Genomic DNA, 72,089 nt, shown 5'->3' with positions numbered 1-72,089 from the left:
ACTGCTGAATGTTAAGAGGCAGGGCCTGGAGAGGCAATACTCAACTGCTGAATGTTAAGAGGCAGGACCTGGAGAGGGTAAACTCAACTGCTGAATGTTAAGAGGCAGGACCTGGAGAGGGTAAACTCACACTGCTGAATGTTAAGAAGCAAAACCTGGAGAGGGTAAACTCACACTGCTGAATGTTAAGAGGCAGGACCTGGAGAGGGTAAACTCACACTGCTGAATGTTAAGAGGCAGGACCTGGAGAGGGTAAACTCACACTGCTGAATGTTAAGAGGCAGGACCTGAAGAGGGTAAACTTAGCTACCGAGGTTGTCAGGAGCGCCGAGGTATGCAACAACCTGGAGAGGTTACTCAACAATTTTCCACCGGAAGACGCTACAAGTCAGAAGGTCGGCACATCACCCGGACAATTGGGTCAACTCCTTTACTTGTCAGCCGGTACACCAAAAGGCCATCCGACTAAGTAAAGGGGGGGCAGCTGTAGACCCCTAAAATTGTCCGGGTCGGAAATAAAGCTTGAAGACTCTCGAAGACTGAAGGAAGATCAGCCAGAAGGACTCCTGGAAGGCCCTAGGAGGGTTCTCTGTAGGTCTAGAGGTCTTAGAATAGCTTAAAATAAGGAAGTGGAGGGAATGAAGCCCAATACGGCCGTACTGAACTTAATACGGCCGTATTGAAGCTTCAATACGGCCGCAGTGAACTCAATACGGCGTATTGAAGTTTCTGAAACTTCAATACGGCCGTACTGAAATCAATACGGCCGTATTGAAGCTTCAATACAGCCGCAGTGAACTCAATACGGGCGCATTGAAATTTCTGAATTTCAATACGGCCGTATTGAACTCAATACGACCGTATTGAAGTTCAAAAATTTCAATACGGCCGTATTACTTCTGTAGGCCGTATTGCGCCTATTCCCTATAAATATGACGTCAATTGGACGTCATTCCACACTTTTTCAGATAGTTTCAACCCTCTCCTTGAGTATTCTGGGGTTTTTGAGCAGTGTTCTGCCCTAGAAATCACTCGGAGAGTTGATCCGACAAAGTTCTTGAGCCCCGAGCCATTTTGCTTGAGGATCGAACCTAGTCGAAGGGAAATCCTCCGGATTTCCATAGTTAAAAGTTTTTAGGAAGGAGCGAGCGAGCTTGTAGAGCGAGGGAACGCCAAAAAGCTTCCCAGTTTTACTCAATATATAAAAGCACGCTTCAAGAGGTTTCTTCTTAAATCCATCCTTTTACTGCTTTCTGTGTGCATATTTAAACTGTCATCATGTAGATAGTTAATTTATAATCGCTTATAATAAATAGGGGTAATTTAGTAATTTTACGCTATTATTTTAGAAATAATCTGTCATAGGGAACCCGAAAGGGGCGCTGTGGGGTGCTAACACCTTCCCCACGCGTAACCGACTCCCTTACCCGACTCTGGTTGTAATGGCCAAAGTTGATTTATAAAATCAATTGCCTTATCCCTTTTTCCAATGTTTTGAGTAAAACATTGGTGGCGACTCCACGAACCCTCCTTTTGCGAAAACCACTAATCCATGGAGGGTCCCGCTTGGGATTAATATGGATTAGTGAGACTTTTAATAAATAAATTGGATAAGATCGACAAGGTCTCAGTTTGAGAACAAGTCGTTCTAATAATCCAATACATTTTCAAAACTAAAATAATAAGCGAGCTCGACCGTCTTCGCGACCGCCGAGGCCCGTTTGGGCCGGTGGCGACAACACTTCCTCAACTATGAAACGTGAAACACATCATGTAGGTTGGACAAAACCAGAGGTAACGCCAACTGATAAGCCACTGGACCTAGACGATGAAGGATCTGGTAAGGACTAATGAACCTCGGAGTGAGCTTCTTAGCCCTTACTTCCCTTCCCATTCCAGTAATGGGTGTCACCCTAAGAAACATGTGCTCTCCCTCCTCAAACTCTAGAGGTCTCCTCCTCCTATCAGTATAGGACTTTTTTTGGCTCTGGGTAGCTCTCAACCTCTCTTGAATTTGTCTCACTATCTCAGTATTCTGAAGAACTAACTCTGGACCAACCACTACTAACTCACCCTCTTGATACCAACACAATGGAGTCCTACACCTCCTGCCATACAAAGCCTCAAAAGGCATTATGCCAATACTCGAGTGATAATTGTTGTTGTAGGTAAACTCCACTAATGGTAACACCTCCTCCCAACTACCCAGATGATCCAACACACAAGCTCTCAAGAGATCCTCAAGTGATTGAACTATTCTTTCCGACTGACCATCTTTCTGTGGATGATAAGTGGAGCTCAATCTCAACCTTGTCCCCAAAGCCTGATGCAGAGTCTGCCAAAACCTAGAAGTAAACCTTGGGTCTCAGTAAAAAATAATACTGGAAGGCACACCATGCAATTGCACTATCTCTCTGATATACAACTGTGTAAGCCTCTCCAGGGACCACCTCTTGTTGATAGGAAGAAAGTGCGCACACTTTGTCAACCTATCAACAATCACCCAGATAGTGTCACTATTCCTAGCTGATCTATGCAACCCAACTACAAAGTCTATAGTGACACTATCCCACTTCCACTCAGGAATCTCCATCAACTGTAGAACCCCTCTGGGCCTTTGATGTTCAATCTTCACTTTTTGACAGGTCAAACAAGCGGCTACAAACTTTGCTATCTCCTTCTTTATACCAAGCCATGTAGACCCCTAAAATTGTCCAGGTCGGAAATAAAGCTTGAAGACTCTCGAAGACTGAAGGAAGATCAGCCAGAAGGACTCCTGGAAGGCCCTAGGAGGGTTCTCTGTAGGTCTAGAGGTCTTAGAATAGCTCAAAATAAGGAAGTGGAGGGAATGAAGCCCAATACGGCCATACTGAACTTAATACGGCCGTATTGAAGCTTCAATACGGCCGCAGTGAACTCAATACGGCGTATTGAAGTTTCAGAAACTTCAATACGGCCGTACTGAAATCAATACGGCCGTATTGAAGCTTCAATACAGCCGTATTGAACTCAATACGGCCGTATTGAAGTTCAAAAATTTCAATACGGCCGTATTGCTTCTGTAGGCCGTATTGCGCCTATTCCCTATAAATATGACGTCAATTGGACGTCATTTCACACTTTTTCAGATAGTTTTAACCCTCTCCTTGAGTATTCTAGGGTTTTTGAGCAGTGTTCTGCCCTAGAAATCACTCGGAGAGTTGATCCGACGAAGTTCTTGAGCCCCGAGCCATTTTGCTTGAGGATCGAACCTAGTCGAAGGGAAATCCTCCGGATTTCCATAGTTAAAAGTTTTTAGAAGGAGCGGGCGAGCTTGTAGAGCGAGGGAACGCCAAAAAGCTTCCCAGTTTTACTCAATATATAAAAGCACGCTTCAAGAGGTTTCTTCTTAAATCCTTCCTTTTACTGCTTTCTGTGTGCATATTTAAACTGTCATCATGTAGATAGTTAATTTATAATCGCTTAGAATAAATAGGGGTAATCTAGTAATTTTACGCTGTTATTTTAGAAAATAATCTGTCATAGGGAACCCGAAAGGGGCGCTGTGGGGTGCTAACACCTTCCCCACGCGTAACCGACTCCCTTACCCAACTCTGGTTGTAATGGCCAAAGTTGATTTATAAAGTCAATTGCCTTATCCCTTTTTCCAATGTTTTGAGTAAAACATTGGTGGCGACTCCACGAACCCTCCTTTTACGAAAACCACTAATCCATGGAGGGTCCCGCTTGGGATTAATATGGATTGGTGAGACATTTTAATAAATAAATTGGATAAGATCGACAAGGTCTCAGTTTGAGAACAAGTCGTTCTAATAATCCAATACATTTTCAAAACTAAAATAAAAAACGAGCTCGACCGTCTTCGCGATCGCCGAGGCCCGTTTGGGCCGGTGGCGACAGATGGCGACTCCACTGGGGAAGCTTCGAGAGTCAGTCCCATTTAGTGACAGATTGTTTTTAACAAATAATAGTTAAAAATTACTTCGTTACCTCTTGCTTGTATGATAACATGATTTATTATATGGCTTTAAATAACTGTTGTATGTTTAAATTCCGCAATTGTTTGAAATACAAACTGTACACAAACCTTTGCACACAACAGTTCCCTCTATACCCGGGGGCATGAGTGATTAACCATAGGGAGTGGATGTTAGTACGGCCGGTTGTCGAATGGGTCTATAGGTGCCCGTAGACCGTTGTCGGAAAACATCACTCAAGGTGATAACCATAAACTTGAGTCCGACGGTGCGTTGGAGCTTTCCATCGACCTACGATGAGAGGAATTGGGTCCCTATAATGGGGGCACCTTGGGGGCCTTGGACTGGTGAGAACAGTTAGAACCACCTTGAATATGCACCATTTCTGCAGGATACCCCTACCTCGTGATTCGCTCGTGACTGATCGTGGATGAGTGAATTGTGTGTGCATTTTTTATGTGACATTGTATGAGCATATATTTGCACCTTTTAAACATACAACATTCTTGTTTACAATAAAAAATAAGAATAAATAGAAATAAAGATTTTCTAGTACATGGTGTTAACATCTACCTCCATTGCATTCATATAGGTAGTTTCCCTTTTCACCCAAAATATACAAAAATACAAAATACTCAAAAAGAAAAAATACGTATTTATCCAAACCAAGCAATATCATGCATCATCTTAGGAATATCCCGAAAACATGATAATGCCTAGTTGAATAAACACTATGCATGCATATTCATCGCCATCATCTCATATCATGCATTGTATTGTAGATTATGGAGAGGTCTAGGGAGGTGCAAAGGCCATTAAAGAAAGTGGACTTCCTATTATACCGTGCTGAGAGGTTGGATCACCTCTGTACCTTGATGTCAAGAGAGGCTCGCGTCGAGTTTGAGAAATCTTATGGGCGAGTTCTCGATTTGATGAGGATTTGTGTGGATCCAGCTTTTCTGAGGGCATTGGTCCATTTCTGGAGTCCCGATCTGCACTGTTTTGAGTTCCCCCAGTTTGACCTGGTTCCTACTCTAGAGGAGTACGAGCTCATGTTACGGTGGCCTAAATCAGCTGGGGTCTACCTTTTTCAGGGGAACCATGTGGCCGTAGAGAGAGTAGCCACTCAGGTCAAACTACCACTACGATCAGCTGCCTTAGTAGGGAACGGCAGTATCAAGGGTTGGAAGCTTGCTATGATCGAAGACCACCTTTCTTCCTTGGCTGGTGAGGGAGATTGGTTAGCTTTCAACAAGACTCTTGCGTTAGCCGTGTTTGGGACGATCCTATTCCCCTTTCACGCTAACACAGTGGACCATGCTGCGATGGACGCTTTCTTTGCTTGGGACGTGCATATGAAGAGTCCCGTGCCCGCTATTCTTGCCGACACCTTGCTATCTGTTCATCTATCTCAACAGAAGCAAGGGAAGATCATCCGATGCTGCACCTCCTTGTTATATGTGTGGGGCATCACACATTTCTACGCCTCCAGTCACATGGGGACCTTGCCCGATCCGTTGAGAAGCTTCTCAAAGATCCCCGTCTGCCGCCGATATGCTTCCGAGTGGAAGGATGAGATGGAACAGTGGAGTATCGAGCACTTCACGTGGGTTTGCCCTTGGTTCCGTCCGAGCCATGTATTGACAAGATGCGGCAGTTATTCGAGCATACCGTTGATGGGCCTCAGAGGTTGCATAACCTACTCACCTAAACTGGTTATGAGGCAACTAATGAGAACCCAAATCGTTCCTACCATAGAGGAGCTGGGAGGGTTGTGTTTCTCTTTCGATCCCGAGCATCAGAGAGATATGCACGCTGTTATAAAAGCGTGGGAGAGACCAACCTATGAGGGAGATCTCGAGCTTGAAAAGCCTCGGGTGTCCGTTTCCATTGACTATGAGAAATGGAGGAATGAGAGGGGGGTGTCACAACCATCCACCTCTTGTGCAACCACGACTACAAGGAGGGTGTTGCATGAACAGGTCGACGCCTTGACCAAGAAACTGGGAATCATGGGAGCTCAGATGAGAGTTCTTGAAGAGAAAAACGAAGAATCCAGTTTCACCATTGATGGTCTTCAAAGGCAATGCAAGAAGAAGGACCATGAGATAGAGCGGCTCAAGGATGAGTGTGCTAACCTCAACGAGGAGACTACTCGGGCATCCAAAATGCCAAAGGTTGAACCGAGTAGTCAACTCCGAGAAGTCAATGAGAAGATAGCACGCCTTGAAGCCGAGCATGCAAAGCAGGCACAGTTGATCAAGGACATGCAAGATAATTTGTTTCTGACTCGATCCGACGCACAGCAATGGCGGGAGGTCGCTCAACGACAAGCCGCAAACCTTTCCGATTTCCGCAGAAAGGAAAGGGAAGGATTGGCACAAATGGCCAAACTCCAAGAGGAGAAGGATCGAGCCGAAGACGAGCTTAATGAGCTACAGGCCATGATCAACTACTATACTCAGAAAGCGAAGGAGGCTCAGAAAATCAGTGACGATATGAGCCAAGCGGTTCATACGCAGATTAAAGCAATGGGTCGTCATGTCGAGGAAGCCGAAGATGAATGGCAAAGAAACATGAACCCGCCTGTGGGTTTTTACCGGCTTTTCTCTTATTGTAAAAAATTGCTTCAAAGCATTGTATAAAGTTGTACACTTTCTTTAATGAATAAAACAGTATTTTTGAGATTTATTGCCTTTGCATCTCATTAGTCATTCATTTTGCATTTATCTCTCCTAGTAATTAATAATAAAGATTAATAAAAAGAAAGAATTAATCGATGCGTATGTTCAGAATGGATCGCACGCCATTTGTGATAAAATGCAAACCAACAACTGCGCAAAGAGAACACACGACGACGCCGTTGTTGGTAATCAAGACAGAAAAAGGGGAGGGTCCCACGCCGTTAAGGATTGTCGCTCCAAGACCTTTCCCTTACGAATCGAATAAGGCTGTGCCATGGATATACGACATCCATACTTCTACCGACAATGATATCTCCAATATCGCTGGACTTGGGGGCATGACTAGGAGTGGCAGGATCTACTCTCCCGAAGATCTGCACGATAAAGCTCCCAAGAGTAAAGGAAAAGAAAAGGAGAAAACCGAGGAAGATAGAGAATCCGAGGAGGAGACTGATGAGCTGTTAAAAATCATCAAACAAAGCGAGTACTCCATTGTGGATCAACTTCACAAGACACCAGCAAAGATCACTTTGTTGTCGTTGATCCTAAGCTCCGAACCGCATCGGCAAGCTCTGTTGAAAGTCTTGAACGAGGCGTATGTATCACACACCATATCCCAAGACAAATTTGAGGGAATTGTTAGTCACATCACGGCTAATGATCACCTCACCTTCACAGATGAAGAGATCCCCACCGAGGGACCGCACCATAACAAGCCCTTGCACATCTCTGTAAAGTGCAAGGAGTATCACATCGCGAAGGTCTTGGTGGATAATGGATCTTCCTTGAACGTGATGCCAAAAAGGACGCTCGATCAGATGGCAATCAAGGGAGTCCAAATGCGCCTAAGCAACATGATCGTTCGAGCTTTCGACGGCTCTAAAAGAGAAGTGGTGGGAGAAGTCAGTCTTCCAATCCAAATCGGACCCACTATCTTTAACGTCGAATTTCAAATAATGGACATTACTCCTGCATATGTTTCCCCGAGAAATGAAGAAGGTAGCTCATATGCTCACAAAGAACGGATACTTGCCAGGACAAGGATTAGGCAAGAACTCCCAAGGAATCCCGGAGCTACCCATTATCAAGGACAATCCGGGGAAACAAGGGTTAGGATACAACCCTGTTACAGATCAAAGAACGAAGAGGAATCAAGATCCTTCTCGACGTTCTTTAAACCAGATCTTTAGGAAGGCTGGTTCACAAACGTCAAGGCCAGTTGTCGTCATCAGGTGTCCTTTTCCTTCTAATAGGGATGTGTAAATCCAGTGACTATTAGAGATCACTCCTCGGGGACAGCCCGACCCCCGAGCCTCGATAGGGCACATGTTTCCATCATGATTATAATAAAATCATTCTTCATTAATTCTTTATTGCTTCTTTTCTTGCTTGCAATAAAATTCTAGACCACATTATTTTAACCCTGTTTGAATAAACATGAATGAGGTTAAAATCATCTTAATAATAATAAACCCACATCATTTTTATGTGGAAGTGTGTGTGTCAACTTGGAGCACCTTTTCTTGGCCTCAATAAGTGCCATCATGGATAAAGAAATCCTGAAGAGCAAAAGACCCGCTAGGAATCCCACAAAAGGGTGACCTAGGCAAAAGTTAGGGTTACAAAATAAGACCAAAAGACCCGCTAGGAATCCCACAAAAGGGTGACCTAGGCAAAAGTTAGGGTTACAAAATAAGACCAAAAGACCCGCTAGGAATCCCACAAAAGGGTGACCTAGGCAAAAATTAGGGTTACAAAATAATGAACAAAAACAAAAGCCCGCTAAGACATCACAAAAGGGTGTTTTAGGCAAAAGTTAGGGCCGTCAAAAAAGAAGAAAAACAAAATAAATCCATGATGGTACCATCAATTGAATTCAACAAGGAGCTCAAGAAAAGCTATCCAAGTTGTCAAAGCACAATCATTAATAACAAAGATGTGCTTAACTTCATAAGTGTTTAATCGAACAAACCTAAACACAATAAGCCTACCATTGGCCAGCCATTCTTACAAAATCCATTTTTCAAAAATAAAACAATCCCCTCTAAAACACAAACTTTTGAAAATATATCTTTTCCTTCTTTTCTCTCTTGTCCCAACGATTTTTGAATAATCTAGTGGAAACATGGAGATATAGTGGTCAATAGGAGGGTTGACACATCTCCTAAAGGAAGGGAAGGATTATTTGGTTGATGACACCAAATCCCAAAATCAAATACGCATCATTCCTCGGTTACAGAAATCGGCAGAGCACAGCTCGTCTAGAGGAATGGCAAAAATCCAAACAGAAGAACGCATCGATTAATTTTTTTGAAAAAATGAATCAAATAGAATTAGGTGCATCATATACTGCATACATGCATACAGATGATAGGTGTACTGGAAGATCACTTATTCTCTGTTTATCTTCAAAAAAAAAAAAAAAAAAAAAAAAAAATGAAAATCAATGCGCCCGTATTGAGTTTAATACGGGCGTATCAAGGTGAACGTTGAAGCAACGTTTCGTATTCAATACGACGTATTAAACACAATACGGGCGTATTGACGCTCAATACGGCCGTATTCCATTCAATACGGGCCGTATTGATTGCCACATTTGTACAATAACGGTAAAGCCAATACGACCGTATTATATTCAATACGGCCGTACTGGCGAAAAATTCTCTATAAATAAGCCTCCCCCCTCTCATTTTTGCATACCAATCTTCATTCTCTGCATATTTTGTTTGTGAGTGCACCCTAGACAGCTTCTCAGAAATGGCAGAGTCATCCCGAAAAAGACAGAGAGCCCCAGCTCGACGTGAGATGACGGATCGACACAGGCAACGGCTGGAGCTCATAGAGACATTCAACTTCGAGCCGTCAAGGGTGCTCGACTTTGACCTTCTCCGAGCAGTGGGCTTAGAGGATGATGTCAGGGGTTACTTCGGCAGCATAGGATGGGGATTTCTCCTTGATTCCCCTTCTCAGCTGTACTTGACAGCCACGAAGGAGTTCCTGGCCTCCGTCGGTATTACTGAGTCGACGAACAGTTATGGGGAAGATGTCTGCTCGGTTGACTTCTGGATGAATCAGGGGTACCGCTCCTTGACTTTGGACGAGTTCAATGTCCAGGCAGGATTTTTCAGCCGCACTGATCAGCTGGAATTTCGTGATGCCATATGCGAGTGGCCTGATCAGTGGACTCCGGTTGACATGTGGAGATTGCTCACTGGCCGAGAGGATTACCATTCAGGGGTAAAGGGCTCCCGGCTTCCGACCGCTCTTCGGATCTGCCACAAGATCCTTACCAGTACTATCCATGGCAGGTCCAAGAGCCCCGAGTCGATTACTCGTCCGGACCTGCTGGCATTATATTGCATGGCCACCGGACGGAAGGCCAACCCTGGATATTTCTTCCTCGAGCATGTGAAGAAGCTGGGGGCACGAGAGGGAGGAGAATCTAGACAGGGGTATATCTTGGTCGCCCCACTCCTTTCACAGCTGGCGGAGACATGGGGATGCCCCGATGGCGAAGAGCCAAGGGCCCTGGCGCCAAAGCTGATCGGTGCTACCACTTTGATTAGCATGAGGATCATTACTAGGTCAGCTGGAGGGTTTGTACGAGTAGATGGCCCCGATGCCTATGCCGACATCCTCAATGACCTCGACTTTGAGGGCGATGGCAGGCCACAGCCAGAGACCGGCACTTCGCAGTCGGATAGGGCCTACTTTGATGCCCGCTTTGACGCTTTACAGCAAAGCATCGATACTCGATTCGATGCTTTTCAGCATAGCATCGGCACATGGCAGCAGAGTACAGATGCTCGACTAGATACCTTGGTGCAGGGGTTCGACAACCTCTCCGTCTGGATGCATCGCCGCTTCCCGGACCCGCCACAGGACCCGCCGGCAGAGGAGTGAAGACTGGCTTCTGTTTTATTGCTTTTTCATGCATTAGTTTGGTTGGGCTTAGCCCCATTTCTCAAATTTTCCTTGTACAAATTCATTTTTAGTAATGAAATTTGCCACTTTTGAACTCAAAATTCTCTAGCAATTTAAATTCTGTACAGAAAAAGCCAAATCAGAAGAAAAGGCAAAATACAGAAAAAGCCGAAAATAAAAAAGGCAAGGATACAGAAAATCCAACAAACAGTTTGTACAGAATAACTGAGCCTGGAGAGGCTTACCAAAATACTCCTCATCCCCCAACTGTACAGAGTAAATGAGCCTGGAGAGGCTCGCAGAAATAATACTCCCCAGAGAAAACCTCAACTCAAGCTCATGGAACGAATCCCCAGCAAGAGCTATCAAAGCAAAATCGACGCAATCCCCAATGGAAGTGCGATCATCCAAACAGTATATACAAGTCAAAGGACTTAACACTTCCTCAGTGGAAGATAGCTCTCCGACTCAAAGCGCTGAGTGAGGCTAAGCCTGCAGAGGCTTCCTAAATAATACTCTGGGATACATAAGATCCCTCATTCCCCAATCGCCTACTCAGAGGCATCCCTGCAAAAGGAGAAAAAATCAAAAAATATCAATAAATATTCCCCAAGCGGAATTTGGCACTCAGCCGAACACTGAACTCCAATTCCTCAGTCGCCTACATAAGAGGCACTCCTTCAAAAGGAAAAATCATAAAAAGATCAATAATCATTCCCCAAGCAGAATCCGGCTCTCAGCCTATCATTGAATATCAAGATGATCTGCCTAACAGAAGAGGCCAATCACAACCAATGACAAAATCCCCTGGCGGATAACAGCCTACACAGAGGCAACAAAATCCAAAAAGTTAAAAAGAGTTACCCGAATAAGGATAACCGGGATACTCCACCAACGTCAAAAGGACGTCAGCCAAACATAAGGCATTGCTCAACTCAGAGAGAAAGAGCATCTGTGTCTATACCCCAAGGAGTCAGAAATTCCCCAAGGGTACCAACAATGCAATGCAAGTTGGGGCACAGGAACCTGTGAATGACTGCACATCCCCTAGATGGATCCCTGCGTTATCCAGCCCTCAGTGGCACAAAATCAAAAAAAAACAACCGTCGAAGCAGCATCGTGGACTGTGGAGACAAAATCATCACAAATCCCTGAAAAGGAGATATTCACACTACCCCGTCGTCACAAACACGGAGGTACACAGCTTCCGGCTCGAGCAATGAGCGAAGCTATCTCTGGAAAGGAGGCACTCACTGCTTACCGTCGTCACAAAGGTACTTAGCTTCCGGCTCAAACAAAGAGTGAAGCTAAGCCTGGAGAGGCGGTACTCACAGCTTCCAGCTTGGGCAGCAAGCAAAGCAAAGCCTGGAGAGGCGAAACTCACACTGCTCACCGTCGTCACAAAGGTACTTAGCTTCCGGCTCAAACAAAGAGTGAAGCTAAGCCTGGAGAGGCGGTACTCACAGCTTCCAGCTTGGGCAGCAAGCAAAGCAAAGCCTGGAGAGGCGAAACTCACACTGCTCACCGTCGTCACAAAGGTGCTTAGTTTCCGGCTCGAACAAAGAGCGAGACTAAGCCTGGAGAGGCGAAACTCACACTGCTCACCGTCGTCACAAAGGTGCTTAGTTTCCGGCTCGAACAAAGAGCGAGACTAAGCCTGGAGAGGCGAAACTCACACTGCTACCGTTGTCACAAGGGTACTTAGCTTCCGGCTCGAACAAAGAGTGAAGCTAAGCCTGGAGAGGCGGTACTCACAGCTTCCAGCTTGGGCAGCAAGCAAAGCAAAACCTGGAGAGGCTACTCGACAATTTTCCACCGGAAGACGCTACAAGTCAGAAGGTCGGCGCATCACCCGGACAATTGGGTCAACTCCTTTACTTGTCAGCCGATACACCAAAAGGCCGTCCGACTAAGTAAAGGGGGGGCAGCTGTAGACCCCTAAAATTGTCCGGGTTGGAAATAAAGCTTGAAGACTCTCGAAGACTGAAGGAAGATCAGCCAGAAGGACTCCTGGAAGGCCCTAGGAGGGTTCTCTGTAGGTCTAGAGGTCTTAGAATAGCTCAAAATAAGGAAGTGGAGGGAATGAAGCCCAATACGGCCGTACTGAACTTAATACGGCCGTATTGAAGCTTCAATACGGCCGCAGTGAACTCAATACGGCGTATTGAAGTTTCAGAAACTTCAATACGGCCGTACTGAAATCAATAAGGCCGTATTGAAGCTTCAATACAGCCGTATTGAACTCAATACGGCCGTATTGAAATTTCTGAATTTCAATACGGCCGTATTGAACTCAATACGGCCGTATTGAACTCAATACGGCCGTATTGAAGTTCAAAAATTTCAATACGGTCGTATTGCTTCTGTAGGCCATATTGCGCCTATTCCCTATAAATATGACGTCAATTGGACATCATTTCACGCTTTTTCAGATAGTTTTAACCCTCTCCTTGAGTATTCTGGGGTTTTTGAGCAGTGTTCTGCCCTAGAAATCACTCGGAGAGTTGATCCGACGAAGTTCTTGAGCCCCGAGCCATTTTTCTTGAGGATCGAACCTAGTCGAAGGGAAATCCTCCGGATTTCCATAGTTAAAAGTTTTTAGAAGGAGCGGGCGAGCTTGTAGAGCGAGGGAACGCCAAAAAGCTTCCCAGTTTTACTCAATATATAAAAGCACGCTTCAAGAGGTTTCTTCTTAAATCCTTCCTTTTACTGCTTTCTGTGTGCATATTTAAACTGTCATCATGTAGATAGTTAATTTATAATCGCTTAGAATAAATAGGGGTAATCTAGTAATTTTACGCTGTTATTTTAGAAAATAATCTGTCATAGGGAACCCGAAAGGGGCGCTGTGGGGTGCTAACACCTTCCCCACGCGTAACCGACTCCCTTACCCAACTCTGGTTGTAATGGCCAAAGTTGATTTATAAAGTCAATTGCCTTATCCCTTTTTCCAATGTTTTGAGTAAAACATTGGTGGCGACTCCACGAACCCTCCTTTTACGAAAACCACTAATCCATGGAGGGTCCCGCTTGGGATTAATATGGATTGGTGAGACATTTTAATAAATAAATTGGATAAGATCGACAAGGTCTCAGTTTGAGAACAAGTCGTTCTAATAATCCAATACATTTTCAAAACTAAAATAAAAAACGAGCTCGACCGTCTTCGCGACCGCCGAGGCCCGTTTGGGCCGGTGGCGACAAGCCACTAGAAACATTTCTTGATGTCCTGATACATCTTAGTCATACCGGGATATATGCTAAGATGACTCATGTGTCCCTCCTCCAGAACAGCTCTCCTCAATTCTAAATCCTAAGATAAACAAATCTGACCTCTGAATCTTAGAATCCCATCAGTACCAAGCTCAAAACCAGTTTCCCTCTCGGTACCAAGCAAACCTAAAATCCTAAACAACTCTGGATCCTGTAACTGCCTAGTTACCATTTGTCTCAAGAACTCATTAGTTATGGTAATCATACCACAACTAATGTGATCTTGAACAACCTCCACTACTAGTCTCAAATCTCTAAATTTCTCAATCAGTTCCCATTCCCTAATCATCATAGCTGACATGTAAATGGATTTCCTACTCAATGCATCTACTACCACATTCGCCTTTCCAGGATGATACATCAACTAGAAGTCGAAATCCTTTAGGAATTCCATCCACCTCCACTGCCTCATATTCAACTCCTTCTGATCAAACAAATACTTCAAGCTCTTATGATCACTGAACACACTAAATCGTGCACCATACAGATAGTGCCTCCATGACTTCAAGGCAAACACCACAGCTGCAAGCTCCAAATCATGAGTGGGATAATTCGTCTCATGGGTCTTAAGTTGCCTCGAAGCATATGCTACTACTCTCCCTCCCTGCATCAACACATAACCCAACCCCTAGTGAGAAGCATCACAGAACACATCAAAATGCTCACTAGTGTCAAGTAACACCAAAATTAGAGAAGTAGTCAATCGTATCTTTAACTCTTGAAAACTCTGCTCACAACCATCCATCCAAACGAAAGGCTGATCCTTTCAGGTTAGTTGAGTCAAATTCATTACTATTCAGGAGAAACCTTCTATGAATCTCTAATAGTAACCCGCTAACCCAACAAAACTCTTAATCTCTGTAGCAGTCCTCGGACGCTCCCACTGAACCACAACCTCCACCTTGGCTGGATCCACTGTAATCCTTTACGTTGATATCACATGCCCCAAAAACTTTTCCTCAGATAGCCAAAAGTCACACTTGGACAGCTTGGCATACAACTATCTCTCCCTCAGCACCTCTAAAACCAACCTCAGATGCTCATGATGATCCTCCAAGGATCTAGAATATACTAATATGTCATCAATAAAGACCACACAAATCTATCCAAGAACGGCCTGAAAATCATGTTCATGTAATTAATGAACACCGCCAGAGCATTAGTGAAACCGAAAGGTATCACTACATACTCATAGTGACCATACCTAGTCCTGAAAGTAGTCTTCGGTATGTTACTCTCCTTCGCTATGATCTAATGATATCCGGATCTCAAATCAATATTCGAGAACACCAAAGCTCCCCTCAGCTGATCCATCAAATCATCAATCCTTGGAAGTGGATACTTATTCTTTATCATCAACTTATTTAGTTGTTGATAATCTACACACAAAAGGGCCCCACCATTCTTCTTCTTCACTAATAATACCGGGGCACCCGAAGAAGAAACACTGGGCCTCACCATCTTTTTCACTAACAAATCCTCAATCTGCTTCTTCAACTCTACCAACTCAGCTAGAGCCATCCTAAAAGGGGCTACTGATACCGGTCCGGCACCAAGTACCAGATCAATACTAAACTCAATATCACGTATAGGTGGCAATCCTGACACATCATCTAGAAACACATCAGGAAACTCACTAACAATCTCAATCCCAGTGATGGCCCTCTCTGTCTCAACACTCAAGGCAACAAACAACATGAAGCACTCAGCATCATCCCTCATTAATTGTTCAGCCTGACTTGCTGACACCAACACCTCATCCTCCAACTGAGGAAATACCAACTCTCTCCGAGCACAATCTATAAGGATGCGATGGGCAGATAACCAATCCATCCCCTAGATGATGTCTATATCCACCATAGGCAAAACAATCAGGTTCCCTCGAAACCTCCTACCAAACGCCTCTACCGGGCATCTCACAAACATCTCCAATGTCACCACAAAAACTGAACCTAGAGTAGATACAAAAAAAATCAACATGCAAAGCGAACACTGATAAACCCAATCTCCTCACACAATCAACAGATATTAATGAATGTGTAGCACCAAAGTCAAACAGGAATAAAACATCCTCACTTGCTGCCTTCCATTTCCCCTTCACCAAGTCTGATGATGTGGAAGCCTCTGCACCTGATAAAGCAAATACTCTCCCCGCAACTGTAGGCCTGGCTGGCCTCGGGGAACTCCTAGATGGAGTCGATGGCATCTGACACTCTCTAGAAATGTGGCCTGGCTTGCCACACCTGAAACAAACATTCTCTGGATGGGAAGAATCTCTGACTACATGGGCTCTTGCACATCTGTAGCACTGCACTAGTTGTGCTCCACCCTGAGGAGTAGCAGGGCGAGGTCCCGTACTAACAACACCTCTTTGGGACTGAACAAGCCTATCATAGGGTCCCCTCTACTGTCTTCCCCTCCTAGATTCTGATGACCCATCCTAAACTCTAGCAGTCTTACTACTGCCACCACCACCCTTTAGTCTCTCAACCGTCTTTTCCTTCTCAACCAAGGCAGGAAACTTCACAATGGACATAGAGACAATGACCCTCTTCAGCTCATGTCTCATCCCCTCTACAAACTTTCTACATCTCCAAGCCTCAGATATGGCTTGAGAGTAGAAACGAGCCAAATTCTCAAACCTCATAACATACTCAGAAACAGACATGCTCCCCTATTGTAGTCTCATAAACTCAATCTCCTTAGCGTATCTAAGCTATCCGGGAAATAATTCTCTAAAAAAGACCCTTCTAAAGCAATCCTAATCAACAACTACACCCTTACTCTCTAACATCTGTCTGGTACCTCTCCACCAGTACTCAACCTCACCCGCCAGCATGTACACTACATAGGCCAAATTTCTCTCCTCAAAAGATCCCAAAACACTAAAGATCTTCTCCATCTCGCACAACCAATGATCTACAACATCAGGATCTGAATCCCCCTTGAATTGAGGAGGCTGTCATCTTTTGAACTCTGCCAAATCTCTCTCATCCTGAGAGATCACTAGTCTAGCTGCCTCAATCACAGCTTTACCCGCCTCCATCTAAGCAAAGTGAGCACTCTACTACTGCATTGCCATGGCCATCATCTCCATGGCCTTAGTGATTTGATCATACTAAGGCCTCACCATACTACAAGAATCCAAACATTCTTTTAGTAACACTATACCACCACAAATCAACAAAACCAAACACATATCAGAGATATGACACAATAGAAACCTAGAAGGATCACTCCCCACAAAGTATCCAAAAGACTGGACCGACTCTGATACCATAAAAGTGTAACGACCCGCCATGGTCATACACTTAGTGGAATCACACTAACGATACTAATCATCTAAGATGAAATATTAAGTTGGATAACAAAATATATACATAAATAAAGTGATAAAAGAAAAATTAAATATTTATGTACGAAATATAGTACTATGTATATACAGTCATCCAAAATAATATTGTCCTAGTGTCGGTCAGCACAAACAAATAATTACCCAAGAAGGTAACTCTAGTACTAAGTCAAAACTCCAACCCTTGCAGCGGTCACAATGGCTAGCTCTAACCTAACCCTGATATGTTCCCATACATAGTATGATCATTGCAGTCCATCCATATGGAAATAGAAGGGTAAACTAGAGTTCAATAAATAACCATACAAATATAGAATGATAATCTATACTACATATTCATCCAATCATACTCATAGAGTCACACTCTATACACGTTATCCAATACTACCCAGGCATAAAATGCAACTCAACAATCATGAAGTCAAACATCACACACTTCATCATATTAGAAATCATGCAATAATAGCAACTCATGATAGATATCAATGCATATCAATCATCTAATGCATTGTCACGCACACACCTTGGAGATCTCCCTAACAACAGAGCAGTATAAGTGACATCTCAATCCTACCGAAACCACCCCAACCATTTTCACGCCCAATGCGCCCGCTCAGTCACAGTTAATTAGGATATAAATCCTCACTCGGGTTTACTCGGATGATGTCACTTACACACTTGGAGGTACGGTTCCACCGTTAGATATAGCACAACTGGGTACAGGCTTACCACGACCTTGGAATGCATTACCAAGTCACTTGCGGAGTTCGCCCATTGACTATCCGCAAGGAACCACGCACCTTCCCCACAGGGAATAACCTTCGACCTCATCCCTGATGGAAATGGCTTGTAGGAGTAATTGTTGTTCTCCTCCAAGCTTCATCTCCTTTGTCCAATCTTCTCTTGAGGTTGAACTTTGAATGTGGAAGCAAGGAACCAAGCTTAGAAAGCTTGAGAAGTGATGGAGTTGGCAAGTGAAGTGAAGAATTGTGCTTCCTTTTCCTTCTCCAATGATCACGGATCTTGCTCGTTGAGTGGACTCTGGAATGAAGTTGGATTAGAAGATGAGAGGAGAATGTTTCCTAGACTAGGATGGAAACATCCAAGCAAGAAAACCAAGAAGAAAGCTCATGGCCAAGCTAGGAGAAAAGATTTCCCTAATGCTAAGGCTTAGAACTTAGTGACTTTGGGAGAGAACTTGGCTGAAGTATATTCAGAAAATTCTCATATATCATCAAAGTGTTTAAAAAATGGAAGGAAGATGTATTTATAGGCTACGGATTTAAGTGAGGTGGCACCACTCATAAGGCCTTCAAAGTGGCTCCAAAATTTGAATTCAAATTCAAATTTGAATTCAAATTTTGGATGTCCACAAAGTCCCCATGTGCAGCCACTTCCTTCTAGAAAGCTTAATTGCATTTAGGTGCAATTTAGAGTTCATTTGAAACTTCACATGTGCAGCCACCCTTGGCACAAAACATGTGACTCAAATGTAACCCTAATTACTCCTAAATGTAATTAAGTTTCTATGAACGCCTAATACTTATTCCCCTCAAATTCCTATTCTAATGGCCTAAATACAATGGCCAATCAAATACAATATAAAGGAAAAATTACAAGGATTAAAATGAGCCCCATATTGGGTACCAAAAGCCCAAAGGCTCATGAAGCCCAAAACTAGGCTCAATAAGCCTATGGCCCAAAAACGCTACCCTATGTGATCCAAAATACAAGATCAAAATATATGAAACCTATTCTAATATAATGTATACAAAATAGAAGAAAATGAGTATCTCAAGGTATGACCCATGTGAAGCTCAACTTGGGTCTTCCAAGCCCATCGACCCATTGGGCCTTGACTGGCCCAAATCTTCATGTCTAGCCCATTCCTCTTGGGTCCTTCAAGATGTCATCCCTTGCCTTCCTAGGAATGATTCCATCAAGAAGTAACTCCAATGGCGCGAACTTCTTCTTGAAGGAGAAAAAGATTAAAGGAACCAAGGCACAAAGGAAGGATTCTTTTGTGAAGATTCTTAAGGAGAGAACTTTCTCCACGGTTTTGGGACCTTTGAGAGAGATAGAAATTCTAAAAATTCAATCTCATATATGTCAAAAATGATTACAACGGTTAAGGAATAGAATATATAGAAAAAAGTAGCTTATGGAGCAAGCTAAGCTTAACCATGGTTCAAGAGAACCATGATTGGCTTAACTTGATGGAGAAGGTAAGGAGGAGTGATAGGTGTTCTTCTCCTAATCTTTTCTCTAGCTCGGATCTTCTTCAAGGAGATGAAAACCACAATGATGAACACTTGATGTAGGATGAAACATGGATTGGAATAGGCTTAAGCCTTGGATGGAAGCATCCAAGCTTAAGGTGCAAGGGAAAGCTCACTTCAAAGAGGAGGAAAACCTAGTAGGGTTCCTAAGGTGAAGCTTTCTCTCATGGTGACTCTTGAACGAAATTTGGCTGAATAAGCTCTCAAATTTCATTATTCTCAAAAGTGAATACAATAGGTGAAGGAATAGCTTAAGTAGCAACCGATTTTGCACATTTTTGGGCGCCTAACTCAAAGGTGACATGTGGCGCCCAAAATTTGAATTCAAATTTTGGCTCCCATGTGTTACTCCGAAATTTTAGGTACCTAATGTGCATCTAGGTCTGATTTGAGAGTCATTTAGGGTTAATTTGAGTGTCACATGTTCAGCCACCAATGGTGCAAAACATGTGACTCAATTGTAACTTAAATGGCTTCCAAATTAAACCTAGTTTAACCTAATTAGCCTACTTTAGTATTCCTTGTATTTTCCTATTATAATGACCTAAATACATTGGTCCAACAATTACAATGGAAAGGAAAAATTACAAGAATGAAAATGAGCCCAATATTGGGTACCAAAAGCCCAAAGGCCCATGAAGCCCAAAACTAGGCCCAACAAGCCTAAAACCTAAAATGCTACTCTATGTGGTCCAAAATACAAGACCAAAATATATGATACCTATACTAACATGATGTATACAAAACATATGAAAATAGCTATAACAAAATATGGCCCATGAAAAGTTCAACTTGGGCCTTCCCAGGCCCATCAGGCCCATTGGGCTTTGACTGGCCCAAACCTCCATGTCTAACCCACTCCTCTTGGATCTTTTAAGTTGTCACCTCTTGCCTTCCTTAGCATGATTCCATCATCCCCTCCCTCTTGAAAAGGATTTGTCCTCAAATCTTGAGGATGTATGGAATAAAAATTATAACCTACATACACAACATGCGAAGTATAAGAGGTAAAATCTTCATGATGAGAAAATGGGATAAGGATCCCAAGAGGAGTCCTTCTATCTATTCTAAGAAAGAAAAAATAACTATCAAAATTAGACTCCCTAAAAGTAGAATTAGGATCCTCTTCTAAGTATAACCTAGAATGAAATCCTAAAAATGTAATGAAACTATGGTTAAAACAAAGAAAAGAGTGATTCTTGAAAACTACAACATCTTGCCTAAAGTACCCTAGATGGTAACCTAGGCTTTTCCTAAAATATAAAGAAAACACTACTAGAAAACGTCCTAAACAATTTTGAATTATATTGTTTGGTAGATAAAATGTCTTGGAAAATCTTGAAAACTCATATAAACTATTTTTGTCTTGTAGGGAAGGGTGCAAATTAAGTTCAAATAAAGATGAACTTCCCATAAGATCAAAAATAGAATATGAAATATGATAAGATGTATCTATCAAACAATATATTCCAAAATTTGGGTGCTTTATTAGAACAACTATGGTAGAAGGAGTCCTAAAGAGGGGGAGGCTTTCTTCCTTGGGCACCTCCAAGGAAGTAGCACAAGAAGTAGAACTAAGTGTAGTCCACTCCTTCTTCACTACATCTTGAAGTTGAGATTCATTTTTCTTTAGAATAATTTGTTCTAGAATCTCTACTTCATGACTAGTGGTAAGATTAGGGTAAGAGTTAGGGTCTTTATTTATGAAGAGAGTATTTTGTAAATGAATTTTAGTGGTAGAACAACTCTCTTCACTCACAAGTCCTTTAGAGGAATTATTTTCCTCCTTACTCTTCCCTAGAAGAATTTTTTTCCTTTCTTTTTCTTTTGTTTTTCTCAATTTTTCTTTTGCTAAAAGTTTTTCTTGCTTTTGTTTAAGAATTTGAATTTCTTCCTCTAAAATTGCAAGTCGTGCTTTTTTTTCAAGTTTTTCTTTTTCTCTTTTTAAGGCTTCTTGCTTTGTCCAAGGTGTTAGTGATTTAAGCCTTTGAGTAGAATGAGAAAAACTTTTTGGAGAGCTTGAATCACTACCACTTGAGGAATATTTTCTCATGATTAAACAAAAGAATTTTTTTTATATGCTATGCAAAAGATAGAAAAAAATGTTTTTGGGATTTTCTAGGAATGAAAATAGCACTTGGAAGTCTAAGTGTACAAGTTGCACTATCAAGGGAGGTGAGCTACAAAGAGCCACTTAATAACCAAGCTTTTTCAAGTGAAAATCACTAAACTCCTTTGTGGTACTTTCAATTCCCCAAAACTTTTCACAAAATTTTTTATGATTATGCTTTTCACAATTTGTTTTTGAAACTTATCTAAACGTGAACAATTAAAAGCTACACAATACTAGACGTTTCAAGGTAGCAAAGTAAACACAAATTTAAATACAAGAAACTTAAAAGAAGCAAGATTAAGTAGCTAGTCGTATAACCCTAAGTGGAAGCTTGAAACATATGAAATTTCTAAGCCACTTCCACTAGTACTACACGTGAGAAGGCTATCAAGGAGTTAGATATACCTGACCAGCTTCTTAATACTCCCTCCAAGCTTTACAAATTGGTTTAAAAATACAAAAGAGATTGCAAAATTTAAACTAGCCTAGAAAGCAATAAATGGCGGTTTTGGTGACCAAGTTAGTGACGGATTTTGTTGTCCAATGTCTAACACTTGTGTGAATGTTTTAATCCGCCACTAACCAAGTTAATGATGCTCCTGGACCTGCACAATACACACAACAAAAGAGATTAATGGTGGTTTCTCACAAGGTGAAAGGAATGGTCACTCAAGTGAAGGAGGTTTAGGAAAAGTTTGGTCACTAAATTATGTCAAATTTGGTAGTATTAGTGTCCAAAACTTTCCTACTCTTTGTTGAGTCAATGCTTGATCCTTAAGCAAGGATTTAAGGCCACTTCCAGCACAGGGAATTTAATGAAAGAAAACTAGACAAGCAACAAAGCACAATTTGAAAAGCTTATACCAAAAAAATGAAGAGTAAAAGGTGTATATGACAAGACTCAAAGAGGTTCAACAAGTAAAACTGAAAATTAAGACTCCAAATAAAGCTAGAACATAGTTAGGAAGGTTCCTAGATAGGTACTAGAGTAGATGAACAAAACAAAAAAAATTTGAAAGCAAATGGATAAGTATAGAACAAATAGTAGTCAAAACAATAACAAGGAATCAAGTGAATTTTTATCAATGAACACCTCTCGGCTTTTTCACTTTAAAATGCTTTCTCTATTTTTTTTAATTCTTTCTTTTTCTATATTCAAATTGAGATTCCAGAGAAGGTATTTGCCTTTTGTTTCAAAAAATTTTATGATTTCAAGCTATAGAAACCGTGACTACAAAAACTAGGTCAAAATTCAAGTGAAAACAAGGAAACTAGTGCACTAGTTTTTAGGTTTTGTTTTGGATTCTTTTGTACACTTTTCTTTGATCTTTTGAAACACTTTAGGCTCTGTATTTCACTCTGTTTTCCAGCCTTAATACTCTTTTTTTTTTTAAATTTGAATCCACAAGAAAAAGTGCACTAGAAGTAGATTAAGCACTTGAAATTTTAGGTAACACAAATTTTCTTTAAGATTTTTCAATGGAAAGTGATTTGAAAACTTAAGTACATAAAAGAAACCTAACTCTAAAGAAATTTGCTAGAACTAATAGCAAATTATGAACTCAATAAGGTAAAAGGAAAAGCACATATAGGTAAGCACAAAGAGAAGCAAAACCGAGAGCAAAAAATGAACAATGTACTAAAAGAAAATTAGGTTAACATGCTATTCAAGGAATTTTGTAACATATAATGACTAAACACAAACTCTAAGACAAAACAAGGATTAAAAACCAAAATCTAATGCAATGCATGGAGTCCAATCACGGACACATACAAGGAATGGAGAGACTCAAATAAAAGCAAAAATAAGCACAAGCCAATAAGTCCTAAACATTGATTGTGGAAGAAAATAAAAAACAATCAATAATGGATCTATGAACACAAGAACATCAAAACAATATAGATCCGAAAATTAAACTCAATTAAGACACAAAAACACACAAGAACACAAGAAGAAACAGACACAAGAGTTTAGACAACTTATCTCCTTGAAGACCTTGCTCTTGATACCAAAATTGATGGAGATGAGTAAGAAGGAGTGATAGGTGTTCTTCTCCTAATCTTCTCTCTAGCTCGGATCTTCTTCAAGGAGATGGAAACCACAATGATGAACACTTGATGTAGGATGAAACACGGATTGGAATAGGCTTAAGCCTTGGATGGAAGCATCCAAGCTTAAGGTGCAAGGGAAAGCTCACTTCAAAGAGGAGGAAAACCTAGTAGGGTTCCTAAGGTGAAGCTTTCTCTCATGGTGACTCTTGAACGAAATTTGGCTGAATAAGCTCTCAAATTTCATTATTCTCAAAAGTGAATACAATAGGTGAAGGAATAGCTTAAGTAGCTACCAGTTTTGCACATTTTTGGGCGCCTAACTCAAAGGTGACATGTGGCGCCCAAAATTTGAATTCAAATTTGAAATTTGAATTCAAATTTTGGCTCCCATGTGTTACTTCGAAATTTTAGGTACCTAATGTGCATCTAGGTTTGATTTGAGAGTCATTTAGGGTTAATTTGAGTGTCACATGTTCAGCCACCAATGGTGCAAAACATGTGACTCAAATGTAACTTAAATGGCTTCCAAATTAAACCTAGTTTAACCTAATTAGCCTACTTTAGTATTCCTTGTATTTTCCTATTCTAATGACCTAATACATTGGTCCAACAATTACAATGGAAAGGAAAAATTACAAGAATGAAAATGAGCCCAATATTGGGTACCAAAAGCCCAAAGGCCCATGAAGCCCAAAACTAGGCCCAACAAGCCTAAAACTTAAAATGCTACTCTATGTGGTCCAAAATACAAGACCAAAATATATGATACCTATACTAACATGATGTATACAAAACATATGAAAATAGCTATAACAAAATATGGCCCATGAAAAGTTCAACTTGGGCCTTCCAAGGCCCATCAGGCCCATTGGGCTTTGACTGGCCCAAACCTCCATGTCTAACCCACTCCTCTTGGATCTTTTAAGTTTTCACCTCTTGCCTTCCTTAGCATGATTCCATCATAACTTGACCATCCACAATGGTTTGGGAGGCTTGTGGAGCAAGCTTCTAACTTAGAAGCTTGGAAAGCAAGCTAAGTTAGAAGCTTATAGTACAAGCTTCCCAAGGGTGCAAGGTTTACTAGCAAATTCGGCCAAGGCAAGCTTATGGAGCAAGCTAAGCTAACCATGGTTCAAGAGAACCAAGGTTATCTTAGCTTGACCGTCCACCTTGGTTTGGAAGGCTTGTGGAGCAAGCTTCTAACTTAGAAGCTTGGGAAGCAAGCTAAGTTAGAAGCTTGTAGCACAAGCTTCCCAAAGAAGCCAAATGAATAAGCCAATCCAGCTAAAGATGGAGGTGGGCGACCAATGGACTTTGTTCAATATTAATCCAATCCAAATAAATTAGAATTGGTTTAGTTAGGTTCACCAAATGATGGTGAGGCCTAGCTAAATCAAATCCTTGGAAAATATGGAGCAAAACAAGCCCAATATGTAAAATTTGGCCTAGGCCCAACTCTAGCCCATTTACTAGTTACACCTACACACCTTGCTAATTTTCACCCCACTTCTACTACTAAAAAAGTAAAAATGAATGACCTTTAATACAACGTCAAATGGTGTAAAAGTCTCCAATACAATAGTCTATAAAAAGGAACTAAAATGTCTCACAAATACAAAGGAAAAATAAACCTATACAAGTAACTACTATATTTACAAACATATGAAAGGTCTTCAAAATCATCCCATTCCTCTTGGTTCCTTTAATATATCACCTCTTGATCTCCTTAGCCTTAGCATGTTTCCATCATACCCCGCTCCAATACTAGCTAAGGACTTAGAGGAGACTCACCCAAACCAATGGCCTATTTAAGCACTACTCTCACCCAAAACTAGTGACTTATCTAAGCACCACTCTCGTTTATATCAGTGGCCTATCCAAGCACCACTCTTAAGAAACTCTATGTGAGTTCTTCTAGTTCGAATATATTTCCCTCTCATCAAGTCCTAGGCTAGACACATGCCATAAGGCATCACATGCAATAATGCATCATACACCATCATGATCAATATTGTCCTCATATGAACACACATACATGTCATATCATATTTAAACATTCATATATATCATTACAAAGCATACATATGAATCATACATCACCCTACATCATATATCATACATACATGATCCAACTTCAACCTTAAACATGCAAAAGCATCAATTCCAATCAGCATCACTAAGCATACTCACGCCCGGCGTAGTCAGTTCACGCCCGGCCTAAATCCAACCCGAGAGTTCTGAGCTCTTCCACGCCCAACACATTCAACTCGCATCCGATGTCATTCAAATAGAGACCCACAAGAGTCTCCATGCCCAGCGCGCCTACCCTGCGCCCAACGCCATATTAGAAAAGGTCATGCAACATCACCATCTGATATCGCGCCCGGCGTGACTCTCCTCACGCTCGGTGTGATTCACCTAGAGACTCCCATCTTTAATCGCACCTGGTGCGACTAACCTCGCGTCTGGCATGATTAGAAAATGATTGTTTTTTATGAATGCATGCTCGGCACCAAGAACATGCGCCCGACGCAAATTCAAACAGCAACCTCCAAAATTTTGAAAATTCCATCCAAAACCTGAAAATCAGGAAATCCAGCCACATGCAATCCATAAAACATAACATATAGGCTTCATACAACTTGAAAACAAACTTAGATTCAACATGCACCCACCCAATGCATCAAAATAACCAAAGCTCCATTTTTCCCAAAACCCCAAAAAATGAGCAATTCTTTCAATCCAATCTTTGATTCTAAAAACATTTATGCATCAATTGAGTTCCTAAAATCACATGCAACCAAACAACCTACATTCTAGCTTCCCTCACCTGAAAGATTGGCTCAGAGTAGCCAAGAATTTGAGAAGAAGAAGAAATTCCTCCGAAGCTCGACCTGCGGACTTCAATCCTCCAAAACAAGCTTCCTGACCTAAATTCCAAGAAAAGACAGAAGGAGTTAGTGATCTAGAGAAGAAGAAGAATCAAACAGAGAAATTTGGGAGAGAAAGGAGCTCACAGACCTAGAGTCCTTCTCTCTAAAACTTCTCTCTAAATTTATTTGAGAATAAGCTTATGAGACTATATTCTTAGAGAAAGCCTTATATATTCTTTTCTTTAACCTCAACTAAACCTCTGAATCAACTTTCTACATTACATTAATTATCTATAATTTCTCAAGTCTTAACTACATATGAATTGAACATTTAAAATTTTAGGTATTTAATAACTGTTTATTTATATATTTTGGGTTTTTTTTGAATAACTTCTAATATTTAATTAGAGGTCTGTAAAATAAATTGTTACTAATATTTTGCTATTTGACTTATTTAAATTAGAGTAAAAATAAAAGACATTTTATGTCTTCATGTACTTTTAAACAAATAAAAATAAAAATAATTAAAATTGAATGATAATTGATGGTTAATAATAGAATGTATTTTTTTTAATATAATAAATATTTTATTTTATTTTCTTGTAAAGTTGGACCTCAATATAAGACGACAATTGTTCAAAGTAATGGGAGCTAGCAAAAGAATTTGATGCTCTAACTAATTAGTGAGTAACTGAATATTTTATAGTTTGATAATGAAATTAACAAGTCCCTACATTGGAAGGTGGAGTTGTGATTGGGCACATGGATTATAAATGGAGCCCCATCACATACTTTGACTCTGTCAAGTTCTCCTCCTACTTCAGCAAGACCCTATATAAAGGATGTGGTTTTTATGTAGTTATAAAATGTAAATAGAATATAATACACAAAATATAAGGATAAATTTTTATTTTTTTTTAAATTGCATACATCAAAAGGAGATTTTTTTTATTATTAATAGTATATATTGATAAGCTTCTTTAATACTTTTATAAGGTTTTTTAAATATCAAGTATTTTTTTATATCTCAATAAATGTTAGTAAAATAAATTAGTATCTTTATAAATACTAAGTTTGCGTATTTTTTATTTGATGATATACTAAATAATAACTTTTTATTATATACGTTTGTCGTCAAAATATTAAATTTTATTTGTTGTTTAATAATTTATTAAATATCTATAATATCTTAGTAGACAATTAATGCATTACTAATCAATTTAATTTTATATATATATATATATATTGCTAGCGTTCGAACCAGAATGATTAAAAAAATTTAAGTTCTTCTAAGTAAAAAAAACAAATTCATGTATTTTTAGCGCTTTTGACCATAACATATACTTATATACCGGTAATAAAAGAGATACAATTCGTTTCCAATTATACCTTTTAATTAAGATTAAATATATAATTTAATCTTTGTATGTGGCATGGATTTTTAATTTAGTTCCTATAGATAAAAACTTTAATTGGTCTCTATACTTATTAAATGTTATCAACTTACATTTTATTATCTATTATTAATTTAATCTTTATATATGTAATATATATTTAATTTAGTCCTTACACATTTAATGCATTTTTAGTTTGATCCCTATATATGGATGATCAAATTATGAATGATCAAATTATGAATGTTAATTGTATATGAGTTAAATTAAGGATGTGTGATAATTCATGTGTGTAGGAACTAAATTATATGTTTAATCTTTAATTAACTACCATAAAAATAAATATACACTACAAAAAAGAGAAACTACTCATCATTATAAACCAAACTAATAAAGAAAGCATTTCATTTTCATTACTTTTTAAATCTCTATTAAAGGTGACAATCAAATTTTCCAACAAAGTTAACAACAAAATTAATGGATATTTCGTACCAATAATATGGTTATAAAAGAAAATTAATTTTTTCTTTTAATAATTATTAGATATTGCCATAAATATTTTTCTAAGTATAATTGTTTTTTTTCTAACATTTTGAATATTATTATTATTATTATTATTATTATTATTATTATTATTATATATATATATATATATATATATTTTTTTTTTGACACTTTTGTTTGCACTTAAAACAATAATAAAAGTAATAAAATGATATTATATAAACTAATTCATCCTAGAACTACCACAATAAAAATAATTTATCGAGCATGTAAAAAAATTTATATACCTTTAACGATGTACAAAGCTTATTATAGAGATTGAATAGTATCATGATAACCATAAAAAAAAGTCAAAACAATGACAGAAAATAACATCAAAGATTAACAAACTCATATCAAAAGATATGTTTTTTTTTTGCTAAATAAATATTTTTAATTACAACTCATGATACACATTTTTAAGAATAATAAGTTATAACCATGCCAAAAATGAAACAATATGATAAATCATAGGGGTAATTGTTCTGACAATATATAAAGTACTCAATTTTAATTTTTAAGAATTCATTATCAAACATAAGTTGTCTTGTCTTAATCTAGAGAATTATAATAAAAAAATTTCATTCTCTTTTATAACTTTTGCATATGAGTTCTTTGAAAATGTTGTTCCTAATGTTATTTTTCTTCTATATGAAGTTATTTTCAACTTAATTTGATGATTCTATAATTGATATTGAAAATACTATTATACACAAACTAACTATAAATAACAATAGACTTTATGGCTCAACATATTTTAAGTATCCATTCGGATGTATGTCAAATGGAGAACTAATGATAGATTTTATAGGTTTTTTTTTTCTACAAACAACTTAAATAAAATTTCCTTGAGTGAAAGAGAGTAATCTTACCAATCATGTCATTCTTTTTATGACAATAACATATGATTATTTCATTGTATCTGATGCATATGGGTTGTCAATGTTACTTGTTTATCTGGGTCTTAGAAAAGGACAACACGTGAGGAAATAAGTAAATTTTGCATATGCTGATTCAATTGCACTTGATACAATTTTTTTAAACAAAAAAATGAATATAGAAGCAACTACTTAATTATTGAGTACTCAACTTGATTGGTTCAAGAAGCTCAATCAATCCCTTGGTAAAAACAAAGAATTTTTCTTACCAAAACTCATTTAATGACGTTTCTCACAAATATTTTAAAATTTTTCCAATATGACTAACATCTTTTGTTCCTTTTTATGGTAGAATGTGATAGTTACATCAAAAACTCATTGTTTTTGTTAGTCAAATAGCCTCGTATAATTTAAGAGGGGGGTGAATTAAGTTAACCATTTTTTTCAACTTTTATGAGCTTTTAGAAATGCTTTCTCATATATTCAATTTCTTAGACAAATTGTATGTAAAGTTTAATGATGCAAAACTACCCAAACACAATTAAGTAACAAGTAATTAAGAGTGTAGGGAAAAAGAAATTGCAAACTAGTTTTATACTAGTTCGGTCAATCTTGCCTACGTCTAGTCCTCAAGTCTCCAACTTGAGATTTCCACTGTTCTTGTAATTCTTACAAGACTTGAATCCTCCAACACCTTGGAACACTCTTTCCTTGTGTTGAGATTCAAAACCAACAAGGAGAAAACTCTTTCTCCGTCACAAATCAAATGATCAATTGGGTATTAAAGAATAACTCTCTTTTAAGAGTAGATATTACACCATTAAGATCTTAATGAACTCTTTTGAATAATTGCAAATGAATTTTGGCCAAGAAGTTCTGTATATGAATTTTTCACAAATTGAGTTCGTAACCTTTCTCTGAAAAATTATAGGTATTTATAAACAATTATTTCTTAGGTTGTGTCTTTTCGTGAAGAGTTGTAACTCATTATAATTTTTCAGAAAAGATACTCTAGTAATCGATTACAAGGCTTGGTAATCGATTACAACGGTTTTTAAGTTCAAAAAATTTGAAACGTTGTATCTTTTAAATTCAAATTTTTGAAGTTCCCTCTTCTGTAATTGATTACAAGGTTTGGTAATCGATTACCAGAACACATTTTTGTATTCAAAATTTAAACTTTGAAGTTTCCTTGCTCTGGTAATCGATTACATAAGCTGGTAATCGATTACAAAACAAATATTACTATATTTGTTACACAAACTTTTGATTATAGGAAACTTCTAATTTTTAGTCACAAATATTTTTGTAAAATCTTTTTGAATACTCTTTTTACCTTCTTTTTCAAAAACTTATTCTTATATTCAAAAAGACTAAATTTAGATTTTCTTGAAATCCTTATTTTAATGGTCAAGTGAAATTTGCAATTTCTAAAAGTTCATTTTCCTTTTCAAGATAGTTTCATTTAAGGATAAGTAGCAAATGAAACTTTCAGTGTAATAAGTTTGTCAAGCAAAGTTTGTGTCTTCGTCTAAAAGTTGTTTTAAAGATATATAAACACTGGACGAAGTCTTTCACAAATGTTTAATCAGTAAGGAAGATTTGCATCTAAGTAAATAAAAGGATGCAATCATTTTATATTGGTTCGCTCAACAGAGCTACGTCCAATCTCCTTCAACTTGAAGGGTTCCACTAGATATGAAATGAAGAAAATTGAGTATTATCGTCCACTCCTAGACCTGAGTATTCTCGACCACTCCTGGCCTTAAGTATTCTCGACCACTCCTGGCCCATTAGCTTCACTCACCAACGTTAGTATATTCTTCTCAGCCACTTCTGGCTAGTAGTGAGTATTCTTTGACAAGCCCCTCCGGGCTTTACAAGTATTCTTTTCCTAGCCTCTTCAGGCTTTACAATGTTGACTAGACAGTTTTGATTGAGTGCATACATAACTCTAACAGAGAGGATTGGAAATTTTCTACACTCACTAAGGTTTGCTACCTTAGTTTTACATAGACTTGTGTTTGAGTGTTTGGGTTACTCTCATGGAGAGGATACATAGGTTTACAACACTCACTAAGGTTTGGTCCATCACTGACATTTCGAACACCTTAGTCTACAGAGATAAAAATACAATATTACATTGTACATATGACTATGTATGCTCGTCTCTGGTCTCTGTTTTGTGGGCTTGATATCACTCTTTTTATTCCAATCAAAACTCCAGCCTATTAAGGTTTGAGGTAGTGATATATATATATATATATTCTTGTAGAATCTGCCCGTTGCTTGATTTTGAATATATCCGTTAACCCGAAGCTTCCCGTTGCATATGTTCGTTGAAGATAATATAGTTGTTCATGACTAGTTTGATCCTTTTATTTAATGTATTTGATCTTGAATTAAATGTTCTTAGACATTGCGTGTATTATTCTCTGTCCTGTTGCAGCAGTGTTTGACTTTATCTGAGACCAAGAAATTATTTGTCTTTTTCTGGTCATGCAACAATATAGCCATTGTCCTTTTCTGAAAAAGTAATGCACTTTTTCTGACACATGTATGCTCTGCTTTTGCGTGCTTCTCTTCTTCTTTGTCTCTTCACTTAGATCACGCTTTTATGTTGAAAGCTTTTTTGTGGTCATAGACGATGTCTTGGCTTGTTTCTTGAGACGTGATTCTTTATGCTTGTGTGCTACTCTTCATCTTCATCTGTTGGTCCTGTGTATTTCAGTCTTTGACTTTTGCTTCAGCGTCTGAGTTTTTGACTTTTCTTTGATATGATTAACAATGTGAATAGACAAACATTATTTCCATCTGGAGTGTCTCTCAGTCTGTACTGTCTTTCGTCTGGTGCATAGTTGACTTTCTTTTTTATCTTAGACATATGCCTCGTCTAATTTGCGCTTTAGAGCAGTTGCACTTGATACAACTTTGTCTAGATATTTAGGCTTTTATGATCATCTAGCCCTCATTCGTGCTCCATCCATTTATCTATTGACGCCTAGTTTCCTCTGTCATTTACTTCATTTGCTATTTGCCTTGACTTGTCTGGTTCTTATGACGTGCCTTGCCTCGATTACTCTTCATCTAAAGGTTACATGAGCTTTGTCTGATGTTTAACCTTATTTTGTCTTGTGCTTGAGTTAGTCTACTTTGGCTTTTCATCTGATGCTTCAATCCTATGTTTGTTGAATGTTCTTCCGTCCGTGATTCATCCTAATTTTGATGTTTGACTAACCATCATCTGAATCTTGTTTATTTTTCGCAGGCTTTGTGGATTCTTGTATTTAATGCCTTTGATCTTGCATTAAATGTTTACTTGCTGAATCTACATTCTACGAGGTCTTTTGTACCATTTGATTGCTTCTATATCTGGCATTAGGATATCTCCGTACTTTCCTGATACAGAGGCATTGTCCTTTGCTGACTGGTAGGTGTACTTGCTCTGACACACGCTATTTTGGTTTGTGGATAAGCGCTCATCTATTTGTCTTATCTTCCTTCTTCCGAAAGTGTGGATGTTCGATAGCTCGTCTCGTTGTGTCTTCAGATGCAATACAACTTTCTTGATCTTTGTCTGTGTATTCGAGTCTCCGTCTAGTTGGCTGTTGTAAGTACTTGACTCTGTCTAAGGTGCTCTTGCTAGGATTTGCCCATTGTCCAGGGTCTTGTATCGTCTAAGTCTTCATCTGATGTATTCCCTTTGTTTGCTCAGCCTTTATCCAATGCTTGCTTCACATCTCCTTGATTCTGTACTTGTATATCCTCTATTCAGAAGTTTACCTGTACTTGTATCTGAAACACTAACACACTTGTTAGTAATAACAATATTTATTATATTTGTCTCATTCAAAACCTTGCTGGGAATTGTTTTCGTCTTCGTCTGACTTAACAAACTTGACTTTTTATTTTCTACAACGCTTTGGCATCATCAAAACTTTATGCATATGTTCTTCCACATTCTCCCCCTTTTTTATGATGACAAATTACTGTAAAAGGGAAGAAAAATAAAACAATATATTTCGATCACTCTCCCTTAGTATCCCCCTTAGTAAATCATTGTTTGGTGTTAATTTTATTTTATAAAAGGATTTGAATTTAAATAGAAAGTTGTAGTGATCAAGTTATATTGTTCTAAACATAAAAGCCAATTTTTTATCATAAAAACCAAAGAGTAGTATTTAAGAAAAAAATGGTATATTTAAAAATGGTTATTTCTTTTCCCTTGTTCTTCTTTTCCCTTTCTCTCCTCCTTTGGCAACATCAAAAAGAATAATGCAATATAAATATCAAAAGAGAGAACTAACAGAAGTAGAAATATATATCCCAGAACATAAGTTAGCTAGAGTTAAAATGAAGTAAAATTTCATAACCTAGAACACAACCAAGTAAAAATAGGGAAATAAGCAAATTAAAACCAGAAGTTCAGAAATTTTCAATCTTTGAGTGGGTTCCCCTAGTAATTGATTACGATCTATGGTAATCGATTACTAACCTTGAAAATGGATCTTTTTAATATAGAGTCAAGAGTTAATGTGAGAGGAGTCTAGAATTCCCAATTCCTGTCTAATTGAAAAGAAGTTTTCTTTTGGTAAAGACTTTGTAAAGATGTTGGCTAATTGATTCTTTGTTTCAACAAATTCTAGAACACAATCCCCTTTTTGAACATGATCCCTAAGAAAATGGTGTTGAATCTCAATATGTTTGGTTCTAGAGTGTAGTACTGGATTCTTAGAGAGATTGATAGCACTAGTATTATCACACTTAATTAGAATATGATCTAATGATAGACCAAAATCAGATAGTTGTTGTTTCATCCAAAGAATTTGAGCACAATAGCTTCCAGCATCAATATATTATGCTTCTATAGTAGATAGGGCAACACTATTTTGTTTTTTACTATGCCAAGATACTAAAGCAGATCCAATAAAGTGACATGTTCCACTAGTACTCTTTCTATCAGTTTTACACCTAGCGAAATCAGAATCAGAGTACCCTACTAGATTGAAAGGCATGTTTTTAGGATACCATAGACCTAGATCTATAGTTCCTAACATATATCTCATAATTCTCTTTACTGCACTTAAATGAGAATCCTTTGGATTAGATTGATATCTTGCACACAAACACACACTGAACATAATATCAGGTCTACTAGCAGATAAATATAAAAGAGATCCAATCATATCTCTATATTTCTTTATGTCTGTGGATTTTCCATCTTCATCTTTGTCTAGGTAGCAAGTAGAGCTCATCGGTGTTGCCATTTGTTTGGCATTCTCCATTCCAAATCTTTTGAGCAAATCCTTATAGTATTTGCTTTGATTTATAAAAATTCCATTTTTGGTTTGCCTTATTGTAGTCCAAGGAAAAAGTTTAGTTCTCCTATCATGGACATTTCAAATTCACTTTTCATATCATTTGAAAATTCCTTGCACAAGTAGTCATTAGTAGCTCCAAAAATAATATCATCAACATAGATTTGTACTAAAAGGATGTCATTCATTTTTCTTTTGATAAAAAGTGTATTATCAACTTTTCCCCTTGTAAATTCTTTTTCCAGAAGAAATTTACTTAGTCTTTCATACCATGCCCTAGGAGCTTGTTTTAATCCATATAGATCATTTTTCAACTTAAAGACATAGTTTGGAAATTCTGAGTTTTCAAAACCAGGGGTTGTTCTACATAAAATTCTTCTTGAATAAAACCATTTAGAAAAGCACTTTTAACATCTATTTGGTATAGTTTGAAGTCCATTATTGATGCATAGGCAAGTAACATTCTAATAACTTTTAGTCTTACTACAGGTGCATATGTTTCTTCATAATCTATGCCTTCTTCTTGATTATATCCTTTAGCAACTAGTCTATCTTTATTTCTTATGACTATACCATGTTCATCAAGTTTATTTCTATAAATCCATTTTGTTCCTATAATTGTATGATTAATAAGTCTATTAACCAATTCCCATACTTGATGTCTCTCAAATTGATTTAATTCTTCTTGCATAGCATTAATCCAATGTTCATCATTTAATGCTTCATCAATATTTTTAACTTCTATTTCAGAAACAAAAGTCATATTATTGCAAGCTTCTTTAGAGAGTGTCTAGTACTTACCCCTTTTGATATATCTCCAATGATATTTTCAAGAGGATGATTTCTTGAGATTCTCCACTCTCTTTGAGGATTCATGTTTGTTTGATCTTCTTGGATTATTGAATCCTCATTTTCTTCATCTTTCTTGTCCTTTTGAGTTTTCTCATTAATATGAGTATCTTCAAAGCTTTCTACAATTTCATCAATAATATCTTTTCTTGGACAAACAAGGTTAGTTTCATCAAATACAACATGTATTGATTCCTCAATAGTCATGGTTCTTTTGTTGTATATTCTATATGATTTGTTATTTAGAGAGTATCCAAGAAATATCCCCTCATCAGATTTAGCATCAAATTTTCCTAAGTTATCTTTTTCATTATTAAGTACAAAGAATTTGCATCCAAAAATATGAAGATGTGAAATGTTAGGTTTTCTTCCATTGAATAAATCATAAGGAGTTTTCTAAAGAATAGGTCTAATCAAAGCTTTATTCATAGTATAGCATGCAGTGTTAACAACTTCTGCCCAAAAGAATTTTGGGAGTTTTGAATCATTTATCATTGTTCTTGCTAATTCTTCTAATGATCTATTCTTTCTTTGACTACTCCGTTTTGTTGAGGAGTTCTAGGAGCATAAAAGTTATGTTCAATTCCATTTTCTTCACAAAATAAATCAAAATCTTTATTTTTAAACTCTTTTCCATGATCACTTCTAATGGAGACAATCTTAAGATTTTTCTTGTTTTAAATTAGTTTAGCAAATTTTCTAAAGACACCAAATGTATCACTTTTATGAGCAAGAAATAAGGTCCAAGTATATCTAGAGAAATCATCCACTAAGACAAGACCATAGTAACTTCCACCAAAGCTCATAGTTCTAGAAGGTCCAAACAAGTCCATATGTAAAAGTTCTAAGGGTCTAGAGGTTGTGACTATATTCTTTGGTTTAAAAGATACTTTTACTTGTTTTCCTTTTTGGCATGCATCACATAGTTTATTTTTCTCAAATTTAATTTTTGGTAATCCTATTACTAAATCTTTTGAGATTAATTTATTTAAGTGTTCCATGTTTATGCGAGTTATTCTTTTATGCCATAGCCATGATTCATCATCTTTACTCATGAGGCATTGAGAATGATTAGAATTATTTTCTATTTTTATTTTATATACATTGTTAACTCTAAATCCAACTATCATAACATTTTTATCATTTTTTGTGTTCAATTAGACATTTTTGTGAGTCAAATGATACAGAAAAACATTTATCACAAAGTTAGCTAACACTTAATAAACTATGTTTAAGACCATCCACAAGTAAGACATTTTCTATGGAGGTTGATAAATTTGTACCAATTCTTCCAATGCCAAGTATTTTTCCTTGGTTGTTGTCTCCATAGGTTACATGTCCACTTCTCTTAGGAGTGAGGTCAATGAATTTTGAATCATCTCCTGTCATGTGCTTGGAACATCTACTATCAATGTACCAAGTTTGGTTTTTGGAATCCTTCAAAACAAAGAAAGGTTGATTTAGGTACCCAAGTTTTCTTTGGGTCCTTAATGTTAGTATTAACAGAAGAACCTTTAGGAATCCAAACCATATTCTTGAGATTGCTAAAATTCTTTCTAATATAGCATGTTGATGAATTATGACCTTTCTTACCACAATAAAAACATGTTGTGAATGGAAAACTAGTAGCTTGTGTGGGAATAAAGAAATTTTTGTATTTCTTTTGTTCTTTTTGAGGATTATATCCTAATCCTGCCTTATCAAATACATATTTTTGTTTTCCTAATATTATATCTAAATTATTTCTTCCACTAGTAAATTTTGCAAGAGTGTTTCTTAGGTTACTAATTTCCTTTTTAAATCTATTGCATTTTGAACATGGATGATTTATTTTATTTGTTTCTAACTTATTTTTAATCTCTTGATTTTCATCTTTAGAATTTATTATCTTAATTTCAGTTTTAAGATTATTTAATTCATTATTTAATTTCAAAATCTCTTTTTCCAAGTTTGAAATTGTTTTCTTATATGATGATACTAATTTTGCAAGTTTAAAGGATTCTTTATGCAAATCATTGAATGCATCTTGAAGTTCATCAAATGAGATTGAGATATCATTGTTAGAAGATGTTACCTCATCTTCGCTTTCGTAATCTTTGGCCATGAGTCCCAAATTTACAACTTCATTTTCAAAGTCATTTGTAGAATCCATGTCATTTTCTTCCCAAGTGATATAAGTTTTCTCCCCTTTCTTTTCTTTGAAGATTTTCTTGTTGGATTTTTCCATTTTTTTTTATAGATTGGACATTCTAATCTCAAATGTCCCGGTTGATTACACTCGTAGCATTTTGGGGTTGAAGAAGATTCTTCTCCTTTCTTCTTTATGTTGAAGTTGAATTTTCTTCTATTTCCTTTATTCCTTACGAATTTGTTGAATCTTTTTACAAAGAGGCTAAAATCATCATCATCATCATCATCTTCCTCAATGTTGTCATCTTTTTCATTTTCTTCATAAGAGGATGAAGATGCTTTAAGTGCTATACTTTTCTTCTTTTTGTCACTATCTTCATTTTGACTTAGTCTCATCAATTCCAATTCATGCTCTTGAAGTTTTCCAAATAGAGATTCAAGAGACATGGTAGACAAATCTTTTGATTAAGCAATTGCAGTTACTTTTGGTTGTCATTCCTTACTCAAACATCTCAAGATTTTGTTAATAAGATCTTCATTTGGAAATATTTTTCCTAGAGATGCAAGATGATTGATTATATGTGTAAATCTCTTTTGCATGTCTTGAATACTTTCTTTTTGATTCATTCTAAATAATTCATATTCATGGGTGAGAGTGTTTCTCCTAGATCTTTTAACATCATTTGTGCCTTCATGTGTTATTTTTAATGTATCCCACATTTCTTTTGCATTTATACAATTTGAAATTCTAAAATATTCATCTATGCCTAATGTAGAAGTAATTATATTTTTGGCTTTCAAATTGTATTGAACTTTTCTTTTGTCATCATCACTCCACTGGTCTTTAGGCAAATTTTTTATTTCATTGCCTACTACAATAGTGGAAATGAAAGGACCATTTTCAACAGCATCCCATATGTTTAAATCTATGACTTCTATAAAAATTTGCATCCGAGATTTTCAATAATGATAACCTTCACCATTGAATATAAGAGGTCTATTAATAGAGTTTCCTTCGGGAAATAAAAAATTTGATGAGGCCATTTCAATTCTTGAAGCTTTTAAGCCTTATACAAGCAACCTGCTCTTGATACCACTTGTTAGTCAAATAGCCTCGTATAACTTAAGAGGGAGGATGAATTAAGTTAACCAAATTTTCCGACTTTTATGAGTTTTTAGAAATGCTTTCTCATATATTCAATTTCTTAGACAAATTGTATGTTGTTAGTCCCTTAGCCTCGTATAACTTAAGAGGGGGGGTGAATTAAGTTTTCTAAATTTTCCTCTTATAAAAACTTTTCCAATTACTTTCTTATCACTTTATTTCCTTAGACAAATTTGCATGTAAAGAATGATAATGAAGAACAACTCAAACACAATTAAATAACAAATAAATAAAAGTGTAGGGAAGAAGAATTGCAAACTTGATTTTATACTGGTTCGGCCAGTCCTGCCTACATCCAGTCCTCAAGTCTCCCACTTGAGAATTCCACTACTCTTGTAAACCTTACAAGAAAATGAATCCTCCAACACCTCGGAACTCCCTTTCCTTGTGTTGAGATTCAAACACCAACAAGGAGAAAAACCCTTTCTCCTTTACAGATCCAATGATCTATTAAGTAATACAGAATGACTCTCTTGAAGAGTGGATATTACACTTTCATGATCTTTGATGAACTCTTTAGAGATTTTGCAAATGATTTTGGCCAAGTGATTTGTAAAGATAATTTTTCACAATTGAGTTCGTCACTTTTCTCTGAAAAATTATAGGTATTTATAGACAATTGTATCTTGAGTTATGTCTTTTCATGAAGAGTTGTAACTCTCTATAATTTTTCAGAAAATAGGCTCTGGTAATCGATTACAAGTCTTGGTAATCGATTACAACGGTTTAAGTTCAAAAATGTTTGAAACGTTGTATAGTTCAAATTTGAATTTTGAAATTTCTCTTCTGGTAATCGATTACAGTCAGTGGTAATCGATTACCAGAGAGCATTTTAACATTTTGAAAGGTTTTCTTTCTCTGGTAATCGATTACAGCAAGTGGTAATCGATTACCAGAAACATGTCACTTGTTTTGGCTTATGAAAATCTAAGATATAAAGAGCTTCTATTTTCCACTTAAAAATATTTTTATTTAATCTTTTGAATACTCTTTTTGCTTTCTTTTCAAACAACTTATTCTTATATTCAAAAGTATTAAGTTTAGGTTTTCTTGAAATTCTTATTTTAATGGCCAAGTCAAATTTGCAAATTCTAAAAGTTCATTTTACATACTAAGCTAAGCAGTCAAGACTTATCTAGTTATTACTTGAGATCTTGCTTCTTGATCAGCTTGCTTTAACTTGACCTTTATTTTCTTCAATGCTTTGGCATCATCAAAACTTTGTGAATATTTTCTTCCACATTTGGTATCAGTCACTGTCGAATCATGGCGCTTGGGCTCCTACGCTCTTAAGTAAAAAGAGTTGTGCCCTGGCTATCAGCTATAGCTTTTGGCCTAGTGGTAAGCGCTCGATCCAACAATTGGTATCAGAGCCAAGGTCATGAGTTCGATACCCAGCGGGGCAATTGCTGAGGGGGAGATTGTTGCGGGTTGCATCAATTGTCCCATGGCGGAGGCTAGGTGGGCCAAGTCACTATCGAATCATGGTGCTTGGGCTCCTACGCTCTTAAGTAAAAAGAGTTGCGCCCTGACTATCAGCTATAGCTTTTGGCCTAGTGGTAAGCGCTCGATCCAACATATGTAAAGTTTAATGATGCAAAACTACTCAAACACAATTAAGTAACAAGTAATTAAGAGTGTAGGGAAAAAGAAATTGCAAACTCGTTTTATACTGGTTCGGCCAATCCTGCCTACGTCCAGTCCTCAAGTCTCCAACTTGAGATTTCCATTATTCTTGTAATTCTTACAAGACTTGAATCCTCCAACACCTTGGAACACCCTTTCCATGTGTTGAGATTCAAAAACCAACAAGGAGAAAATTCTTTCTCCTTCACAGATCAAATGATCAATTGGGTTTTACAGAATAACTCTCTTTTAAGAGTAGATATTACACCATTAAGATCTTAATGAACTCTTTTGAATAATTGCAAATGAATTTTGGCCAAGAATTTTTGTATATGACTTTTTCAAAAATTGAGTTCATAACCTTTTACTAAAAAGTTATAGGTATTTATAAACAATTATTTCTTAGGTTGTGTCTTTTCATGAAGAGTTGTAACTCTTTATAATTTTTCAGAAAAGATACTCTGGTAATCGATTACAAGGCTTAGTAATCGATTACAACGGTTTTTAAGTTCAAAAAATTTGAAACGTTGTATCTTTTAAATTCAAATTTTTGAAGTTCCCTCTTCTGGTAGTCGATTACAAGGTCTAGTAATCGATTACCAGAACACATTTTTGTATTTGAAATTTGAAATTTGAAGTTTCCTTGCTCTGGTAATCGATTACATAAGCTGGTAATCGATTACCAGACAAATATTACTATATTTGTTACACAAACTTTTGATTATAGGAAACTTCTAATTTTCAGTCACAAATATTATTGTAAAATATTTTTGAATACTCTTTTTACCTTCTTTTTCAAAAACTTATTCTTATATTCAAAAAGACTAAATTTGGATTTTCTTGAAATCCTTATTTTAATGGCCAAGTGAAATTTGCAATTTTTAAAAGTTCATTTTACATATCAAGCTAAGTAGTCAAGACTTATTTAGTTATTTCTTGAGATTTTGCTTCTCGATCAACTTGCTTTAACTTGACCTTTTATTTTCTACAACGTTTTGGCATCATCAAAACTTTATGCATATGTTCTTCCATAGTTTTTAGTGAGAGATTGGTGGGAATGACATTAATGAAATTATTCCACATAAAAAAATTTCAGAACTTCAAGAAATGATTTCACTAAGAACTCATGGTTTTTAGTGAGAGATTTGGCAATGGTGAATAATAATAAGAAAGATGACTATAATTAATTTGGGTGATTGACAATTTACGATACTTTCATTGAGTATTATAATGAGCAATTGAAAAAGGTTCCAGAGACATTAAGACAAAAGAATCCACACGTTAGGATAATATATGTTGATTATTATGATGTTGTTAAACATTATTTCAAACACCACAACAATATGGTGGATTGTGTTCTTATTTTCTTTTATTAGATGAATAATGTATAATTACATGTGATTGTTAATTTTGTTATGATTTATTCTACCAAATTCATTAATTTATGTCATGCAAGATTTTCTTCTAACAAGATTGAGACTTTTAAAACATGTTTTGAAAAGGATGAACCTTACAATCTCAATGAACAAATATTTTGTAAAAGTGTTATCTCAGTGATTTATTCAAATCCTTCAAAATATATTAGGATAGACTCCATTTAATCGAAGTATAGTATATAGGGATTAATCAAAAGATCTTTTTGCTAGTCTTTCTCTTAAATTTCCTCTTTTTAAAATAGTTTAGAATTGAAGTAAACATTAAAAAAAAAGATTAATTAGAATAAACTTTGTTGCTATATTTTATACATGTTTTTTATAACTATTGAGAAAACAAAGAGCTGCTAAAATATGGATCCCATGTTTCTTAATGGAAACTCGTTAATTATTGTATAATTTTGATTTCTATGCTTTAGTATAATTTGGAGGACATGATTGCTTGCGCAAGAGAAACTCATACATTGTTGTTGAGTAATGAGAGCAACTTCGGTGGATTTTTTTTATTGTATCAATTAAAGATATATCATTCATTTATGCTTGCTTATGTTCGTGTAGGATTCATTATCGATATAAGATTTTTATTATTTTTTTTGTGTTGTAGCATTGTTAAGAAAAATAGATCGGTTTGTGTGACTTCTTCATTTGAAAATCAATTAAATGTCCTTGTTAATCTCTTTAACCAAATAAACAATCACTATGTAGATTGATTGAACAACTTTATGCTACTGGAAATAAATACCATTTTTTTATGATTAGGGATATTATTTTTAGGGTCAATTGATCATCTAAACTCTAAAGATACTTTAATTTCATAAAATTAAAATGTTAAAAAGAATTATAAAATCGAGATTTTTGGGGGAAAAAAATAGGTTTGGACAAACACCGTAGGAACTGTTATTTTTTCCTTAATCAATGACTTCACATTCCAAATAACTTCTTTATGGCGAGGGTGTGACTGTACTCTCTTTTTAAGAATAATCTTATTATACAGCATGGAAGGTCATTTTGAAAAACCGCCATCAGGTAGAGACGAGTGAGAGGACTAGTACTAGGAAATAGAGGCTGTAGCTGAATGATCTTCTGAAATTAAAAATTTTAACTATATTATATCGACATTAGTAAGGACAATAAACTTATAAACACTACCATTGGTGAAGCAGATAACACCACCTATGTTGGCTCATGGGTAATCTTGGCTTTTTTCACTTGAGTCAAATATCATGCTTGCAACTTCTCTCTGTATCTGAAATTTTCAACCACCCAACAGTTGCTATGAATGCAAGACTAAAAACCTAGCCATTGCACCCAGTATAAATTAGAAAAAATTGCTTAAATCTTTGCGATGGCGAACAATAATAAAACAAAAGTGACAATAAAGAATCAAATAAATGACATTCTAACTTTACCCCAACCACACAAGATTGGCTGCAGGGTAACATCAGAAAGGGGAGAAAAAAATAAGGGAAACAACAAAGAAATTTAGAGAAAACAAAAAATCGAAATATGTATAATGCTGCACGCTCCTATTGTGCGAACGCCTCCACTTAGGACAACGCATTTCTGCTGTCATTCTCCTCCAAGCTGAAAAAACACATCTTAAATGAAGTATTTACTCACCGAAGCTCCTTTATTATTATTTTTCGTAACCCAAAATCGGAAAGATGATTATGATGATAACCACCTTAAGAACACCAAGGCCGATCAATCAAGCACTGGGCTTGATCATCTTCACGGTCTCCCATGTAAAATCAGGATCATCTCGTCCAAAATGCCCATAAGCAGCAGTCTTCTGGTACCTGAAGTTGCCACCTCTCATGAGGTCAAGGTTGATAGCAATCATTCCAGGCCTGAAGTCAAAATTCTCCTTAATCAAAGCCAGAATATCCTTATCCGGAATCTTCCCCGTTTTGTATGAATCCACAAACACAGACAAGGGTTCAGGCACTCCAATTGCATAAGAAACCTGCACGAGACAACGACGTGCAAGCCCTGAAGCCACCACACTCTTTGCCGCTTGCCTAACAATGTATGCTCCACTTCTATCGACCTTGGTTGGATCCTTGCCCGAGAAGGCACCTCCACCATGAGCACCCCACCCACCATAGGTATCAATGATGATCTTCCTTCCAGTGAGTCCTGCATCTCCATGGGGTCCTCCAATCACAAACCGACCTGAAGGGTTGAGGTGGAAGATGGTCTTGTCATCAAGGTATTCAGCTGGGACCACAGGCTTTATCACATGCTCTTTCAAATCTTTGCCAATTTGCTCATTGGTGACAGTTTCATCATGTTGGGTTGAGATGAGGACTGTATGCACGCGGACAGGGACCATTGCCCCATTGTCATTCCTGTACTCAACAGTCACTTGGGTTTTACCATCAGGCCTCAGCCACGGGCATGTCTTGTTCTTTCTTACTTCAGTGAGCTTGGCACCAATTTTGGTAGCAAGTACATGAGTGAGTGGCATGAGTTCAGGTGTTTCGTCTGTGGCATAGCCAAACATGTGGCCTTGGTCACCGGCTCCAATTTCCTCAGGCTTTTTGGTCATATGACCGTGAACTCCCTGGGCAATATCAGGGCTCTGCTGCTCAATGTTGACCAGAACATTGCATTTGTCAGCATCAAGACCAACTTCGGCTGACACGAACCCAATGCCTCGGCAAGTGTCACGAACTATTTTCTCATAGTTCACCTTGGCCTTGGTTGTGATCTCACCAAAGACCATAACCATGTTGGTTTTTGTACAGGTCTCGCAAGCAACCTTGCTCTGTGGGTCTTGCTCCAAGCAAGCATCGAGAATGGCATCAGAAACCTGATCACAGATCTTGTCAGGGTGGCCTTCGTTTACAGATTCTGAGGTGAAGAGGAAGGTATCCATATCTGTCGTTCAAAAATAGAAATAGTGTGGAACTTATGTACAAGTTAGTCAACTTAAATAGAAGCAATTAACTTAAAATTGTAAAGGCAGATTCTATCGCATACATATCATGAAAACTTGCAAGGTAGACGGCTCTACCATGTCCACCAAGGAAAGAAAAGAGTTCACACTTCAAATATATACACACTTTTTAATAGTCTAATGTTCGCTTGGATTAACTAATCTAAGAAAACAACAACTTCTTTTAGCTTTTTTGATTGTTTTTCCATAAATAATATTTCCCAAACATGCATAATTAAAATAATGATCAAGATCTCTAGTTGTTGCTTTTAAATATTCATCGTTACATGATGTTAAGAAAGTCTTTAAATAACCCACATTTATACGTAAAAATAATTATAATTAGAACTTAATAGTCAAGAACTAATTATATAGATGGTTTTGACATGATTATTCAAATAAAAATCAATTCATCATACATGTTGGCAATTTGTGATTTGACAATTTGTAGATTCAATCTTTATCATAAAAAAGGAACATATGTTGTTTTTTGGTATAGTTATTTATGATTGGAGGACACGACGAAAAATCATTATAATTTAAATACATGTATCATTTATTCTTAATACAAAAACTTTTCATCAACACTTTGTACGAAATTGTTGATTGTTGATGGAACTTCTCATTGATGTATATTTGAACCTAATCTAGCAGCATTAGAAAAAAGGCATGAGATATTGTTTATTGTTTTTCCAATTCGACATGTTGGTGAATACTAATAGAGATCAAATCCTATATATTGTTATCAACATGTTAAACAGAAATGGCATGTGTAAAGAACAACCGCAATTCAGAAACAAGGCAAGCAAATAAGGCAATCGAGCAAAGGATCAAAAATGACGTAGAGCATGTGCAATTTGGCGATATGAAATTTGCAGTTATTTAATGCAGAGAGGGTTACGAAGGAAATAAGGAGATGAAGGATAAGGTAGTCGGTTATGAGAGCAATGGCGGCGAATGATAGATCTAAATTGAAATGATAATGGGAAAAGAGAAGAATGAGACATTGTGTATTGGGAGAGGAGAGAGATACGTACCGTGTATATGCCTGAGAAGGAGAAGGAGAAGGAGATGTGAAATTGAAGAGTGAGATCGATAGTGTTACATCAACATATATTGCAACGAGAAGGAAGGAGAGAGAGAGTGCATAAACGGAAGACTCGCTCCATCTTCCCCTCCCTCACTCTCATTTCCTGTCTAATTTTTTATTTTATTATTTTGTTATAAATTTTACTAACTCATATTTTACATAATTTTTCTTTTTAATTATGCTAAAATTGTTTTAATTTTCATCATTTTGTTTTCGTCCTAATATGCTTTAACTTCAGGATCATGAAACTAAAAATATAAAAATAAAGATTCTAAATAATGCAACATTCTAATTAACAATTATTCCTTTATTTGAATTTATTGACGAATCCAAAAATTTTAGATAGTGAGAACAATACTTACTCATATATTTATAATATTAAAAATTTTATATATAATTTTTAAAAGTATAAATATATATCATAATTATTTCTGTTCTTACCGGAAATCTACTGTAGAGCTGATCCGCCGGGTAAGATTGGTGAGCCTCCTTCGCTAGGTGTATTGGTGCTCCGAGATGGGGGAGGTACCTACAAAAGAGACTCCGATGCTAAAGTTAGGGTTTGTATGAGTATGAGTCTCGTATATATAATGCACATACCTTTGTGTGAGTTAGGGTTGTCTTGGGCCTGAGATAAGATATGATATGATACGATATCATATAATATGATATGATCACGTTGTGACATAATATGGTATAATTGGAGAACGGTTTTAGCCTGGGACGAGATCTCCGGGCTCGGGCGTGATCTGTCCGGATTCCAGGCTGACGTTGTTCAACGCGTGCCCGGGATGACCCTTATAATGTCAACCCGGGCTGAGAGCCCGGGTGCGAAATGCGGTCAATACACTAGCCCCCCGAGCTCCGAAGGCCGTAGGTCGAGGAGTTAAGGTCGGGCTCGTGAGAGGAGAGGTGGCTTTGCGCGTACGCTAGCTGGAGGCTCGCCACGTGTCGCGACTATTCATGCTCTGGAGACGTTTGATTGACGTATTGGGGGCAGTGACGGTTTTTTAATGATGGTTTGGTAATAAGTGTGTCGTCGGGTGTGCCTTTCAACTGACACGTGTCGCGTCAGTTTTGAATTTCGGGGAGAGTTTTAGCCTTTCTCTCTTCTCGCGCCTCTTTCCTGTCTTTCTTCTGACTTCTCGAGTACGAGAGCTTTTCTTGGTTCCCTTTACCTCCTTTCTCTTTTGCGCTTCCGTCGCCGTCGTCGTTTCCGGTAGTCCCTTCTTTGGTAGGGTTGTTTTCTGAGGAGGAGTACCAGGTACTTCCTTTTTATTTGCTTCTTCTCTTTTTTCATGGCCGGTGGAAGTGGTGCCGGATCCTCTGCGTCTGCCAGGGGCAAGGCGCGTGGCAAGGTGGTGGCCGCCGGAAGGGTCACTGTTGAGAAGAAAGATTCGCCGCCACCTAGGGGCCCAGAGCCGGGCGTTCCTGGTTACGACTGGGTCAAACACGAGGTGGCCGAGGCTCAGAGCATTTTTCGCTCTTTCCTCGAAGTGAATGCGTTTCGGAGAGCGCATAGGGTTTGCGATTCCTCCATTTCCCACATGATTCGGCTTGAGCCCTGTCAGGCTGATGAGGGCGTGTATATGGGGAGGTCTACTGATCCCCCTCATTTCTATGTATATAAATGCTTTTTTAGGGATTTGGGTGTCTGTCTTCCTTTTACCCAGTTTGAGTGCGATTTTTTGAATTTCATCAACGCGGCTCCTTGCCAGTTGCATCCCAATAGTTGGGGTTTTTTGAGGGCTTTTCAGGTCTTGTGTACAGTTCTACGTATAGAGGTGTCTCTTCGCGTCTTTCTTCATTTTTATCAGTTGAAGATGGGCGTTCCGCCTTATGGCATTTTGTCCCTGAGCGGGAGTAGGGATGGGGGCTTGTTTACTCCCTACTCCCAATCGTACAAAAATTTCAAACAGGAGTTTTTTCGGGTCGCCCTTGTGGGTGTTGACCCTTTGGAAGACGAGGTGTTCTACTTCGGCGGTTTGCCGAGGTTTCCATTCTATTGGTGTCCCAAGCCGTCCTGGTTTCACGGTTTGGGGGATCTGAAGGTGACGGCCGCGGAGACGGCCGCCATCAAGAATCTTGCCGCGCTCCCTCGTCCGTTGGATTGCAAGCTCGTCTTGTCGCTTGCGAATTCGCCTTTCAGGGAGAGGGGCCTAGAGAGTGAGTATTATGTGCTCTGGTAGGTTTTTAGGACTTGTGTAGTTGCCGGTTATTGATGTGTTTATGTTTCTTTTCTGCAGGCATTATGGGTAGAAACTTGTGGCGTCAGCTTAAACACCGCTACAATGTTTCCGAGCTCGAGGTTCCCGAGCCTCCGGAGGAGGATGCTGTCTCCCTAAAGACCCACCAGAAGAGGAAGAGGGGGAAGGAGGAGGTCGGGGGGACCTCCGCTTCTCACGATGTCGAGGAGGCGACCTCCCGGGCTGTGGACGCTGTGGATCTCACCGATAGCCCTCCGGCCAAGGAGGCCTCGCCAGTGGCTACGACGGAGGTGGTAAAGGGTGTCGGGCTTACTGCACCGGACGCCGAGGTGAGTAGCTTATCATATGCACGCGTTTTCCGTGTTAATTCCCCGTCTTTGTTTTTTGAGGCGTTATGGATCCCTTTGCAGGGCGGGGTTGGCGTTGCTGAGGTGGAGGTCTGCGTTTCCGAGCAGACCGTCCGAGTTGCCAAGGTGGTAAGTATTGTCTTCTCGGACTTTTCACTCTGGCTTTTTGCTATGTTGCCTGGCTGTTTGATCTGGGTGATTTTTTGTAGGCAGGAAATGCCTCTGGGCCTGAGCTGCAGGCGGGGAAAACCGCTGAGCCTGAGGTGCAGGCGGGAAAAGCCGCCGAGCTTGAGGTGCAGGCGGGAAATGCTGCTGATCCTGAGGTGCAGGCTTCCGGGCTGGCCGCCCAGGCTGCTGGGGTGAGTCTGGTTTTTTGTTTTGTTTTGTTTTGTTTTTGTGGCTTTCTCGCATGTATCCTTATCTATTTGTGATGCGGGACTGGTGTTTGCAGGCGGGCTCATCGCAGGGGCCTTCCCGTACCCAATATCTGTCCCATCGCTTTGGGAAGGGGATAGATACGGTGCGGCTGGATCACGTGAGCGCGTCCGCCGATATGGATTCATTATGGAGCGCGGGGGTGACCGCGGAGAGGCTCTTTCCTCAGGGTTCGTTGAGCTCCGAGGACTAGGGATTGATTGGCAGGATCGGTCCCGAGGACAATTTTGATGCTGCCCAGGTCATGCTGCAGAGGGTGATAAGCATAATGAGTCACTGGAAACCCAAGTGGGGCCAGCAGCGAGAAGACTTGGCCAAGCAACAACAGGAGATGGCTAAGCGGGAGCAGGAGCTGGCCAAGCAAGAGCAGGAGCTGGCTAAGGTGAAGGGCCGGCTTCAGCCATGGAAGGAGGCGAACAAGATCCTGAGGGAGGATAATAAGGCTCTCACTGCGGCTCTTGATGAGGCGAAGCGGCGGGAGGCTGAGCTCCGGACCGCGCGTAGCGACCTTGCGCGGGTGCAGAAATCTCTTGAGATTGCATTGCGGTCCAATGAGGCTTATGCTTCTCGAGTGGGGGAGCTGCAGGGGCTCGCCGTTTTTTCTCGGGCGCGGGCCCGTTCTTTGGAGGACGAGGTGACGTCCTCCCGTGACCAGGTGCGGGTCTTAGAGGATGCTGTGGCTTCTCTAAAGGGGGAGTTGGCAGCGGCGGCTGAGGAGCGTCTCCGCAGTGAGGCCATTCTGGGTGGTCGAGAGGATGAGATTGCTGCGCTGAGAGTAGAGCTCGTGGAGCTGGCAGCGGGGAAAACGGCCGTGGAAGGATGGCTCGTCGAGATGGAGCGCTCCGTTGTGGCAGAGCATAAGAGGGGCTTTCAGAAGGCTGCCCGTCAGGCACGACTTCTTGCTCCCGGGTTCGACTTCTCCTCGATGCATGTGGAGAAGGTGGTCCGTCGCGGGAGGATTGTTTCGGAGGACGATGTTAACGACAGTTCCAGTGAAAATGCCTCCGCTTAGGTTTTCTTTGTAATTTTGGTTTCCTTTCTCTTTGACGTGAATTGATGTATTGAATCTTGTGAACTTTTCTTGTATACATGTATGCATGTTGCTCCATTTTGTTCGTTTTGGGTTTAATTTTGGTTGTTCGCACTGTTTGAAGCGCATGTTTGGCGTCTGTTATATGCTTTTGTATCGGGTGATACCTGTTATCTTAGTGACGTCGAGATTCGAGGTCGGCTTTAGTTGCTTGCTCAGTAGGGTTTTTCGCGGAAGTTCGGACTCGGCCGTAGATGAATGTGTTAAGATTCGTATTCGATCTCAAATTGTGACTTTGTAATTGTTGTGAGAGTTTATAAATGACCGTAGGCTGGAGTCAAGGTCAGAATTCAATCCTAAGTTGGTCGTGCCGGGGTTCGAATTCGACCCTGGTATCGAGAGTGGGGTGTGCTTTGCCAGGATTCAAAGTTGTCCTCAAGTTAGTGGTTTGGTATCGACCTTTAAGGGAGAATTCGTGTGTGTGTTGAGATTCGTATTCGACCTCAGATTTTGAATTAGGCGACTTGGCTAGGTTCGGACTCGACCTTTAAGGGGGAGCATCGAGGCTCATACTCGACCTTGTATGCTAAACGAGGTTCGGGCGTGACTTCGAACTTCTGTTTGGGTGAGTGTCTCTGTAGAGGCTTGATGACCTTGATTTATTAGCGTCGAGGTATTGCGCCAACCTCAAGCCGGAGTGTAGTAGGTTGGATAAGTGGTCTATGTCCGCCCTTAAGTTTAGGGTCATGCATGTTTTGTCATAGATCGAACTCGATTTCGGGTATATGGTTGGGACTCGACCTCCGAATGAGTTACTAGGGTTCGACCTTGACTTTTGACAAGAGCGTCGAGGTTTGCACTTGACTTCGTAAACTGTGAGCGGGTTCCATTAAGGTTCGGACTCGACCTTTGAAGAAAGCGTTGTCGCCACCGGCCCGAAACAGGCTTTCGGCATTCGCGAATGATGGTTGGACTCTTTTATTTGTTTAAAATATGGATTGCTAGAATGACTTATTCTCAAACTGAGACCTCGTCAAACGAGCAATTTTATTAAAATGGTTCACCAATCCATATTAATCCCAAGCGGGACCCTCCATGGATTAGTGGTTTTCGCAAAAGGAGGGTTCTTTGGAGTCGCCACCAATGTTTTACTCAAAACATTGGAAAAAGGGATAAGGCAATCGATTCAAAAATCGACTTCGGCCATTACAACCAGAGTCGGGTAAGGGAGTCGGTTACGCGTGGGGAAGGTGTTAGCACCCCACAGCGCCCCTTTCGGCTATGACAGATTATTTCTAAAATAATAGCGTAAAATTACTAAATTACCCCTATTTATTCTAAGCAATTATAAATTAACTATCTACATGATGACAGTTTAAATATGCACACAGAAAGCAGTAAAAGGAAGGATTTAAGAAGAAACCTTTGAAGCGTGCTTTTATATATTTCGTAAAACTGGGAAGCTTTTTGGCGTTCCCTCGCTCTACAAGCCCGCTCGCTCCCTCCTATAAAATTTTAACTATGGAAATCCGGAGGATTTCCCTTCGACTAGGTTCGATCCTCAAGCAAAATGGCTCGGGGCTCAAGAACTTCGTCGGATCAACTCTCCGAGTGATTTCTAGGGCAGAACACTGCTCAAAAACCCCAGAATACTCAAGGAGAGGGTTGAAACTATCTTCAAAAGTGTGAAATGACGTCCAATTGACGTCATATTTATAGGGAACAGGCCCAGTACGGGCCCTGGAGCCAATACGGCCGTATTGAAATTTTTGAACTTCAATACGGCCGTATTGAGTTCAATACGGCCGTATTGAAATTCAGAAATTTCAATACGGTCGTATTGAGTTCACTGCGGCTGTATTGAAGCTTCAATACGGCCGTATTGATTTCAGTATGGCCGTATTGAAGTTTCAGAAACTTCAATACGGCCGTATTGAGTTCACTGCGGCCGTATTGAAGCTTCAATACGGCCATATTAAGTTCAGTACGGCCGTATTGGGCTTCATTCCCTCCACTTTCTTATTTTGAGCTATTCTAAGACCTCTAGACCTACAGAGAACCCTCCTAGGGCCTTCCAGGAGTCCTTCTGGCTGATCTTCCTTCAGTCTTCGAGAGTCTTCAAGCTTTATTTCCGACCCGGGCAATTTTAGGGGTCTACAGCTGCCCCCCCTTTACTTAGTCAAACGGTCTTTTGGTGTACCGATTGACAAGTAAAGGAGTTGACCCAATTGTCCGGGTAATGTGCCATCCTTCCGACTTGTAGTGTCTTCAGGTGGGAAAATTGTTGAGTAACCTCTCCAGGTTGGTGCATACCTCCGCGCTTCTAGTCCCTTTGGTAGCGTGAGTCTTGCCCTCTCCAGGGTGAGTATTAGTCATCGCCTCTCCAGGCTCGTGCGTGAGTCTTGCCCTCTCCAGGGTGAGTTTGCCCTCTCCAGGGTGAGTTTGCCCTCTCCGGGGTGAGTATTAATCGTCGCCTCTCCAGACTTGTGCGTGAGTCTTGCCCTCTCCAGGGTGAGTTTGCCCTCTCCAGGGTGAGTTTGCCCTCTCCGGGGTGAGTATTAGTCGTCGCCTCTCCAGACTTGTGCGTGAGTCTTGCCTTCTCCAGGGTGAGTTTGCCCTCTCCAGGGTGAGTTTGCCCTCTCCGGGGTGAGTATTAGTCGTCGCCTCTCCAGACTTGTGCGTGAGTCTTGCCCTCTCCAGGGTGAGTTTGCCCTCTCCAGGGTGAGTTTGCCCTCTCCAGGGTGAGTTTGCCCTCTCCGGGGTGAGTATTAGTCGTCGCCTCTCCAGACTTGTGCGTGAGTCTTGCCCTCTCCAGGGTGAGTTTGCCCTCTCCAGGGTCTGCCTCCGTGTTCTTGACGACATTGGCAATGTGAGTTTGCCCTCTCCAGGGATTTGAGATGATTTTTGTCTCCACAGTCCACGATGCTGCTTCGACGGTTTTTCTGATTTTGTGCCGCTGAGGGCTGGATAACGCAGGGATCCTTCTAGGGGATGTGCAGTCATTCATAGGTTCCTGTGCCCCAACTTGCATTGCATTGTTGGTACCCATTGAGGAATTTCTGTTTCCTTGGGGTGTAGACACAGATGCTCTTCTTGAATTGAGCGATGCCTTATGTTTGGCTGACGTCCTTTGACGTTGGTGGAGTATCCCGGTTATCTTTATTCGGGTATCTCTTTTGGGTTTTCTGATTTTTGTCGCCTCTGTGTAGGCTGTTATCCACTGGGGGATTTTGTCGTTGATTTTGATTGGCCTCTTCTGTTAGGCAGATCATCTTGATGTTCAATGATAGGCTGAAAGCCGAATTCCACTTGGGGAATGATTTATTGATCTTTTTATGATTTTTGCTTTTTGAAGGAAGTGCCTCTGAGTAGGCGAATTATCTTGATGTTTGATGATTGGCTGAAAAGCCAAATTCCGCTTGGGGAATTGTTATTAATTTCTTTTTTGGGTTTTCCTTTTTGAAGGAGTGCCTCTTGTGTAGGCGACTGGGGATTTGAAGTTCTCATGTATCCCAGAGTATTATTTAGAAAGCCTCTTCAGGCTTAGCTTCACTCTTCATTTGAGTTGGAAAGCTATCTTCCACTGAGGAAGTCTAAGTCCTTTGACTTGGATATTTTGTTTGGATCATGCTTCCGTTGGGGAATTTTGCTGATCTCGCTTTGATAGCTTTCACTGGGGAATTTGACCCGTGAGTGGAAGCTGAGATATCTCTGGGGAGTATTATTTCTGCGAGCCTCTCCAGGCTCAATTATTCTGTACAATTTGTCGAGTATTATTTCGGCGAGCCTCTCCAGGCTCAGTTATTCTGTACGAGTATTATTTCGGCAAGCCTCTCCAGGCTCAGTTATTTTGTATGATGAATTGATATTTTTTGTTCAGCCCGAGAATGCGAGCTGAGACGTCTTTTGGAGAGTATTATTTCGGCAAGCCTCTCCAGGCTCAGTTATTTTGAGAGAGTATTATTTCGGCAAGCCTCTCCAGGCTCAATTATTCTGTAAGAGTATTATTTCGGCAAGCCTCTCCAGGCTTAGTTATTCTGAAAGAGTATTATTTCGGCAAGCCTCTCCAGGCTTAGTTATTCTGAAAGAGTATTATTTCGGCGAGCCTCTCCAGGCTCAGTTATTCTGTACGAGGCGATTGATTTTTCTAAATCTTTTGCCCTTTTTGTCGTTTTTGGCTTTTTCTGTATTTTTTGCCTTTTTGTTGATTTGCGGCTTTTTCTGTTGACCGCTGCCATACACAAGCAATTTTCTATTTTTTCTATTTTATGCAATTGCCTCATGATAAGGTCTTTGAATGTGCAACTAATGTGTGTGTGATGCACAAATGCAAGTTTGATTATTTTATTAATGCTTTTTAGAAAAATGAATGGCTCTCCCTATCCTCCTCTTCTTGGAGGAATTTCTGTCATCGACGAGAGGGAATATTTTTGTGAGCCTTATATGCAGGAGATTATGGATTTTATAGGAACCCCTCCAATTTTCTTTATTTGACCGATTATTAAGAGAGTTTCGTACAATTTTTGAAACATCAATTTAGAGGCATAATCACATGGTCAAGAGAGAAAAGAAACAAAATGGATATTTTATTTGATATTCAACAATGTTTTTACAGAAAGATATACAGAAGGAAATTTCTGAAGAATGGCTGGCCAGGGTAGGCTATATACATTGGGCTTAACAATTATATCTGTAATTGTTGCTCTTTACGTTCCCCTAATTGCTTCGGCCTGAGCCAGGAGTGTAGATGCTGCAAGACGCTTGCTTCTAGAAGATAATCACTTGAACCGCCTTTCGGTTTTCGATTCAAGCGATCGTTGCTTGCTTTGCTTTTACATCTTATTCTTTTGCCCCTAACTTTTGCCTAGGACGTATCCTAGCGGGGATAATTTTGCCGTTGTTTTGCCTAGTACCCTTGTACTGGCGGGCTTTTTATTTTGCCCTAACTTTTGCCTAGGACGCCCTTTTCGGGTTTTCATCCTAGCGGGCCTATGCAAGCAACGTCTTCAAGCATAGTACTTCTTTACCACGTCAGCGTTGACTGGGTATCGAAGTTCTTCTCCATCCATGTCTATGAGGATTAATGCTCCTTTTGAGAAAGCTCGCTTTACCACATACGGTCATTCGTGATTTGGGGCCCACTTTCCGATTTTGTCCTTTTGAGTTGGTAGTAATTTCTTCATTACCAACTCTCCCTCATGGTAGACTCGAGGGTGGACTTTCTTGTCAAGAGCCTTTTTGATCTTCCTCTGATAGGCTTGACCATGGCATATGGCGTTCAGCCGTTTCTCTTGGATAAGGTTCAACCGGTCGTATCGGCTTTGAACCCTTTCTGCCTCGGAAAGTTTTGCTTCCATGATTATCCTTATATAAGGTTTTTCGACTTCGACGGGTAGAACTGCCTCCTGAAGTCCTATAACCATGAAGAGCAAAGGGTAATATCTCGTGTCAGTCTTTAAATGAGACAACCATCTTTTGCACTATTTTCTTGATGTTCTTTTTGGTTGCCTCGACTGCCCCATTCATCTTTGGCCGATATGGGGAAGAGTTGTGGTGTTGGATCTTGAATTCTTGGCTCAGTTCTTCCCCCATTTTGTTGTTCAGATTAGATCCATTATCAGTGATGATTTATTTCTCCATACTTCCACTAGATTATTCTAAAATCTTTTGGGACAAGAGAGAAAAGAAGGGAAAGATATTTTTATTCTGAAGTTTGTGTTTTAGAGGGGATTTATTTTTCAAAAATGGTTTTTGTAAGAATGGTTAGCCGAGGTAGGCTTATGTGTTTAGGCTTGTTTGATTAAACACTTATGAAGTTAAGAAAATCTTTGTTTATTGACGTTGTGATTTTGACAACTTGGATAGCTTCTCTTGAACCTTTCTTTTTGAATTCGGTTCATGGTACCATCATGGATTTCTTTTGTTTTTTGATTGTCCTTATTTTTGCCTAAAATACCCTTTTGTGGCGTTTTAGCGGACTTTTGTTTTTGTTCATTTTTGCAACCCTAACTTTTGCCTAGGTCACCCTTTCGTGGGATTCCTAGCGGGTCTTTTGCTCTTATTTTTACGCATTCCCTTTTTGGGTTTCCTGCCGAGCTTCTTTTGTTTTTAGGATTTCTTTTTATCCATGATGGCACTTGTCGAGGCCAAGGGAAGGTGCTCCAAGTTGTCACACACACTTCCATATAAAAATGATGTGGGTTTATTATTATTAAGATGATTTTAACCTCATTCATGTTCATTCAAACAGGGTTAAAAAAATGTGGTTTAGAATTTTATTATAAGCAAGAAAAGAAGCAATGAAGAATGATTTTATTATAATCATAGCGGAAACATGTGTCCTTATTTCATCACTGATATGGGTCCCAACATTGACCTCTTTTATTTCTCGGCCCTGCGCCAAATTCACGGTCTCCAATTTCTTTTGACACGGTTGGAGTAGACGAGCTTCTTGATCTAGCAGTCTTTGCAGATCCGGAGAGATGGTCTCCTCATCACTGTCCAACTCAACCCATTCATCCTCAACTTTTGGATCCCGGTCAGAGCGAACAATTACAGACATAATTATTTTATTGGTTCTGTTTAGGTTTAGAATTATTAATGTTAATGAGGAAAGAGAGAAAAGAACAAAAGAGAGAATGATATGTGAAAAATGCCTCTTTATTGATATGTATTAAATTTTGTACAAAGACCCTTATTTACATGAAAAGGTTCTCATGATCTCGGGTACTGATCACGAGTCCCTAAAAGAAAAGAAAAATATGGAGGGGCCCTATTGTGGCTTGCCATTCTCTACTCCTGCTTTGGTAGAGGATTCTCGCTCACGTCGGGTGCTGTCGAATCGAAAGTGACCCACCCAACATCGATAAGGTCTTGGACCTTATTTTTGAGAGCTCTACATTTCTCAGTTGAATGCCCCGATGCCCCCGAATGGTATAGACATTTGTCTTGCGGTTTGTACCAATAGGGATGAGGTGGATCAATCTTCTTTAGTGGAACGTAAGCTAGAAGACGTGCTTCCACTAGCTTCGGCAGGAGGTCGCTATATGTGGTCGGAAGTTTATCAAACTTCTTCACAGGGTTGTATTGCGACTTTCCTGACTTCGAAGTGGAAGAAGATGAAGAAATATTTACGGCATTGACTCCTCCCTCCTTCTTCTTCCCGTAGGTCTTCTTGGCTTCAAATGATTGGGAAAGCCCAGCTAGCTTCCCACTTTTCAGCCCTTGTTCCACTCTTTCGCCAATGGTGATGATGTCCGAGAAGAGTGTTGTCGTGTTCCCTATCATCTTGTCATAATAGGGACCGGTCAACGAGTTTATGAACAAGGACACCGTCTCCTTATCCGACAGCGGGGGCTCTATTTGTGCCGCCAACTCCCTCCATCGTTGGGCGTACGCCTTGAAAGATTCATCATTATTCTTGCTCAAGGCTTGAAGATCGGACCTATCGGGTGTTAGGTCGATGTTATACTTATAGCGCTTGAGAAAGGCGTCGGCCAACTGCCTCCACGTGCACACTTGATTTCCATCCAGCTGCATATACCAATTGAGTGCAGTTTCAGCCAAGCTCTCTTGAAAGCAATGAATTAAGAGCTTTTCATTGGTAGCATATGCAGCCATTTTTCGGCAATACATGGTGAGATGACTTTTGGGGCAAGTCGATCCCACGTATTTCGGGAAATCTGGCACTTTAAATTTAGGAGGGAATTGAATGTCCCTCACCAAGCACATATCGGCGGCATCTTTGACATCAAAATCATGCCCCTCCATAGCCCTTAGCCGATCCTCTAGGGCGTGGAATTGTTCTTTTGAAACCTCGGGCTCTTTGATTACAATTCCAGCCCCTATAGGTATAGTGTGTGGAGGTTCTTCCTCGTGCTCTTCCTCCTCATGATGATGGGACTCATAGTCACTGTGGTGAGACCCATGTACATTATGGTGACGCATGAGTTCCATCATTTGCGCCATTTGTTCTTTGAGCTGTGAGAGCTCGGCTGTAAGCTTCTTGTTTTGGTCCTCCAGCGCTTCCATCTTCTTGATTTTCTGTGCGCGTGTGAGGACAGAGAGATGACCAGCCACTTTCTAAAATGTTTTAATCTAATTAGTTTATTCATGGTATGAATACACTCTCGATGTGAGCTTGATAAGACTCCATCTTTAAGGCACTGCCTTTTTAAGATGAAGGTTTATCACCCTCCCTAGCCTATGATCTCTCCCCAACGGAGAATCTCAATAGTCATGGGTCCCTTTCACTCTCATCAAGAGGTATTGGTGAACCTAAAATGCATGGTTTATGAGGATGCATGATGTCTTATTGGTAATGATGCACGTGCTCCTCATTTTTATTATATTTTCACACATGATTTTTCCTCTCATGTCATGGTTTTTTCATGCATGGGGATTATTCTTTAGACCTTATCACGAGGTTATTTATTAATGCACAAACAATTGCACATAAGCATTTACACAAACAATTCACTCATCCACGAACAGTCACGAGCGAATCACGAGGTAGGGGTATCCTGCAGAAAGGTGCATATTCAAGGTAGGTTCTAACTGTTCTCACCGGTCTGAGGCCCCCAAGGTGCCCCCATTATAGGGACCCAATTCCTCTCGTCGTAAGTCGATGGAAAGCTCCAACGCACTGTCGGACTCGAGTTCATGGTTATCACCTTGAGTGATGCTTTCCGACAACGGTCTACGGGCACCTATAGACCCATTCGACAACCGGCCGTACTAACATCCACTCCCTATGGCTTACCACTCATGCCCCCGGGTATAGAGGGAACTGTTGTGTGCAAAGGTTTGTGTGCAATTTATATTTCAAACAATTGCGGAAAATTAAACAAACAACAGTTATTAAAGCCAAATAAATAAAGCATGTTATTATACAATCAAGGGGTAATGAAGTAATTTTAACTATTATTTGTTAAAAATAATCTGTCACTAAATGGGACTGACTCTCGAGGCTTCCCCAGTGAAGTCGCCATCTGTCGCCACCGGCCCGAAACGGGCTTTCGGCATTCGCGAATGATGGTTGGACTCTTTTATTTGTTTAAAATATGGATTGCTAGAATGACTTATTCTCAAACTGAGACCTCGTCAAACGAGCAATTTTATTAAAATGGTTCACCAATCCATATTAATCCCAAGCGGGACCCTCCATGGATTAGTGGTTTTCGCAAAAGGAGGGTTCTTTGGAGTCGCCACCAATGTTTTACTCAAAACATTGGAAAAAGGGATAAGGCAATCGATTCAAAAATCGACTTCGGCCATTACAACCAGAGTCGGGTAAGGGAGTCGGTTACGCGTGCGGAAGGTGTTAGCACCCCACAGCGCCCCTTTTGGGTTCCCTATGACAGATTATTTCTAAAATAATAGCGTAAAATTACTAAATTACCCCTATTTATTCTAAGCAATTATAAATTAACTATCTACATGATGACAGTTTAAATATGCACACAGAAAGCAGTAAAAGGAAGGATTTAAGAAGAAACCTTTGAAGCGTGCTTTTATATATTTCGTAAAACTGGGAAGCTTTTTGGCGTTCCCTCGCTCTACAAGCCCGCTCGCTCCCTCCTATAAAATTTTAACTATGGAAATCCGGAGGATTTCCCTTCGACTAGGTTCGATCCTCAAGCAAAATGGCTCGGGGCTCAAGAACTTCGTCGGATCAACTCTCCGAGTGATTTCTAGGGCAGAACACTGCTCAAAAACCCCAGAATACTCAAGGAGAGGGTTGAAACTATCTTCAAAAGTGTGAAATGACGTCCAATTGACGTCATATTTATAGGGAACAGGCCCAGTACGGGCCCTGGAGCCAATACGGCCGTATTGAAATTTTTGAACTTCAATACGGCCGTATTGAGTTCAATACGGCCGTATTGAAATTCAGAAATTTCAATACGGTCGTATTGAGTTCACTGCGGTTGTATTGAAGCTTCAATACGGCCGTATTGATTTCAGTACGGCCGTATTGAAGTTTCAGAAACTTCAATACGGCCGTATTGAGTTCACTGCGGCCATATTGAAGCTTCAATACGGCCGTATTAAGTTCAGTACGGCCGTATTGGGCTTCATTCCCTCCACTTTCTTATTTTGAGCTATTCTAAGACCTCTAGACCTACAGAGAACCCTCCTAGGGCCTTCCAGGAGTCCTTCTGGCTGATCTTCCTTCAGTCTTCGAGAGTCTTCAAGCTTTATTTCCGACCCGGGCAATTTTAGGGGTCTACAAGCGTCGGGGTTCATACTCGACCTCGGATTTGACGTTTGATTAAGGTTCGAACTGGACCTCAGATTTTTGCGAATGAATGGGTTAAGGTTCGTGTTCGGCCTTTAACGAGAGTGCTGGGGTTCGTGCTCGACCTTGGGTTTGCCTTTTTAAGGTTCGAATTCGACCTTTATCAAGGATACCGGGGTTCGTGCTCGACCTCGGGTTTGCATTTTTAAGGTTCGAACTCGATCTTTATCAAGGATACCGGGGTTCGTGCTCGACCTCGGGTTTGCATTTTTAAGGTTCGAACTCGACCTTTATCAAGGATACTGGGGTTCGTGCTCGACCTCGGGTTTGCATTTTTAAGGTTCGAACTCGACCTTTATCAAGGATACCGGGGTTCATGCTCGACCTCAGGTTTGCATTTTTAAGGTTCGAACTCGACCTTTATCAAGGATACCAGGGTTCGTGCTCGACCTCGGGTTTTACGCGCGCGATTGAATTACGGGGGTTCTATTTTCGTGTTTACAGTAATTGATGCGGTAATATTGAAGGAAATGCAATGAGTGAGCGAAAAGGAGAATATTATTAGATAATCCTGTCGTACCTCGTTAAAAACCCTCTCCGTTTAGGACGGAGGCGGGAAAAGAGTGCGCGGTTTCGCTTTTACAAATGTGAAATTAGAGTTTAGGGGCATGTAGTGGGGGGACTCTTCTTGCCCTCCTTGCCGGACGCGGAGGTCCTCAGGCTTTCGGCGTAGCATTGCCGAGCTGTCTTCTGGTTTGCTCTGACGGAGATAATTTTTCTGTCCTTTCCTGGGAACTTCATGGTGAGGTGCGGGGTGGACACCACCGCGCCGAGATGATTTAAAGTCGGCCTCCCTATTATGATGTTATAGAAGGTGTTGGCCTCCACGAGGAGGTATCGAACCATGATTCTTCTGGCGTTCGGGGGTGTGCCAAAGGTTGTGAGCAGGTCCACGTATCCGCGGGTGTGGACCCGTTCACCGGCGAAGCCAACTAGGGGCTCTGTATGCGGCTGGATGAGAGAGTGAGGGACGTCGAGCTTGAGGAAAGTTGGCCAGTACAGGACGTCTGCCGAGCTCCCCTGATCGATGAGTGTCTTTTGGACTTCCCAGTTTGCGATTTCTACCCCGATGACCATGGGGTCATCCTGATTGGGGCTGATCCCTGCGTAGTCCTCGTCGGAGAAGGAGATTAATGGTGAGCTCTTGTAGGGGATCGAGGTAGTGGAATGGGCGCAGTTGATACTGTGGAGGTGTCTTTTTTGGGCTGAGCTGCTGGCACCTCCTCCGGCGAAGCCGCCTGCAATTGTGTTGATTATTCCCCGCAGGGGGGCTGGTTCGGTCTCCTGGCTTATTTCAGCCTGTACTGCGCCATTGGCATTTTGCTGAGGTCCTGTGGGTAGGTCCCCCCGAGCTCCTGATCTGCGGCCTCTCCCGCGTCCCCGGCCTCCGGAGCCACCTCGGGAGCCTGGCTGTCGCTGAATGTAGTGGCCGAGGTGTCCTGCCTGGATGAGTTCCTCGATGCGGTCCCGGAGTGTGCGGCACTCGTCTGTGGTATGGCCATAGTTTCTGTGATACCGATAGTGTTTGGACTTGTCAGCACTGTTTGGTGTGTGGCCGGGTGGTGGGAGGTCTAGCAGGTTGCTGTTACTGGCTTCCTCCAAAATGTGGACTCTTGGGGCGTTCAGAGGGGTGTAGAAGTCGTACCTCTCGGCTTTGTTTGTCCTGGCTGTCTTCTTGAATTGGCTGTCGTTGTTGACTTTAACCTTGTCTTTGTGGCCCTGTTCTGGTTTTGCGGGGCCCTTACCGCGAACCTGGTCGCGGAAGGCCGCGTGCTCCTCCATTTGAATGTAGCCGGCGGCGCAGGCGCGCAGTTCGTCCATATCGCGAGGGGCGTCGCGACATAGGCTGTCGACGAACGATCTGGGTTTCAGTGCCATGAGCATGGCGTGTAGGGCGACTTCCGGGTTTAGATTTCGGATCCGGACTGATATGTTAGAGAAGCGCTCCATGAAGGCCCGTAGGGGCTCGTCGTCATTCTGTCTGAGGTTGGCCAAGGCGGCCGAGGTTGTGTGGTGAGGTCAGCTGGTGGCGTACTGTGCCGTGAACCGCCGCACCAAGGTGGCGAAACTGTCAATGGACCCTGCCGGCAGTTGGGTGTACCAATGGAGCGCGGGTCCTTTAAGCGAGGTCGGGAAGACCCTGTACAGTATAGCGTCACTGTTAGTGTAAAGGTTTACCTGAGTCGTGTACGTGTCGACGTGCTCATCGGGGTCCGTAGTGCCGTCGTAGCGGTCGAGGTGGAGGGGCTTCCACCCGCGGGGTAACGAAGTCTCCATGATGCCGTTCACAAAGGGATGACGGCGGAAAGGCTCTTGGCCCTCGGAGACGTGAGTGGGGGCCTTGCTGGTGCCCTGCCCTGATCTGTGTGTTGATGCATGAGACCGGTGCGTGGCGGGCTGTGAATGTGGTGCCCTGGTGGTTGCTTGGGAATGGGGGGCTGAATGCGCCTCCTTCTCATGATCACCGCTGTCGTGCGGTGGCTGGCCGGGGCGATGCCGAGGGAGCTGGCCGCGGATGCGCTCGTTCTCGGCGCGTAGCGCCGCTAGGTCTGCTTCGTTAGCGGTGCGCATCGCCACGAGGTCATTCTCATGCTGGGCACGCATATTCTGGAGGTCGGCGTCGTGCTGTCGCCGCATCTGCTCGACTTGTTCGACCAAACGCCTCAGGGTCGCGGTATCGCTGTCCATGGTAGTTGAGTTGCTTGTGTTATCTGTTGCTCGTCTAATATGGCTTATGGTAGAAACCATGCAGGTGGCCGATGAGAGCTTGGTCTGATCGGCCCCACGGTGGGCTCCAAATGTTCTTACCGGAAATCTGCTGTAGAGCTGATCCGCCGGGTAAGATTGGTGAGCCTCCTTCGCTGGGTGTATTGGTGCTCCGAGATGGGGGAGGTACCTGCAAAAGAGACTCCGATGCTAAAGTTAGGGTTTGTATGAGTATGAGTCTCGTATATATAATGCACATACCTTTGTGTGAGTTAGGGTTGTCTTGGGCCTGAGATAAGATATGATATGATACGATATCATATAATATGATATGATCACGTTGTGACATAATATGGTATAATTGGAGAACGGTTTTAGCCTGGGACGAGATCTCCGGGCTCGGGCGTGATCTGTCCGGATTCCGGGCTGACGTTGTTCAACGCGTGCCCGGGATGACCCTTATAATGTCAACCCGGGCTCTCAGCCCGGGTGCGAAATGCGGTCAGTACAATTTCTATATCTACAATTATAATTAAAGATGAAAATAAATTAGATCAGATTATGTTATATTATAATTTAATAGGTTTGAACCTAACTTTCTTTCAAATTACATGTCTTAAATATGACTTATTTATCTGTCATACATATTTTTTAAATATTTAGTTAGAACTACAATGTTAAATATCTACTTTATAATAATTTAACACAAATAAAATCATAAAAATAAATATGTTAAATCTTATAAATAAATAAAACAAGTTTAATTTATTTATGATATAAATATGTTTTTAATATTTGGTATAAATTTTTAGATGATAATTTATTTTAAAATATATTTTATAATAAAAATTCAAATATAGAACATAAATATTCCAATCTTTCCTACTTTGATTTTTTAATCAACACATATACAATCTACAATCTTTACTATTTTAATTTTTTTAATCAACGTATAAAATAAATATAAAGCACAAAAGGTAAATATCTATACTACAAATTTTATTTTATCAAAAACTAAATTTTTTTAATATATTATATTATATATGTGAACATTAATATATATATATATATATATATTATAATTAAACTTTAAGAAAAATAATTCATTATTAAGGAGTATTCTTCATTATATATGAGAACTAATCTTCTTCAAAAATTTGACAAATATCAAATAAATGAACATTTTCTCTAAATTTATATTTTATACATACGATAATTTAAATATATATATATATATATTTATTTTACTAGAATATAATTTTTATTTTTTAAAATATTTTTTGAATAAAAAAAATATGTATATATAAAAGAGTAGTGGGAGCAAGTACTCAGGCACGAATCCACGTTAGAGAGAGTGGGGGCATGTGCCCCCACTACCATTTTCCAACACATATTTTTTTATCAAAAAATAATATATTTTTAAAAATAAAAATTATATTTTAATTAAAGAAACATATATATTTAAATTATCATATTATAAAATACAAATTTAAAAGAGTTGTTCATTTATTTGATATTTATCAAATTTTCGCAGGAGATTACTTCTTATATGTGTTAAAAAAATATTTCTTAATAACGAATTAATTTTTTTAAAAGGTTTAATTTTTGATAAAATAAAATTTGTAACATATATTTTTACCTTTTGTGCTTTTTATTTATGTATACATTGATTAAAAAAATTAAAATAGTAAAGATTGTAAAATTCTATACGTTGATTAAAAAAATCAAAATGAAAAGGATTGGAATATTTATATTCTATTTAAATTTTTTATTATAAAATATGTTTGAAATAAATTATTATCTAAAATATTATATTAAATATTAAAAACATGTTTATATTATAAATAAATTAAACTTAATTTTTATACAACTTAAAATATTTATTATGTTTTTATTAGTATTAAATTATTATAAAGTATATTTTTAAAATTGTAGTTCTAACCAAATATTTAAAAAATGTCTATGATAGATAAATAAGTCATATTTAAGACATGTATTTAAAAAAAAGTTAGGTTCAAACTTACTAAATTATAATATAACATAGTCTGACTTAACTTATTTTCATTTTTAATCGTAAACATAGTTATAAAAGTTTGTAAAAAATAATTATGATATATATTTATACTTTTAAAAGTTATATATAAAATTTTTAACATTATAAATATATAAATAATTATTGCCCCCACTATCTAAAATTTCTGAATCAGTCACTGCCCCTATCGAATGCAGATCTGTCTCTGTTTGAGTCCGTAAAAAAATTAAAATAAAGTTAATGTCACCAAAATACGTTACTTTAATTGTTCAGAATATAATGGAAATAAATTAAATTTGATAAAATGTATTATTCCATTCCATTTTTGTTGCACTACAAGCAGGTACAGGTCTAGCAACTTAAAGAAAGGAAGCGAGGGGATTTTTTAATGTTTTGAAATTATTTAAATATTTATCTATTAATAAATCATTATTTAATAAAATATTTACTTATTTTACATATAAGATTAAAAATGTTATTTTCAATGATTAAAAAAAAAATTAATTTTAAGAAATATTGTTAAAATTTCTACATCTTTTAGTTTATACTAACATTTTTTTTCTTTCAAACCTTAAAAAAAATAATTTTACAAAATAATATATATATATATATATAGAGAGAGAGAGGAGGGTTATAATAGTATTACACCGCTCATATAACTTTATATTTGTTCCTACCGTAAGTCCGCTGTCATCGTTAGGGTCACCACATCCGAGGTATTGTCCGCTTTAGCGCTCGTTGGGCCATCACGATTTTGTCCTTGAAAAGGCGTCTCGGTGGGTTAAAGAGAAAGAGTGTTTATAAACTACCCTTAGCCTCGACTCCTAAGCGATGTGGGACTTTTAGGCATACCAGAACAATATTAAATGTGAATTTTGTAAATTCAACTGTTAGATTGAAAGTTCCTTACTCTTAGATCATATATACAAAATTTTATATTAATTCAATATGATTTGATACTTCATTCTTATAAAACAAAATTGACGTAATATATTTATTTCAAAATATACTAAAATATGAACCTTTTGATTACCTTCAAGTTATTGTTCAATTTTAACAAAATTTGATATACACATATAAAGTGATATGAACTTTCAGTCTAACGGTTGAATTTTCAAAATTCACACTCAATATAAAGTTATTGAGCGATGTAATACTTAGTAAAAGTTACACTGATGTTATTATAACCTCACTCTAGATTTGATAATAACACCGGTGTAACTTTTACGAAGTATTACACCGCTCAATAACTCTATTAAATGTGAATTTTGAAAACTCAACCGTTAGATTGAAAGTTCTTTACTCTTAGATCATATATACAAAATTTCATATTAATCCAAGATGATTTGATACTTCATTCTTATAAAACAAAATTAACGTAATATATTCATTTCAAAATATACTAAAATATGAACACTTTAATTACTTTCAAGTTGTTGTTCAATTTTAACAAAATTTGATATACACATTTAAAGTGATATGAACTTTCAATCTAACGATTAGATTTATAAAATTTACAATTACTATAAAGTTATTGAGCGGTGTAATTATAACCCTCCTCATATATATATATATATATATATGAAGATGGATCCAGTTATTCTAAAAGTAAGTTTGCTTAAACTTATTTCACTCAATAACTCATATTCTACATCAAATTTTAAATATCCAACCATTGAATTAAAATTTCTTAATATATAGATCAAATCTACCAAGTTTGAAAATTTTTGAAAATTATTTAATATTCTATTTTGTTAATTCAAATCAAGGTATAAAATATTTTTATAATTATCTACTAATTTAAATTAATAAAATAGAGTATCAAATAATTTTAATTTTTTTTAAAACTTTATAAACTTTATTTATGCACTAAAAACTCTTAATTCATCAGTTGAGTTGTTAAAATTTAATGTAAAACATGACTAATTGAATGAAACCTAAATAAACTTATTCTTAAAATAAAAGTTAATCTATTTTCTCTCTATATATATATACACATATTAAAGATCATGAGGGGGTAGACCCTGGTCCCCCCACCCCCAATCTGTCCATGACTACAAGACGATTTTAACTTCAATTTTTTCAGTTCTTCAAACTCTTTGAAAGCCAATTAAATTAAGCAATTATTTCTCTAAAATAAGCTAAAGTGTGAGTTATGAGTATGATTAATAGTCAACCCTTACTTCGGTAGTTAAGGTAAACAAATTTGACATAAGTGTGTGTACTAAAGATCCAAGTTTTTTTTTTCTTCTCTTTTTGAAGTGATAGATGCAAGCTTGATAAGAACGTATGATGGATCGGCCAAGCACATAAGCTCCGAAATTCTCATCACGTCTAAACCTTAGGGTGTGTTTGCAAACATGCTGATGTAACATCAATTCGTTCCCAGGCAACTTTTATGTTTGGTGCAATGGATCGAAAACCTCAGTGCAACCTACTACAAACAGTGAAATGAATATCCAAACACACTTCAAAAATTTAAGGCTAGTCATTTTAAAGGGTAATAAAGCTCAGACAACAAAAAAGTTTCTTTCCAAGCCGAAAGGAGCCTTAATAACCTGATATTGTCTTACCAGTTCCAAGAATGCCCCTTAACCTTCTGAAATTATGGCCGGGGATGCTTGGACCAAGTTATTATTTATCAGCAATATTGCTGACATTAAGTTTGAAGATCTTTCTGAAGATCCACTACCACAGTACCACCTTAATGGCAATTTGCGTATATATCGAATATCAAATGATTTGAATCAATGTATTGGATCGGGTAAGCCCTGATGCGAGTGGAACACATTCCATAAATTGTGATGTTTTATGTGCTTTGGTAGCTGCCGAATGCCATACTATATATGATAGCGAACATAAATCAGAACAGAGGAACAAGAAATTAGGATACACGCCTCGCCATTTGTACAATACATGAAGTTATTATCTATGCTCACAGTATTTAACCACTTAATAACTATCAAAGACCTTTCAGTATTAGAATCATAGACAATCTGCAATTCTAGAAATACCGCAATAAAATCTCAACTTCTAAATCCCGTTTCTATCGTGTGATTTGAGATAGCTTGTAGTAAGATGCCGGCCATTTCCCCCGTAATAGTGTGGATAACAAATCAATCTGAACTAGTTTTAAAAACGAAACGATAAAGGAGAACATAAATAGCATCATGGTAATCAGAGTTCTCAATTGGGGCTAAGAAACTGTGCAGGAAAGAATGTATGTACACCATAACTAAAATAAATAACCTCAACATAACAAGACAGGTTCAACGGAAGCTGTAATTAGTAACTGAAGCCTAATTGAAGTCCAAGGGCAAAATGAACAAGAAAAAGCGTCATGATACCACTACCCAAGATACCATGAACATTCCTCAGTCCAGGATTTCCCTGCACATTATTCAAGCAACCAAAAGTAAGGACAAACAAATGGAGAATGTGAAGTCTTTCATTCCATTCATTAATGAATTCGGTTTTACTTGCTTCTCAACAACAGTTACAATTTCATTCATAAACAAATTTCAGTTTTTAATAGATGTGTTTGGGAAATGGAAATGGGCACCAGCAAGAACCCAAGTCAAAAACCAATGGTGAAGGAAATCATTATAAGGTAAGAGAAAGAAATAAGCACTACCTCAAAAAGTGTTGGCAATATAGTTTGTATTGTCAACAAAGCAAGACCAGTGACACCTGTGACAGCATGAGGACTGCGTGCAAACAAAAAAGAAAAAAAAAAAAGACAACGACATGAAGAGATGCAAGGATTAAGAAGTCACTGGCTATTTGAAACTGAACAAAAAGAGTATAATAGTGGGTGATAACCTCTCAAAAATGGGTCTATCCGAAGTGAGTAGAGATGTTATTCCACCTGTAGCTCCAAAAGCAAAGAAGAAAAACATACCAGCTAAAAGCTTAGGATGCAAATCCTTGGCCTGAGCCTTTTCCTCCTGCAAAATATTCAAAAATAAATAAATAAATAAATTATAGAAATACCAAGCTAATAAAGTAGTAAAATTAATGTTTGGGATCGGGATATATGTGAGTAATCCGATAATAATTCAGCAGTAGCTAGTCCAATAGGTTCAACAATACTCAGAAGAATTATTAAGTAATCCAAAATTATCAAGTGTCTAATCTTAATCAATCACTGCATGGCATACACTTAAAAATTTCAATTTAAAAAAAAATTAATAACATTTGATTAATTACCTTTACCATGCAAACAAAGACCAGTTAGCGACCATATGGTCCACCTAATAATTTCTCCACAATATTGTCGTAAAGAGAGTGAATTATGGATATAATTAATCCTTGTAAGATGGACTTGTAAAATGAAGATTATTCTCTGATTATGTATAAATTTTTTTTATCATAATTGATGAAAAATCTAAAAGAAAAAAAAAATTAAGAAGAAAGGATTTTTTTTTTGGATTGGCAAAATAAATCATTATAAAAAGGGAAAAGCAATTAGAGTAGAGAGGTTACCAGATTATCAGAATAACGAATACGAAAACCGAGATAAGTACCATAGCCACCCATAGCAAAGAGCACAACCGCCTGAAAGTGAAGATATGAATTCAATTATTTTAAGAAATCATTTGCTTCTTTGTATAATGGATACGATGAATGGTGATTACGTACCATGTTGCCAGGGTGGCCCCAATGCACGAGCCAGTCCGGCAAATTCCAGGACTTCACAAGGTCAACGAAAGGCCCAAACGCGGAAGTAATGGCTTCACCTGTTAGTAAGTAGCATACATTGATTACGGTGAATTAAATGATGAGTGAAAAGGTTTGGTTTGGTTGGGAGTGCGTACCTCCGGGTAAGAGAGCAGCGGCGCACAGCATCGGGAACGGAGAGAAAGAGCGTAAGATGGTTTGGGTGCGTTTTGTCGATTTGAGTTGGGGAAAATCCTCTTTGGACGCGAGACACTTGGCGAAGGAGTTTCGGGACTGGAACAGAGCTGAACATGGGGAAGAGAGAGAGAGAGGACGCAGAGCGACGCCAACAGAAGCAATGGACATGGACATTTTGGTATGCGCCAAAACAAAGACGAATTGCACAGCACTGGTCTTGAATGATGGATATAGAGAGGGAGAGTGGAAAGGTGAGGAAAGCAAAGAGACACGCCTACTGGCTACTATCACCCTCTCCACGTGCTCTCCACACGCTTCTTTCTTCTTCCATTTCCTCACTGGGCCTATATCTCCATGGGCTTGGCCCACCAACATACCACAACTCTCACTTTACACGCCGGCAGATGTTAAACACACCTCCACCCTCGTATAAGCACACCCCATTTTTTTTAAAAAATATATAAAATGTCTAAATTACCCTTTAAAAAAAATTAAATTCCTAAATTTACACCTCTCTTCCCCGCACCTCACACCCTCCCTTCTCCGCACCCCACACCCCCTTCCCGCACCCCCTTCTCCGCACCCTACACCCCTTCCCCGCACCCCCACACACCCCTTCCCCGCACCCCCTTCTCCGCACCCTACACCCCTTCACCGCACCCCCACACCCCACACCCCACACCTCCCTTAAAATATTGGAAGAATGCTAACAACACAGCGCTTTTAATTTGTTTTGAACCTTCCGTTCCAACACTCCCTCGCCACACCTTCTTCTCTATTAGGTATTCTCTACTCTATTTCTTGCTTTCATTCTTCCCCACTTTTTATACTTTCATTTATTTAAATTCATTCTTCTCAAGACTCTTTTTTAACACTCTTTTTTAACGATTGATTTACAAACATACCTAGTTATGCGTTTCGCTTATGAGATGGAAACCTCGTTATGAAATCGGGAAATCTGGGACTAGAATAGAAATAAAGTGTTAGGTTATGTGGTGAATCAATGAAGTTAAAATATTACTGCTATGATTCCTTTGCTTGTCAATTAATTTGTTCCAAGAGGCTATTTGGAAATTCTATGTTTTTAGCTTTTCTGTGTCCTCTTATTTTGTTTAAGCTGCATACTTTTTTGCCTAAATTGTAAATATAGTTATAACCATTGAGTTAAACTAAGTATCAGAATTAGATTTTAAATTTTAGATTATACTTATTTGAATATTAATTATGAGTTTATATTGCCAGGGATTTGGTTGTAGCTTCTCCCGTGGAGTATCGATGATTTGAGATATCCTAATAAGGTTAGACTTTGGTTTGCTTAATTTACTGCATTATCCCAAAAAGAACAAGCTTTTTATATATATATAAAAAAAACTTTTTTCTAACATTAATGGCAGGAAGAAGTTGAGAAAATTACACAACCAATTCTGGATGGCCTTGGTGAAAACTATTCTATTCATTGTGAAGGTACTGATTTTATTATAATACTTGCAACAAATAAGATCTACAAGTGGAGGAATAGGTTGGAAGCAAGGAATCAATTGACATTATTCAATACAACAGAGCATTAACTGTAGTTAGTTAGCTTGTATTTTGGCAATAGCAATTTGGTTGTCGAGAGAGATAATGGTCTCTCAGATACCCTTAGAAACTAACCATTGTATCATCTTCCACTTCTCAATCACATTGATCGTAATGCAGCTAATGAATAATATAGTACAATTTCATTTCTGTTCTATCATTTTCTTCTATCTCTGGTCCAGTATCATTTTACTCGCTGCAATTTGTATGGTGACATCTGCAGATAATTCCTTTCTTAATATTGAATTGTCTTATCATTGCTGAAGCTCATGCTGTGTCTTTGTTTTGTTGTCTTAATGCAAATCGATCTTCAAGTTAAAAGTGTTGTTTGATAGGTTTTGTTTGATGAGTGGTTAGAAGTTAGCCTTTGATAGACTAATTAAGTAATTAAATGAACAGGAAATTATGCATCTGTTCCTAGAATTTATTTTTACTTTCAGATGTAATGTGTTGATGAAGTTTTATTTGTGACTGCTATATTTCATTATCATTCTGACTCTCCAAAGTAAAGCATAATAGTATTTACCTAACTGATCATTGGAACAATGCATTTTCATTTGTTATATCCTCATTCATTTTAATCATTATATTTAAATGCTGAGTGATAAAGTTGAATTTTATTTTAGGAACTGCATTTTTTCCCTTGCAAAGTTGGTTGAATCATTCTTGTTGTCCTAATGCCAAAGCTTTCAAAAGAGATGAG

General features: G+C 38.8%; 3 protein-coding genes across 3 annotated transcripts; all 3 read right to left on the bottom strand.

Annotated features, from left to right (window-relative positions):
- Positions 1 to 43,177: 43,177 nt before the first annotated feature.
- On the bottom strand, positions 43,178 to 45,989 carry MAT3 (methionine adenosyltransferase 3). Its single transcript, XM_020351438.3, has 2 exons — positions 45,842 to 45,989; positions 43,178 to 44,746 (listed from the first exon to the last, which is right to left on the bottom strand). The coding sequence occupies exon 2, from the start codon at positions 44,742 to 44,744 to the stop codon at positions 43,572 to 43,574; it is 1,173 nt and encodes a 390-aa protein (XP_020207027.1). The 5' UTR covers positions 44,745 to 44,746; positions 45,842 to 45,989; the 3' UTR covers positions 43,178 to 43,571.
- Positions 45,990 to 60,813: 14,824 nt separating this feature from the next.
- On the bottom strand, positions 60,814 to 62,097 carry LOC145949973 (uncharacterized). The gene has a single exon (XM_083060880.1). The coding sequence runs from the start codon at positions 62,095 to 62,097 to the stop codon at positions 60,814 to 60,816; it is 1,284 nt and encodes a 427-aa protein (XP_082917006.1).
- A 6,017-nt stretch (positions 62,098 to 68,114) lies between these two features.
- LOC109792054 (translation initiation factor) lies at positions 68,115 to 70,198 on the bottom strand. Its single transcript, XM_020351437.3, has 6 exons — positions 69,769 to 70,198; positions 69,593 to 69,690; positions 69,437 to 69,508; positions 68,774 to 68,898; positions 68,586 to 68,658; positions 68,115 to 68,341 (listed from the first exon to the last, which is right to left on the bottom strand). The coding sequence occupies exons 1-6, from the start codon at positions 70,181 to 70,183 to the stop codon at positions 68,237 to 68,239; spliced, it is 888 nt and encodes a 295-aa protein (XP_020207026.2). The 5' UTR covers positions 70,184 to 70,198; the 3' UTR covers positions 68,115 to 68,236.
- Between the last annotated feature and the right edge of the window lie 1,891 nt (positions 70,199 to 72,089).

The sequence above is a fragment of the Cajanus cajan genome, chromosome 7, assembly GCF_000230855.2.
Source record: "Cajanus cajan strain Asha chromosome 7, NIPB_CcT2T_4, whole genome shotgun sequence".
In the NCBI taxonomy this organism is placed as follows: Eukaryota; Viridiplantae; Streptophyta; class Magnoliopsida; order Fabales; family Fabaceae; genus Cajanus; species Cajanus cajan.
The sequence above is the reverse complement of the archived record's forward strand: the minus strand, read 5'-3'. Positions and strand labels throughout refer to the sequence as shown.

Coding starts and splice junctions, on each gene's coding strand:
- MAT3 (XM_020351438.3), bottom strand. CDS start 44,744: ATGGATACCTTCCTCTTCACCTCAGAATCTGTAAACGAAGGCCACCCT.
- LOC145949973 (XM_083060880.1), bottom strand. CDS start 62,097: ATGCTCATGGCACTGAAACCCAGATCGTTCGTCGACAGCCTATGTCGC.
- LOC109792054 (XM_020351437.3), bottom strand. CDS start 70,183: ATGTTGGTGGGCCAAGCCCATGGAGATATAGGCCCAGTGAGGAAATGG. Junction 69,509..69,592: donor GGGGCCACCCTGGCAACATG/GTACGTAATCAC, acceptor CTTCACTTTCAG/GCGGTTGTGCTCTTTGCTAT. Junction 68,899..69,436: donor TTCGTTATTCTGATAATCTG/GTAACCTCTCTA, acceptor AATATTTTGCAG/GAGGAAAAGGCTCAGGCCAA.